Consider the following 72,089-nt stretch of genomic DNA (forward strand, 5'->3'; position numbering starts at 1 on the left):
ATGCTGGTGCAATGCAGAAAATTTCTAGCTAGTTAATGTTTGCAGAAAGATCCGTCGAATGCCATAGTATGTCTTGTATTATGCACAAGCATGAATACATGTATACCTGTAACCATACATGCAAAAGCTTTTACATCCTAGAGGGCGGGGCTTTGCAAGTTCAGGAGGGTAAAGAAGATGGCTAGTTATATAAGAGTTAAAATGAGGACCCACCCTGACCACATAATTATATAAACTAGGCAAGTCCTATCTCACACACGCATGTGCACACACACACACTCAATGAATACCCAAAAAGGAATTAAGGATATTCATAGTTTATTGTTTATACCAGCCCACATCACATGAGACATGCTCTCATTTTCTGTTCATTTTTACTATCGTAATTTTTAGTTCCAGGTGAATGTAGATAACTCTTTGTAGCGTTTTTGACTTTACATTATCAGCATACATGTACCTGCAGTTACATCAAGATGCGCGTAGCTCTAATCCTTACGTTATGAGTACAATCATCATGGCGATTTTTACCAGTACTGGTCTCTATAAAAAAAACAAATACCTATATACCTGAGGATTATATGTATGCATATACATATAATATATATATGCATATACCGGTATACATATTTGTTTATATATTTAGTATGATAGTGTCGAGTGCAATTTAGGCCTTGGTGCAATGCTGATCACCTTTGTGATTTGAGCACTCTTGTGCCATTCGTTACTTCTCTTATGTGTCGGCTAACACGAAAGAAAACTGTTGGGAAATGATCTACCTTGACCGTGTCATAAAAACCTCAAACATGTAGTAGTATCATGGTTATCTCGATGAGTAGGTGAACACAAACTTGTTGTGATATAATAGTGTTGTGAGTATCAATTGATAGCAGTAAACAAAACTTCAGAAGTTTTATCCTTCATCTGGACAGTGTCGATCTTCATCTGTCGAAATTTATGGATATGACAAATATTAACTAATAGCACATTTACAGCACTTTTACACCAACGGTAACAACAAAGTTGCTACTGTTGGTGTAAAAGTTAAGTCTAGGATTGAAGAAATGTTATTAATATTTGGTGCAAATAAAATTACAAATATAATGTTTGTAAGATATAATAGCTTGCAAATTTTATTATTGCTGTTGGGTATTTTCTGTATACACAAAGATATAATTCGAAAACAATACTGAAAGCTAATTATATTGCAACGATATTCAACTTATAAAAACAATGATCGTTTTTTCGGCGTCAATTAAATAGGCTTAAAGTGACTGGAATGAAATTGTTAAATGCATTGTAAAAATTTTTTTGCCCCAACCCCTAATTAGGGTGTCACTACAATAAATGACATGTTGCGGGAAGTACACAAGATGGAATGGCATGGAATGTCAATGATCGATGTTTTATCATAGAAGTATTTGTAACAGAGATTTATTTGTATTTATACTTTTTACAACAATACACCAAACAATATTTGTTATTTTGTTGCTGTAGCAGTTGAACAGGCTCTACAACTCCAACACAAGTTAATTCTAGTCCTACCAGTTTTCACTTGAGCGTATTTATACCTAAAATTCACTCAGTTCCCGACGTTATTCAATCATCAGTTGAAAGATCAATGCTCATTCATCAGTCTCTGAAAGCTAGCTCTGAGTAGCCTCAAATGAATTACAAACATTTTTGATTATCTGTCAGCCAGGACACTGTAGTCTTGGTTGTCTTGTGCATACGAATAAGCTAGGAACTAGTTGGATTTTGAAAAAAAAAACAGCTGCCTCCCTAACTAGAAAGATAAATGCGCTCTAAGCAGGCACTAAAGTTGAGCGCGGTGCTAAGTAAGTGTCAAGTTGCTAAGTAAGTGCAGCAGTTGAGCACAAACTTGAGTAGGTAACTAAATTTATCTACCTCTATTATTGCATTTGCATTAGCTCATAAAGTTGACGTTATCACAATTTTAAGAAGTTTAATTAAGCCCAGCAAACTACAGAGCGGGTGGGAGGTGAGAGATTCGCTAACAAGCTTGTATAAGCTGAAAACAAAAATATTTCTCTGGTCAAGCTTGATACACCAATGAAAATTACAACTACAAAAACATTTGACACTATTAGGAAAAAGTGTAAATCAATACAATTAACAAATATATTTTGGTAATGTTATTTGAGTATAGTATTGTATTATTAGCTAACACTTTGTAAAGCTTCATGATCAACATTACAGAAACAGGTTCAGAACCACATAATTTAAGTGAAACAGCTCATGCACCCTATTTGATCAACACACCAGAAAATTTTAATTTCATAAATTATTTAACTTGCAAGAAACAGAGCTTAATTTTTGATAGTATTCAGCTTATTTAGTGATTATAGTAAACTAATTATTATTGATACAACTGCTAATCTAACTAAAATTAATGATAAACTGCTAACTTATAGCATCGTAGCGCTAATTAAAAGTAGCACAAGTAATAGCATCAACATGACTGTTCTGGGTAAATGCATATAGCAAGTAAGTAGCAAACTAATCGTGATAAGTGATGCTTTGAGACAACTAGACGCGGTACTGGCAGACAGCTTTTCAGGAGATCGCACCGATACCAATAAAGAGAAAAACTGGATCTGCTAACGATAGTCAAAATTCTGGTACATTTAAGAACACGTACCCTATTATTGTACGGTGTCGTAAAGGGACGACACAATATAATATTGTCCCTATACGACACTGATTACGGTATGTATGGTACGTACTTTTGATTTTCTCGTTTTTTGTTAGAATGGCGATGTCCATACATCGTTTGGTTAGTGTTGCATTATCGAAGCTCTAGGGCCCAGGCTACATGCGGTAGCTGCTGGAAGCGATTCCGATGTTTTCATTTGAAAGAAAAATAAGGCACAGAAGCTTGATTCTATTTCAATGTACATGTACTACTTTGATACCGTATCTAACGGTGGCAGGGTAGTGGAAACTCATGGCCTTTATCATAGTATGGTTTGTCTAATCATTGTGTCGAAGTGGATTTGATTGCAAGGCGTTTTGCGTGCAGTGACTGGCATACCGTGCGGATTAATGCTGTTTATATGTTGCTTATCCTTATGTTGACTGAAGATTATATGTCATGCTGGTTCAGCAATTAACAGGGCAGTTATAAACTTGACTAATCGTGTATACACTAGTCCGTTCTCGTTTCCACAGATGATTAGTTGCCAGACACGCACTGATAGCCAGATAGATGAGAGCTATCAAGTATTGCAACAGTAGTGGAAACTAATTGTTGGCTTAACCGTTATTGTTGGCTTAATTCAAGACTAGAAGTTTTGCCTTTTTTTATGTGTGGCTGCAACTATTGCTACCACAGTTTGACTGCAATAGTTAAGAGCTCCTGCGAGTGATGGATGTATGTACTGATTTGTCTTAGCAATTTGTTAGCATTTGTATCGATGTGATTCGCTATTGCCACAAATGTAAAAATCTATTAACCAAGAAGTTTATGCTTAGTCATCACTGCCTAGCCACGGCCAACCATTCATAAGGCCTTGACTTATGCTGACATTGAATCAGTTGCAAAACTTCACAAACATTGCATACTGACACATGCCTAGCATGTGATGAGCAGACTATCAACCCAACCGACTTGGGTGAGAGATGTAAAAAGTGTATTCGCAGGGATTAGAGTGTCATTAGCCAGAAATAATAGTTAACCTAGTTTCTGTAAGCCAAGGGGCGTTCTTTCACACAACCCTCTTATTGCCAGCGTCAGCCAAGCTGTTTGGCGCATCTCAGTTGTCAGTCCTGCAGCTCATGGGCTGTTATGAAAGCCTATATCATTTCTTAGTCGTTGATAAGTCATCGATTAATTATAGTTTTCCAACTTGCTGAGAAGGATATTCAAACTAGCATTTTTAAGTCGTGCGATGTGCCGCTAAGGTAGCTGTGTTTCTCCGACGAGGATGGTCAGAAGCATTAGTGCTTTCTGAGTCCCATCATAGATCTACGTTTCACATTTGTGATCATGTTTGTGATGATTGGAATATAAATCAATAATGTCAGTTGAAATGAACTTTTATTGGGCAAATATTTTTTAGTTCTTCCACATGTAATATCAATAATAAGGTTCTTGTTAGAGAATTAGGCCACTAGGATTTCATAGATTCAAAGCAACCGATTTTAGACTGCTATGAACAGTTAATGTTAGAGCGAGTGTAACAAGTTTTGTCGATTTTAATCTTACAACATCCTGGCATCACCTCAAACATCAAAAACAATGCAAACGATAGAAAAATACTGATACTTTCTGGTAAAACCTACTAAAATTTGGTGTAACTTCATTTTTAAATACACATGAATTCATGTTCAATCTATATGTATAAACTGTTTGATACTTGTTGCCTCCAAGACATTTATTTAAATTTTAACAGAATAAGATCCCTTAAGAATGTCACAATGTTACACACCTTTATGTATCCGCATAATCAGTCCACATCAAATATGCAGATTTATGGAAACTGCATGTTTCATCTATCTGTGTTTGGTTACAGCATCATGTTAGAATCGAAAGACTCCGATCGGTTAGATCCGCCAGTGAATATTTCTAAAGATCACAGTCAGAAAGATGCAATCAGCTCATTAACTCTCCAAATAGATCGTCTTAATCAATACAGGTCCCATATATTTGATCGCGAAGACATAGGCATTCCTCAGAAAGGCACCAATATGCATCCTTCGCCAAAACTCGCTTCCGTACTGTTGTTACTTCGTCATAACAACTCTCCAGACTGCAGTCTATGTCCTTGGGATGTTTTGTTGACACTACGCACATCACAGATGCGCTCACATAGAGGTGTTGTTTGCTTGCCTGGTGGGAAATTAGAGAGCGGAGAAACTGCTGCGGCAGGTGCTCTGAGAGAAGCTCAGGTACTCATCATACTTTGCTCATGTTCACCCCAAGTCTAATGGTCAGCTGTTGAAACACAAAAAACACGCAGTTGCAAGAATTGAGTAAAAGTAGTGCAAAATTCATGACATCGATTGGTTTTTTTTTTCTACTTCTGTATAAACCTTTTTCTTCAATTTACTTCTCTACTTTATATTCATTAGTTTTGTTGCTTTGCACCTGCCATGCTAGACATTTGTCATCCAAGTCCTAAGTCCAACCAGATTAGATAGAGTTGTGTTCTCTATCTACTTTGGTAGTCATATCATGCAGGAAGAAGTTGGTTTGAACCCCGACGACGTGCAGGTTGTTGGTGAATACGGTGCGACTCAAACTACTAACAATCAGTTGGTGTACACAGTCATCGCTGTTCTCAAGAATGAGAAGATAACCTTTCGAGCAAATCCCTCAGAAGTTGAGGATACCTTTTGGATGCCTCTCATTGTGTAAGATTATTTATTGTTACTGATTTTTAAAACATTGCGTATTAGCTTTTTAAGAAGCCAATAAGAAGGCTTATAGCGATTAAGTAGACATGCACATGCTGGCGTGTTTGATGTTTATTGTGTATTTTTATGCATGAAGATCAATTAAGGAAAGACAACCCTCAAACAATGGCCATTCTGTTTAGTGTTGAAAGCACAAAACATGATCGCTAATCACTTTGAAACTAATGTTTTTTCATTAACTAGATATTTAACAATTTCATGAGTGAATCGAATTCTTCTATTCAGCTTCGTATTCCATGTTGTCTGCCTTCATGCCCAGCATAAAACATATTTCATCGGCACATTTTTGTTATTCGGATGCCAGTCATGGTAGACTAACCGATTAAGTTACTAACCGAGTTACTAGTGAGTTACTAACTCACTAACCGGTGAGTTACTGGAAATTATTTGTGACTTTATATGGCTATAACGGAATTGTTAAAAATTCTTGGTGTTGGTGCAGCCCGAACAAACTTTTGAAAGTTATTGATGTTAGCACAGCCCTAGCAAATTTTTGAGAGCTTTTGGTGTTAGTGCAACTCTAACAAATTGTTGAACGTTAATGGTGTTGGTGCAGCCCTAACAAACTTTTGAAAGTTTTTGGTGTTAGCACAGCCCTAACAAATTTTTGAGAGCTTTTGGTGTTAGTGCAACTCTAACAAATTGTTGAACGTTAATGGTGTTGGTGCAGCCCTAACAAACTTTTGAAAGTTTTTGGTGTTAGCACAGCCCTAACAAATTTTTGAGAGCTTTTGGTGTTAGTGCAACTCTAACAAATTGTTGAACGTTAATGGTGTTGGTGCAGCCCTAACAAACTTTTGAAAGTTTTTGGTGTTAGCACAGCCCTAACAAATTTTTGAGAGCTTTTGGTGTTAGTGCAACTCTAACAAACTCTTGAAAGTTAATGGCGTTAACGCAACCCTAAATGACTGTTGAAAGTTATTGGTATAGGTGCAGCCCTAGTCAATATGGTCAATATTGGTTCTCAGCAGGAAAAATTAGTTGCAAGAATCTCTACAACAGTCTTTTTAATATTTATTACTGCATATTCACATTTTAACTTCTTGATAGTGTATAGATCTCGCTTTTGGGCGACAAATCTTTAGAACATCCATTTCTTTTATGCCAGATTGTTCAGTCATTCACAAAGCTTATTCTCTATCTACAAGATGGGGGTAGAGGCTCTAAAACTCCATGAATTCGTTCGGAAAGTTTTAATACAATAGCTTGTCTAAATAAGTCGCGCTAGTCACATCAATATGCATTCAGACTCAGGTTCTGTAAAATTCGATCAGGTTTTCATAGATTTTTGAAGAGGCGTTAACGTTTTAGCCATAATTCTTTAAAATTCACATGAGGCACTTTTGAGGGTAATTGTTTACTCGTCTATTAAAGCTCATAAAACTAGCTTATTCTGGGCTTCTGCTCACGTCTCGTGAATAGTGATGTCATAGCTACCTTTACTTTAAATGACAGCTGTCTGATTGCTGTAACAGTAATTGTTACCTCCCAAGGCTCACTATACAAATATAGCTCGCGCAAATACCTTTCATCAAAGAATTTCAATAGGAGTTATTGGTGCTGGAGACTTCAGCAACAGGAAGTCACGAGCGGAGATACGAGCTCAGCAATATGGTTCTAGGTAGACGTGATCCTTCAGGTTTGTGATAGTATCTTTTTTACAAAATTTTACTTGTTCTGTGGTAGATGCCATCGAGCAGAGAATCATAGAGAGTCTGACGAATATGGCTTTCTCTTCCATTACTTTGACTACAGACCACCTGACTCCCAACATATATACACAGTTTGGGGCCTGACAGCCCGTCTCCTTATGGCCACTGCCAATGCAATAGTCGGATCACTGCCAGAGTATGTTATACCTGGAAGAAAATTCATGACAAGAGATCCCTTGTACTTGGGTTTTATATCTGCAAAGCTCTGATATGCTGTGGTCATGGAGTTGTCAGCACATGCTGGCTTATAGGCAGATGTCGGTTGCCATTAGAATGTACAATGATGTATTACTAGTTGAAATTTATATTTTTCTATTTTCATATATTTTTAAAATGTAGAGTTTATGATGAGCTGTCTATTATTTATTATAAATTAAATTATTGAAATAAATTTAAGATCTACATGTATTTTATGAAAATTTTACAAGTTTTTGTCACAAATTAAGAACCATCACAGGCGGATGCATTTTGATTAACCATATTTTTAAACTGAAGTTGTTGAATAAATAAAGTTATTTTTCATCAGGACTGAATTATAATATTGCAAACAAAGTCATGTTGCATCTGCAATGCTTTAATATGCATCACAATAGAAGCTTGTTTGCAATGCAGAACTTGTCTTAAACTAGACCAGTGAATATTTAATTGCTCCTGTTATGGCATGTTAGTTAATAGATAACTATACATGAACTTTTTTTCAGCAGTCAATGTTATTCAAAAAAAATAAGATCATGAGGCAAAAATTAATGATCAATATGATTATTGGAAAAAAACTATTTTTGCATAACACTGTTTTATAGTGTGGATTGGCAAGGTGTTAGTAGCTGTTGATCCTTTGCTATACATGTGCATGGATAAATATCACTTTCTACTTGTCTACGAGGCTAGTCTGCTACCCTTTCTGGAGGTAACCAATTTTAGTCCGAATTTAGCACATATCTTTATTACCTAACCTTATTCACTCTGCAAGTTTGACCTAATCATTTACTTGTTGTTTTCATTACAATGATACTTCATTGTTACATTCTCCCAGTTTTCAAAATTCCTTCAAATACATGTAATGACAAGGGATACGAGTAAGTACTGATTACCTCAAGTCTCGATCTAAACGGGATTAAAGTCGATTTTCGGTGCAAATTTTGGTATCCTGGTGCTTCTACTTAAGCATAAGTGTGTCTAGCTGTCATTGCATTGTTAATGGTTTTGTTTTTCTCTTGGTTTCATTCTGTAGATGGCTAATCTTGGCTTCATTCTAGTGAGCTCCAACAATGGAAAATATTATTCCTCATTTTCTTGTTATTGTTTTGGCGATTAAATATAAAAAAATTGTAAAATGGAAATTGGGAACGAAAAAGCAAGACCACTGCTGGTTCCAATAACACCAATGCTTGAGTAGCTTATTAGGTTGGCCCCTCTAATTAAATGTTACTGTATATGAATATGTACAGCCATATGTATATATATTTACATATTTGTATATATATTACTACACATATATAAAAAGAATACATATAAATATACGCACATATATACTATATTAATAAAAGGTCCGGCGTTGCATGGGTGATAAAATAATTACCTCCTGAATTTGAGTAACGCTAGGACCAAATGCTAAATCACGTGTAGGTGATTTAGCCGTGTTTGAAGCCAGGTCAATAACCATCATGTTATGTGTAATGAACAACCATGCTAGTTAATATCCCCAGACGCTTTATACATGACTATTGTACCTGATGTTATCAATATAATAGCAATAATTAGTTGCTTGGGTAGTGTAGTCTAATGGTTAAGCTTACCATGAATAGATCTGAAAGTTCTGAGATCAAATCCAGGGCATTTTTATTGCTAGTTTTAACCGCTTTAACTGGACACAGGAATGACAGGACCAACAAAAGACAAACACTATCTGCGTGTATATTCATATTTTTTTACCTATATATAATCCACTATGTAAAACAATGTTACTTTTTAAATATCAGAGTGGTGTTGTAAGTTTGTTACAAATTAAGAAATTTCAGTATTAATCAGCATGCGACTGACAAAAATATGTTACCGTTCTGACAACTCGACCATTGTAAAAGCCTTTTTAAAAGCCAGGAGAAATGTGATTACCGGTGTGGCAACTTCAAATTGAACGCTGCTAAATGTATTATCCACTCATGTTATCCACTGACATGTTTTTATTCACAATATCTTTGGTCACTTTTAGGAAGTTTAGATGGAAATGTTACAGCATACCGCTAATGAGGAATATGTTCCAAATCAGCCAATAGAATCACAGTTTTTCTTATCAGAACTGCCGTCTGATAGGAGTCATGACTTCCTCTTCCCTTCGAATCTCCTCACGTCTCATTCGCTGATGTTAGACGCTCATCGGGTAACTCCGTCTGACTGGGGCCAGCTGCATAGCCCATCAGAGTACAACAGCTCTGATGGCAGTGTGAAAGCTTTTGCAAGCCATGACAACCAGGTGGGTGACAATTGTAACGCTTCAAATAGTGACATCTTCAAAGCTTCAAATGTGTAGTGGCGCAACTCTTGATCTTTGTGACTATACCAAGCGTTCTTGCAACCAACTTGCAGTTGCATTTTTAAATCTCGCATTGATCAACAGATAAAACGTTCTGCTTCAACAGGGCAAGGCTGATCCATGGTTGAATTCATACATGTTATCACCATCTTTCTCATCATTATAATAGCAGTCTGTCAAAAGAACAATGATTGGTTTATTTTGGGTCTAACCCAACATCTATAACCTTCTCTATCTCTTACCATCTGTTATGGTTTATATCCAACCTTTTCCATATTCTTTGTGAATATTCTGTTAAATTCTTATAAAAATCGTATTCATATTCTTTTCATATTCATTATTCTTAAACTTATTAAATTTCAAAAAATTATCAAACTCTTTATTTTATTTTTTTATTATTTTCATTATTTTTAAAAATTTATGAAAACTCATAAATTTTCATAAATTATGAAAATTTATTAATTCATTACTTTTAAATTCATGTAAATTCCTATTCTTTTAAATAACTATCTAAATATTTTCTAGTGGCACTTTCAATTCAGGCAAATAAGAATAAGAAATTGTTTGAATTAAGTAATAATGATAAATATCAGCTGAATGTACAAGAGATTAGCTCATACAAATGTAGATAGAAAGCTTTTGTCATTTTTGATAAAATGTGTAGTAGCTTTCATATTTATGGATGTCACAACATCTATGGTTTGTATATCACAACATCTATGGTTTGTATGTCACAACATCTATGGTTTGGATGTCACAACATCTATGGTTTAGATGTCATAACATCTATGGTTTGGATGTCACAACATCTATGGTTTGGATGTCACAATATCTATGGTTTGTATGTCACAACATCTATGGTTTGTATGTCACAACATCTATGGTTTGTATGTCACAACATCTATGGTTTAGATGTCATAACATCTATGGTTTGGATGTCACAACATCTATGGTTTGGATGTCACAATATCTATGGTTTGTATGTCACAACATCTATGGTTTGTATGTCACAACATCTATGGTTTAGATGTCACAACATCTATGGTTTGTATGTCACAACATCTATGGTTTAGATGTCACAACATCTATGGTTTTTATGTCACAACATCTATGGTTTGTATGTCACAACAACTATGGTTTGTATGTCACAACATCTATGGTTTAGATGTCACAACATCTATGGTTTGTATGTCACAACATCTATGGTTTGTATGTCACAACATCTATGGTTTTTATGTCACAACATCTATGGTTTGGATGTCACAGCAACTATGGTTTGTATGTCACAACAACTATGGTTTGTATGTCACAACATCTATGGTTTGGATGTCACAACAAACCCAAGTTCGCACATCTGTTAAAATATCTTATAAAACCTAACTCTAAGATTCATGGTGCTGCAAATTTTATTTTTTTCATTTTATTTTTAATTGACTTCTTAAAATCTTTTAATGGTGGTAAAATAACCAGCAAAAACACTTAAGTGACTTACGCTGAACATCAAAGCCCAGCTGATCAGTGACATAATAAAGCACACACTATTTTAGAGATTATTAGTTGACAGAAAGTATGATCAAGTTTGTAAGATGACAGTATTTGAATTAGAGTTGTCAAATGGTAGGTTGTGCCCTCCGTCATTCCTCGGGTAGCCGTTCGCCACCAACCGGCCTACAAAACAGATTTCATTTCCTACGGACCCCCAAGTCTATCAATGTCCAACCGTGCTAAGGGTGACTCTACCAACATGGCTGGATCTGTACCACACTCTTTGAGAGGCAGCAGTTCTGGACACAATACAGCACAATTGCTCAGGGTAAGTACATCTTGCTCAAGACTAGAAACACTAGCTAAAAACTAACCAGATGATGGTAACGCCAAAGATAACCATTGTTGTGGATCCGCTGTCAACATTTCTGGTTCTATCCAAAGTACATCCATTCTCATAACTTAGACACATACAAGTTCCAGGTTGCTCATAACTACAAACAAGAAAAAAATAAGAAAGGGCAAGTTAGCACTTTATTGCAGGGATTTTTTAACCAGGAGGAGGCAAATCCTTGTATTTGTAGATTTGCCCCATTTTCAATTAGCATGTTAAAAACCCAGCGCACATGCATTATAGAGTGATTTCTCTTTAATTTAAACAGTGAGAGCGTTAATTAAATGTAAACAAGTTTTTTACTAATTCCCTAAAAACTAGGATAAAGTAAGGAAGTTGATTTTGAAGCTTTCTTGCTGACTTCTCAAGCGTCAAACCCTCTTTTCCTAGTTCACTATGCTGGTAAACTTGCCAGCCATCTAACCCGCATGTTGGCATATACCCTCTTAGGAAAGTACCTCGACTTGGCGAATGCAGTGCACAGACTGTGGTAGAAAGTTCAACTCCATCATAAATCTTCAGAACCATATAGCCTCGGTGCATCAGGGAATACGACCTCACAAATGCGATGTATGTGATAAAACATTTGGACAAAAGGCTACTTTAAGAACTCATCGAAGGTCTGTGTACAAAAGATACAGTAGGGCGGCCTTATAATATTTGCAATATATAAAGTCTCAAAATGTACCTAGTTTAGTATGAATTCGTATGCAACTCTGTGATATACACTAAGGCTATACGTGTGACTAAGGCTATACATGTGCAATAATGCAATGAAAATGAAGTAACCCAATTTTGGTGCAAAACAGCAATAAAATAAATGCATCATAGAAAGACGCAAAAGTGCACTAGTAAAGAGACATCTATGAGAAGAGACATATATTGTTACCTTATTTTATAGACAGTGAAGGTCTAGTGATGCTTAGGTTCCAAGCCAAAATTGGTGACAGAGACAGCAATGCAGATTACTTGAACTTAGAGTTGGGATGTATATTATTTTTTCAATAAATATTTTTTGTTTTACCTTCACTTTCCAATTGGATTGTTAGTTACAAACTGTCATGAAAATTATGCATAAACAGCTAGACAGCCTGTAGATAAGTACAAGGTAGATGGGAGTCGAAAGTTGTCTAACTTAATGGTGACTTAACAGTGACTTAAAAATAACTTAACAGTAACTTAACAGTAACTTAGCAGTAACTTAACAGTGACTTAACAGTATTTAGCACTAGCTTTAATGGTGACTTAACAGTAACTTAATAGACAGTTTTCAGTAGCTCACATGTTCATTACTTTCATGTAATTTCATGTAACTTTCATTACTTTCATTGCTTGGTTTTATACAAAAAGACAAGAAAATTTATATACGTATAATTATTAATATTTAAAGTTCTCCTTCACAGATTTTAGTACTCACTGTTTATGCTATATACCATCAAATACATACAAATACACTTCGATATACTTGTAAAAATAATTCTCTCACCGATCTTTATCAGTTTCATATCAGACGAAAGTTCACATGAATGACAAAATTGGTGAAAGATCTCTTGACTTGATGGTAGGTGAATCACATTTGAGAGGATACAACACCTTTAACTTGATTATTGATATACAACTTTAAATATAAAAGCAGAGATTAAAAATTTAAATTGATCAGCATTTCTGATAAACAAATTTCCCCTCTATCAGGATTGTGAAAGGCTCACCCAAAACATATTTGTAGTTTGTAGTCTTGAATCGAGAAGTTTTGAAAGAACGTAGAAAAGCTGTAAATGGTAATATTATTTTGTATCAATCTCAACTAGTGTATAATATTTGCTGTCTTCACAGGGTGCACACCGGTGAAAAGCCCTACAAATGTAATACATGTCCAAGATACTTCGCTGACCTGTCAACCTGTAAAAAACATCAGCGAGTCCACGATGGGCAAAAACCTTATGAGTGTGAGATCTGTAAAAAACGATTTAGTCAATCTGGAAACATGATACGCCACAGAGAAGGCCATGAGAAAAAAGATGGCCGAATAAACATTACCACATACACGGCGCTGTCTCTGCATTCCAAATAGAGATTTAGAAGTCTCTGCGGTTACACTTCTACTAACCATGCTAGCTTTGAAAAACATATTGTGTGTTTTATGAACTCACCGAGTAAAAAAGTTAATTAATTTATCCACTGTTTTCATATTTTATTAGTATTAGGTATATATAGTCTGTCAACTTATTCTGTTACGTATACGGATGAAAATATTGTGCAGGATCACTTGCAAACTGATGCATTTATATAAACCTATGGTTGAGTTTGAGCTTGTTAATGAAATAATAAAAAACTTTGAAATAGCTTCAACATAAATTTTGAAAGATTGAAAATTTGTTCATTTTTATTTGTGAGAATGGTTCTTGCAATTATCTCCCAAGATGCCACTTAAATCACAAAAATCTTAAAAATAAGCTGGGAAGTTACAATTCCGAGTGTGATCATTCTGATGAAGGCAAAAGTAGGTTATCTGACAAAAAGGAAATACAGTATATCTTTCCAAATGAACAAAAATAATTTGATTGGTTAAATCCAGACACTTGTCATAATTTGACCGTATAGGTTTGTTACTAACAACTTATGGTTGCAAATAAGCCTCTTAGCAAGGGTTTAATACATTGACATAAATAAACATTATTTTATTTGCCAGTTTTTGAACTTAAAATAAATCAATTGCTGTAATGGATGCATTTGGTAACTCGTTGGTCTGTTATAAATTGTGTTATGGTCATTAGCCAAAACAGATTAACTAACCTCAAATGCTCAGCAGCTAGTCAGGAGAGTTTTTATGTTGATTTCGAAGTTTTACAATCAAGGAGAAACGCATGAATTAGAACATTGCAAAGCATTCTCAGAATCTCTGCCGCCAATGAAGATTGTAGTAGCAATAAGCAGACAACTTCTAATCTAATTAAATGCAACTTTGAAATTTTTCCACATTATAAATGAACTTACACAAGGTTTTTGTAACTTTCATCAGAAAGTATCGGGTATTTTTCTATCATTTGAGATTGTTTCGGATGTTTGAGGTTGCCTGACTGCCAAAATGTTTCAGGATTAAAATCGACTAAACTTAATCGTGATTAAAATGCTCAAAAGAAGAATACGTGCCCAAATGATGACACTAGCTGCGTGGCTGCCTATCTCTATCCTTTTGCGTTCAAGTTGCAGCATTACGCATCTCTATTCTATCCATGTCCTTGCCCAAGTGCAACTATAGGCATCATAATTGCATTTTTACTTAAATCTGAGTGTTCCAAGAAAGGATCCTATTCAAACTATGATATCTCTGGGCTGAGTAGTTCTACAAAGACAAAAAGTGCATCAAATTGAAGACTAATGTCCTAGTTCTGTGCTGATATTATTTTCAGTACTAGTACTGAGTACTAGTACTGAGTACTAGTACTGAGTATTGGTACTGAGTACTAGTACTGAGTACTAGTACTGAGTACTAGTACTGAGTACTGGTACTGAGTACTAGTACTGAGTACTAGTACTGAGTACTAGTACTGAGTACTAGTACTCAGTAGTTGTACTCAGTACTAGTACTCAGTGCTAGTACTCAGTGCTAGTACTAGTACTCAGTACTAGTACTCAGTACTAGTACTCAGTACTAGTACTCAGTACTAGTACTCAGTACTAGTACTCAGTACTAGTACTCAGTACTAGTACTCAGCCAGTTCCGTTCATCGTGAATGACCATCAGGTGTAATAAGTGTGTGCACAGTTGTACTTCTGTGGGGCAAGGTCGAGTGGTGCAGTGGGTAATGTGATTTGCTGAGAGGCCAAATATATAGGTTCAATCCCTGTGCATTGTAATTCATTTTCCTAGTGCTTCGGAGAGATGGACACGATTCTTATTATTGTACAGATTTACATCGATTCAATGGTGTAAGTTCACTTTTAACGCCTCACATTATATTTATCTCTCACATGTTCGTATAAACAAGAACACGTTAAATTTGAATAAAGGAAATTTACTAAAACTGTAAAATTTGAGGATAAAATGTTCTTAGACCGTTGGATTTGCTAAGCAACTAGAATTTATGGTAGCAGTTCATCTTTCAGTCTAATAAGTGAACAGTCAACATGCGGATGAATATAGTTTAAATGTTTTGGTGTGGTTGTCTCGTAAGTTGCGAGCCTTTTGAGTAAATCACCGATCTCTGAAATCAAGCAGAATTTCAAGCAGCTCCTGAAAGCTACAATGAGAGTTTGATATACATGTGAGTGTATAGTTTTCTCACCGCTTGTAATATTTGTTTGTTGTTTACAAAATGAATTGGAACTAGCAGAGCTGGCTATTTTTCACAAATATCAGTCAACCGTGCTGGAAATTAAAGTTGTTCCCAACGAGACATCTGGTAAAGTGAGGATTTGTTAAATATTTTGAAAAGGTATGTTTAATAAGGATACTCGCCTATAAATGAAGGACCAAAGTGTTTGTATTTGTGAAAAGATTGGTACAAAAGAAACAAAAGAAGTAACAAATTCACATTCTTAAAAAAGTCTCCCAAATAAAACAACGGTATATGCACTATGTATAAAATGGAATGTGGTCTGATTATAGATTTCAGGAAGGGTACCGAATGTGATCAAGGTATGTTCTAGGTAAACGCTTGTCAGATGTTCTCAGTCAAATAACATGGTGTGTCACCTCTATACACTCATCAGAACTGTCAAACGCTCGCTGTGTATTCCTCACACACGTCTGCTGTTTCTTCTTGCATTTCGATACAACTATCAGCATCAATATTTGTGTTTGTTATTCTTTCCTTTACCGCAGTCCTTCCACTGGACTCCGTTGGATCGGCAATACTGATCCCTGAATTTGGATCTGTATTTAAACTCATTGAAGAATTTAGTCTTCGTTGCATCTCTTTACACACCCACTCTGTTTGCTTCTGCTTCCTTAAGCGATACCTACGAACAGGGAACATAGATACAACATAAACAATAGCCAGTAAGTTTAACTATCATATATAATATACACACTTGCTAAGGGTGTCTATTATCAATCACGAGGCTCCACTTATATAAATTCATCCAGCAACAGTGACTCATATTCACCAATAAACTAGTAATAAGCTATGACATTATATACTACTAACCACACTTTTATGTGAGAGATAGGATTTGTGCTAGTCAAAGCAACAGCTATTTGTTGGAGGCAGGAACCTCTATGATAAGACCTATGTGTATTACGGCTGACTTCATATGACCAACATTTATGTGAATTCACGAATATTTTTTTCAAAATTCAAAATTCTTGCGGTCTCTACATTCACTGGCGTTGTTAGGAAACGTACAAGTACGTGTGCAAACCTGTTTATGCTAACATCAAAGATGGAGCGGTGTTGAGATGCTCATTATGCTGGGCTATAAATCTTGCATGAAACAAGGCTTGATGAACAGCAATTAGACGTCAAGCCAAGAAAAGTAGAAAAGACAACTCCGAAAGGTTTTAGAAGATTAAGCCAAGCATTGTGTTTAATACTTTGCTAACAATACAATAATATGATTTCCACTCTATCAGAAGTGTTTACTATAATATAGCACACAGTTTTCTATGTTAACTTTATTGCATCATATTCTATCCCTATGAACCTCAGTGCTTGTCTTTTGTTGAACATTTATTGGTCATCTCTCTGTCCAGTTATAGCAATTAAAATCTAGCACAAAAATCTGCTTCGCAGAGGATTTGATCTCGGTATCTCCAGGTCTGACTACCAGCGATCTTAACCACTACACTATAATCATTCAACTGACCATAGTGACGAATGATTGTGATTACATTTATTACAACGGTTAAAAGACTCACACTTAAAGCACTAAAGGTTATTAACCAGCACAGTTGATCGTTAAGCGTAATGTAACGATTATTAAGCAGGTTTAAAATTGGCTAGTGTTTTAGTAAAGATTTAGACTGATAGCTTATGAGGTATGTTACCCAAATTCATTGGGTAATTATTTTATTACCCGTGTAATGGTGGCCATTCACTTAGTTAAAATATAAAACTGAAAAGGTATATTAATATAGTTATGACAAATCTAAAAGTTGACAAGCAATGCATTTCTTTTATAACTAGACTAGTTGAATGCCCGGCGTTGCTTGGGTAATAAAAAAGTCTTTGCGCAGAATTTTGTTTACTAAATACAAGATTTACCATTCTAACCTTTAAACTTCATATCATGAGAAAAGTGTTTTTGTGCAGTTCAAATGAACTAAGAGAACAAATAACCAATGAGTATGTGGACGTGTGTGTATAAAAAGTTTACGGTGCAGCAGAAGCTCGTTGTATTCAAAGTTTAATTGGCGATATTAGTACCTCTCGATACTGGTACAAACGTAAAAATTAGTTATCAGATTTTCCTTGTCTGATACATTGTCTGACCGAATGGAGAAAGAATGTGGAGGCAACGTCTACTCCAGATAATACAGTTGTCCATGTGAAAAGCATTTACCTTTTACAGATTTACCGAAACGGGAAATAAGAGTGTACCAGCACATTTGAAATTGAAACGTCACATTTGAAAATTACAAATTGAAAAAATAGGAAATGGTAAAAAATTAACATTAAAAAAATAACAAACGCAAAAGGCAATATTAATTAATAATAAAACGTGCATCTCCATTTAGCGATAAGGATACTGTAGATGAAATAGCTAAGAGTATAAGAAGGGCTCGGGATGGACTCAGCCTTGTGGTTAGGTGAGCGTGTTTGACATTTTGTGGTTGCTATCATCATTAGTGCAAATTCAGTATGAAGTGAATTTTTCCTTCATAAAACATAAAGCTATAACTGGACAGACAAAAGACAAACTTTAAGATCTATAGATGATGTCTAAGGAAAATGGCAAGTTACCCCAGAAGAAGAATTCATTCTTGAGATATGAGGATCATATTAAAGGTTTAAGAGGAACCTGGTGCCCAGTTTATGACATCAACATGTTAAAATTAAAATGCAAGTGAGTGTAAACAAAGCATAAAATGCTTACTTTGGAGTATTTCGTCTCATAAGTTTGTAGGAGTTATCTTCCCAGTTGGGGAGAGGAAGTAGAAAGAGGAGGTTTTCGGCTATGAAATCAGAGATTTGTATAGAAGGGGAATTGGCCATCTCTTCTAATCTGGCGACTTCTTCGTCTAACTTTATAGAAAAGCAAAACTTGAGAAAAGGAAACTTGGCCTACCACAAGCATAGTTAACAGAAATCTACGGATAATAATCAACAGTGTTTTTAGGTCATCGAATTATTCTGGTTGCAATGCACGCTTACGCCTATCAAATAAAATGTAGGTTCTAACTATGTCAATAATCTCTACTATGATGAGAGCCGTGTCTATTCATCAATCTGTCCGAAGCCCCATTGGAGCCAAAAAGATTGCATCGTCTAGGATTCGAACTTGCAGTTTTTAGTATGATGGACTGACTGCCACTCCACCACCGCCTGGCATTTCAGAACAATTGTAGAGATACTTATTACACCTGATGATCTATCACAGGACATTAGACTAGGGCACTAGTATTTATAATTACTAGGTACTAGTATTTACATGTATAATAACTAACTATACAAATAAGAGTTACAAGAAAAGCTCTCTTAACACATACAATTACTAAGTTTTCCTTCATTGAAAATGTAGTGACACGCGCCTGTGCCGAAGCCCTATGCGAGGCTGACTAGCAGATCATGTTTCCATAGAGTACTATAGTAGTGTGAAAATTGTGCAACAGCTTATGTCAAAGTTGTGTTTTTAAAAGGTCAAGGACAAATAACAAAGACAAATATTAAGGACAAATATCAGATTCTCAATTCTATTTACATTTTAAACTATTCACTTATCACTAAATCTCACAAGCTAATAAAGAAAATGTAGTAAGGGAGGAAGCAAAATGAAGTGTTTTTAAAAACTTTCATTATTTCAGCAGTTAGCTAGGTTTTCTGTCTGGGGTGCTTTCAGGTTCCCTATACAAAGGGGTCTTCAGGTTCCCTATGCATAGGGGTTTTCAGGTTCCTTATGCAAGGAGGTCTCCAGGCTCCTTATGCAAAGGGGTCTTCAGGTTCACTATGCAAAGGGGTCTTCGGGTTCACTATGTGAAGGGGTCTTTAGGTTCCTTATACAAAGTAGTCTTCAGGTCCCTATACAACAGGGTCTTCAGGTTCCCTATACAAAGGGGTCTTCAGGTCCTCTATACAACAGGGTCTTCAGGTTCCCTATACAAAGGGGTCTTCAGGTCCCCTATAGAAAGGGGTCTTCAGGTTCCCTATACAGAGGGGCCTCCAGGTTCCCTATGCAAAGGGGTCTTCAGGTTCCCTATACAAAAGGGTATTCAGGTTCCCTATACATAGATGTCTTTAGGTTCCCTATACAAAGGGGTCTTCAGGTTCCTTATGCAAAAGGGTCTTTAAGTTCCCTATGCATAGGTGTCTTCAGGTTCCCTATACAAAGGGGTTTTCAGGTTCCCTATACAAAGGGGTCTTCAGGTTCCCTATGCAAAAGGGTTTTCAGGTTCCTTATACAAAGGGGTGTTCAGCAAAGGCCGTAGTACAAGATATTTCTATATTTTCAATGTTTTTACGCTAAGATCACCGAACACTAGCATTATAACAAATGCCCTAAAATCCTGCTAAAAATATTCAATCGCATACATCCCCAGGTCAGGGAATAACGTGCAGTGTTAACCACATCCAAATGAACGTGGCATGCAGAAAACAACTCCAATTTTATGAATGGAAACTATACAAATGCTTATTAGGCAAGCCATTTTATGATAGATGTGCTTTGATATTGCGTCAGGCTTACTTGATAGGCATCCAGCAAGCACCAAATAGTATAAGAATGATCAGATAACGGACCTGTTATCTCGTGTAACGCTAAATTTATTTGAGTTGTGGCCATTCTCGGTGAACTTGCTACTCACAAACCTAGACATGTTTAAACGTCAACTGTTGTGAGCACTTTTCATGCATTTAGTAGAGCATCCAAAGGAGTATATTGGCTATGACTGACAGAAAAGCACTAGGTTGCACAACTAGATTATATTGCTATTGCAACCAATGCCAAATGAGAATGTCTAGGTAGGCATGATCTTTGTCAGCAAACTATCTGTCTGTAAGTGGAAAACTTAAATCCTACAAAACATACTTCCATTATTTGTTTCCAGCAAGTTATTTCTTTTTGAGAAACCATCATAAACAATGATAGCCTTCTCATCATTCACAGCCATAATCAATAATCTATAATCAACACCATTTTAAAGTGACTATGACCGAGTGTTTGACCACTTACTGCTATTATCTCCACCTGATGAAACTCTGAAATTGAGAATTAAGGGAATTTTGGATTGATGATAATGTTTCAAAAATGGCAAGCTGTTTAGAAAATCATTTCAGATGCCATAATCTTTACTCGGTAGAGTGAATTACCATTGGTCAATTGAACAACCAATAATGTGAGCAGTTGAGCTGCATCAGGGTGTCTAACAACAGATGTTCGACTGCAGCGTGAATCAGTGTAAGTAGCTACGGTTATACATTACTTAGTTGAAATTAATAGAGCTTTGATTTCATAAGAATCCAAGGCGCAAGCCTTAAGTCCTACAATATTAACAAACCTTGCGAAGTTCTGCGTGCAGAACTTTAGTCTGAAGTTCGAGTTCTTTAATTTCCTCAGGAAAATCAGACTCGAGGCGTCTGGTGTTTGAGCTGTTGATAAAACCCATTCCAAGCACCCCCTGCGTGTCGATGTGATGATTATTAGATATACCATCTGACATTTTCCATAAAGAAAGAACCTGCAGCATAAATATATTTTGAATAAGAATGAGTATAACTTGTAATGCGGCACGTGCACCACCCCCACTCCCCTTCCTCAAATAGTACACTATACATAAAGGCAACAAGTAGAGATGCCCCGATTCTAATTTCACCAGCCGATTCAGATACCGATTCGATATACCGATTCTTATTGAAAAATAATCCGATTCAGATACCGATTCAGATTCTTTTGTGTTGCATAGATTATTGGTAATTTTATTATGCAAATATAAATATAATGCAAAGAAAATTTAAATATTGATGTATTTATTTGTTAGTATTTATGCAAAAAGATATACATGTACAAAAAGGTACATGTATATATATTCACATACTGACACACCGTGCATCTAATAACAAAACAGTCCATGCTTCTCAATGTGTGTTATTAATAATGGTAATTACTGTTAGTGGCACAGCTTTCTCTGTGATAATGAAGTCTCTCTTCTACTGTTGAATGAACTGCTGCGCCTGTTACAGTACAAGTCTAGAGCAAATAAATGCGGTCTTTAATTACCGTTAGTGATTCAATTATCTCAGCGAGACGTCTCTATCTTCTATCACTATCGATGTAGCTTAGCTAGTCGTACTGAAAAAGGACTCGCTTGCTGCAGATTATGGAGACCAGGCTAAACACCGATAAGCCATAGAGGTTATTTTATGCGATACAAACGATACAACATATCGTCAGGATCAAGCGAGAGATAAATAACTTTATGCATCGACTGCTCAAATTACTTTCGGAATGCTAGTAAATAGAAACATTACACCGCATTCTTGTTTCTCATTATGGCTCTATTGTTTGTGATTGGCTACAATAAATCATATCGCCGTAATTGGGAAATACCTAGCCTGTCTTGACAAGCTGTTGTTTTGCGTAGTTGTCCCCCCGTCGAGCGGCGAGCAACAACAGCTTGTCACAAGACGTACTGCACCTGATGCATCAGCTGCACTTATAAGGAGTTGTTCTCTTCCGTCTACGCGGCTCGGCTGCGATGTTATTCCGGTCGCTTCATTGGTAATCATAACGGATTTCACGCAAAAATTTATGTAGAAAAATTAAGATAAGAACGTTTAACCAAAGACCAGGTTCTGGGATAAAATTAAGTAAAACTTAAGAATAAAATAAACTCAAAATAAAATCCATAAGAGCAAATAAAACTGACTGATACAAAAATAGAAATAAAACTGACTGAGCGCACAAATAACGACATGTTTAGTCGCTGTTGTTGCCTAAGTTCTCAAATTCTAATAAAGTTTACTGCAGAGAGGGGTCGCCAGTTAAACGTTCTTATCTTAATTTTTCTACATAAATTTATGCGTGAAATCCGTTGATTACCGAATTACCGAATGGAGCGACCGGAATAACATCGCAGCCGAGCCGCGTAGACGGAAGAGAACAACTCCTTATAAGTGCAGCTGATGCATCAGGTGCAGTACGTCTTGTGACAAGCTGTTGTTGCTCGCCGCTCGACGGGGGGACAACTACGCAAAACAACAGCTTGTCAAGACAGGCTAGGAAATACCGCACTTTGTGATTACGTCCTGACTAAAGCCAAAAGATTGCTCAGCTGTGTGAATGTTTATTAGGCTATAGAAATGAAATAGATTGTGTGACAGGCCCGGAATTCATTAGGTAAAAGTAAGGAACTTGCAGCTGATTATTTTTTATTAAAGTAGCAGGCTAAAATACGGTTTTCTGGTAAATAGTTGATATGTAAAAAGTATCTGAAGTTTCCGATACTTTAAGAAAAGATCGGCCGATACCGATTCAGATACTTAACACCCATATCGGCACCGATACCGATTCCGATATTAGAATCGGGGCAACTCTAGCAACAAGACAATGCCAATCGTCAAAATCATTTTCCGAATTTCATCAGTCTTGCGAGGTAGGGTGATGATGCATGACGGCGCATCATCCCGCGCTGATTTACCAGACAATTTCATGTGAATGAACCTCAGCTTAGCTTAAAAGCTGCCTTTGTAACCAATCATAAGCCATCTAAATGAATAGCCTAAGAATCTATGCAAGCAAACATCGATGAACAACTGTCATCCTAGTATTACGATTGATTGTGCAAGCTGCTCATCAGGTTTGACTGTTTAGGCAACCTTTGGTTGTCGTAATTAATTCTCAAACAAGGATTAGTTAAGACAGACACTCTATGTTTCCATGACACGGAGGATGCAGATTTGAAGTTGTGCGCACATTGAGGTGTCGTGCGACAAGTATTTCAATAGTCATTCGCATGTTGCCGATTAAGGTGGACACTTTGCCAAAAAAGATAAGGACATCTACGCTACAGGTTGTAGTGGCGCATCCGGAATTGCTCAAATTGAAATTAGAAAGACCGAAGTGTGGAAGATGTTTAAAATGGAATAGCTTGCATGACATTCCTCCGCAAGTGGCGCTTCAACCTTTTGCAAGCGTGAAACATTCGGTAAAAATTTGGGCGCAGCAAAACTCGCTAGATTTGTGGACTTTTATGGTTTTCATTTTGCGGATGACTCAAACATATGAATTACCTGCGTGATGGAAACATAGTGGCTGTTTGTTACGTCGTTTTATTTCGTCAGCACAAGCTTTTAGTCTGTCGCCATAATCTTGATGACAGGAAATTAAATGAATATAATAAGAAGCCATGAAAAGAAAAAATTGTTTCGGTGTGTGTGCAGCTATTAATGGTAGCTCAGGTTTGAGCTCTACGTCTACTAAGTGAAATATGCCCGACTATCCGAGTTATCAACACGCGGATAGCCTGATAGAAAGTTTAAAGATTATAGGTAGGAAATACAAATTGGTGAGGCATCAAATGGTTCAACTGGAGACAACCAACTTGAATGGAATTATTAAAGGTTGAAGACTAGAACTTTAGCTCCTAGAATATGGCACGATCAAAGAGCCCGTACCAAACAACTGTTACATTACGCAAAAATGCGGGATATGTGACATGAAACCGCTGCTCTCATCTACAACACCAACTTCACTGTGAGCTATTTGGCTTTCTAAACATACATTCTTATATATAGTCATTACTATAATAAGAGCCGCGTCCGTCTGTCCAAAGCCCTGGGTGGCGGCTGGGAAAAAAGAACGCCTTGCACAGGATTCAAACTCTTCGCATTCGGCTTATCAACCAAACCTACTAACACTTGCACCAATCAGCCACCTCTACATACTTCTGAATAATTGTGTGTATACATATTCTCTGTGCTTTGTCGGCACACATGACAATCTCTCCCGATACACTGAACTGCTGGTGTACTAGTAATAATAACGTTAGATCTCACCTTTGGTCCAAAGAGCACACCGAGCATGATCGTTGTGCTGAGCAGTATGAGGCAGCCGACGATACTGTAAGATAACGTCGGGTCATTCTGCAGGAACTCTGATACAATAACCAGGATAATAGACGCGAGCAACACCACATATATGTTTATCATAATACCTGTAACAGTTACAGCCAACTGTAACTCCTGCTTTCCTATACCATAGAAATGCTTGCTGAATTCTTGCTAAGTCAACCCTCACATTCAACTTGGCACAAATTAGCAGTAAATATAAATACTTTAGTGCAAACTTTTTATAACAATTGCATAAAAAGATTAACCCTGGTTAAAAATGGGAAGAGACTGTATGTAAGTAACACAGCTTGAAACAGGCCAGCAATCTGGAGGTAAATGTACGAAGGTTACTCAGTACAGATGCACAGATAACTTCCTGCTGATTGAGGAAGGGCAGTTTTGCCACAATAAAAACTCTCACTCAAACACAACTCTTATAAGTTATCTTTCTAGCAAGCAAATGTTGCTGCAGGAATTGCGAGTCATATTTTGTGTTTTTTCTTGTTATTACTTCAGCATGAAATAATTACCTGTGCATTGTTGATGTTCACGCTTTACAATTTAAATAAAATTTTGGTTTTGTTTTAATTCATCTTTGTGCAAAAATATACACTAAATTATACAAACTTTAAAACAAAAATAAATGAAAAGTGCTGTTTTAATCTAATTAATAAATTCAAAAACAATATATTGTATCTTGAAATTTATGAATACATTTTATCAAAATATCCAATAGTAGTTTCATTTTTTATTAGTCAAAATCTTAATTTTAAGATAAGCCCTTTAATTTTAAGGGTGCATAGATACTTAGAACTTAAACTAATTTGTTATTATAATATTACACAATGGCGTTATTAACAGATATGCAAATGCAAAGAATGTGTCAACGAATCCCTACAACATTCTGACATAATAATAACATACAAAGTCTCTTAGGATGGTCTTGTACATTCAGAGAATAACTACCTGCCTAACGTGTCATATTGCATATACTTACAGAGTAAATGAATTTATCCGAACGTGTTACGTTATATCCTTTCATGCAGTGTACAGTTATAAGAGTTACTATAGCAGTGCCACTCAAACAAATGAGTGATACCGATAAGGTATTTACTATGTTTCCATTATGAGGAGGATGTGGGTTTGGAATTGCGTGCTCCTTGAGTTACCGTGCGATAAGTATTTCAATAGCTGTCCTGCCATCTTTTTGTGTGCACCATTCGCAAGTGCTGTTTCATCTTTCACAAAATGAGAGTCAATAAGAATTTTCAAGTACTAAAACTCGCATGACTTGACGGTTTTTATCGTCCCCATCTTGAGGTAAACTTGAGGGTTAACCGTGTCATAGAAACATAGCAGACGTCATCAGAGAATACCTAGGAATAACGGTCAAGGAAAGGCGTGACCACCACTGAATAGCTCGTGATCAATTGCTTACTTTTGCTGTCGTTCAGGGTGGGTATGGAGACATTCCTTGTTGTCCACGCTAAATATACTCCCCAAATCAACAGCATCCCTTTGTATGCGTAGACAACACCAAGCCATTTGGACAGGTATTTTGAGCTGCAAGTGCTATAGTGTAGGTAGACATCTTTGTCAAGGTCACTCCTTTCAGGCTACAATACGAAGTTAGACAACTCCCAAATACAACTTTTAAATTAAGAGGGGCGACTTCAAGCAAGCATAATATTCTCCTTAATACAGATAGATATGAATTTTATTACCACAGGTCGAGAGTTCAAAAGGATAGGTCAAGACTGTTCAAAGCAAATTTGATCATTACACAAAAATGAGATAAAATAAAAATTAAACAAAGAATCGTAAAGTAAGATTATGCATATTGAAAGCCCTGCAAAAAGAAAAATTATACTACTATATCATGTTTATTACGCCGGAGATCCTACAAACTCTGCCAAAAATAATTTGGAGAGATTCTAAAGGCAACCGCATGGGTTAAATAAGAAGGCTGACAAGAATAGTAATACAGATACTGTCATCCGAAAACGATTCTTTACTGTTGGAAAACATTTGCAATGAAATTAGAGCATTCAGACAGAGTAAAAACATAATGAATTTCTCTGTTCTCACAGGTCCACCATTGTGATAGCTCAATGTGTGTTTACGCAGGTACATCATTGTGATTGTTCAACGTGTGTCTGCTGGACCTTGTTGTTCATAAAAAAGTTTTTGTTGGAAATGGTAATACAGGACTTTTAAGTGAAATAGTTAGCTTAACCATTGGCAGCTTTTATTAAAAAAAGTTAGAAATCCTTGAGATGTGAAAATGCGTTTACACCAGGGAAATTCTTTGAAGTTGTGTTTCCGATGAGAGCGTTGGAGTTGGAAAGGCTTCTAGTATGTTTACAATTTATAAAACTTTTTTGCACTGACCTTACATCAACTCAACTGAAAATATGATTATACAAATTGTTCACACTTTTTAGCAAATGAAATACTGTATCAATATCCAATCCATTTGCTTGTATGTTTAGCTCTATTAACATTGCATGATATGATTGGTCAATTCCATGTTGTACTCCGTCAATCGCGACAGTCAAAAACAGACAAGTATAGTACACAGCATTTCACCGATTTTATGTCGGTGACTGGAACAAAGCAGTTTTTACAACCGTTTCTTGTTTGACACTAAACAGATTTTGTCAACGTGGATGCATTCCTAATAAATCATTCTGCTGTAACCTTGAGTTCTCACGTGTCACATGATAATTGCATAGATATAATGCTTATAGATATAAGTAAGCTAGGCGGAAGATGATAGAATACTCAAATCAGAAAGATCTAGGCAAGAGGCACAGAGTTTGCTATAAAAGCCAGTCAAGGCTGGTTGAAAACTTACAGCAAGCAGAACAGTGTCGTGGATAGTGAAGGGATCAATGAGATGCCAGCTTACAATGAATGCCACATCAAACAATACGAGGGAACCAGTGAATAGCAGCAAGTTTCTGTCCTTTAACCTCTGCAAAATACATATTGTTATATTACTTATAGGGAGTATGTAGGGGTGTGACACAAGAACTTTAACAAATTTTGTTAGTAATGGCTAACAATGGCTAACTAACTAATGACTAACCAACTAATAGCTTACTAGCTAATGGCTAACTAACTAATGACTAACTAACTAATGGCTAACTAACTAATGGCTAACTAACTAATGGCTAACTAGCTAATGACTAACTAACTAATGGCTAACTAACTAATGGCTAACTAACTAATGACTAACTAACTAATGGCTAACTAACTAATGGCTAGCTAACTAATGGCTAACTAACTAATGGCTAACTAACTAATGGCTAACTAACTAATGACTAACTAACTAATGGCTAACTAACTAATGACTAACTAACTAATGACTAACTAATTAATGGCTAACTAACTAATGACTAACTAACTAATGGCTAGCTAACTAATGGCTAACTAACTAATGGCTAACTAACTAATGGCTAACTAACTAAAGATTAACTAACTAATGGCTAACTAACTAATGACTAACTAACTAATGACTAACTAAATAATGGCTAGCTAACTAATGGCTAACTAATGGCTAAGTAACTAATGGCTAAGTAACTAATGGCTAACTAATGGCTAATTAACTAATGGCTAGCTAACTAATGGCTAACTAACTAATGGGGGGGGGGTTGGGGGTTTTCCCCAGGGAAATCTTTTAGTATAACTAGTCCAAATGGTGCAAGTCTAGCACACTTGGCTGCTGATGGAGCACATGTTCTAACAGCACATTTGACATTATAAACCAGTTTTCTAAATATAAAACTGTTTATTGAGATTGTCTTTAACAACGCTTAGGAGACTACTTGTCTCCTACACCATTTAGCATTGTACCCGGTGATAATTCTACCTCATGCTAGCTGTGGCCAACCCCTTTAGCATCTTTCATTCACATTATATTTTTAATAAGCGTTGTTAAAGACGATCTCAGTAAACAGTTTTATATTTAGAAAACTGGTTTATAATGTCAAATGTGCTGTTAGAACATGTGCTCCATCAGCAGCCAAGCGTGCTAGATTTGCACCATTTTGACTAGTTATACTAAAAGATTTCCCTGGGGAAAACACCCAACCCCCCCATTAGTTAGTTAGCCATTAGTTAGTTAGCCATTAGTTAGTTAGCCATTAGTTAGTTAACCATTAGTTAGTTAGCCATTAGTTAGTTAACCATTAGTTAGTTAGCCATTAGTTAGCCATTAGTTAATTAGCCATTAGTTAGTTAGCCATTAGTTAGTTAGCCATTAGTTAGTTAGCCATTAGTTAGCTAGCCATTAGTTAGTTAGTCATTAGTTAGTTAGCCATTAGTTAGTTAGCCATTAGTTAGTTAGCCATTAGTTAGTTAGTCATTAGTTAGTTAGCCATTAGCTAGTTAATCATTAGTTAGTTAGTCATTAGTTAGTTAGCCATTAGTTAGTCATTAGTTAGTTAGTTGTAGGAGATGAGTAGTCTCCTATGAAATAATTTAATTAAATAATATTGTAGAATTAAAAAGTGAAATTAATAGAGCACCGTGTTAAAAATAATGCACTTATACTATAGTCTATAATACTGAGCAAGTAGTGGATTTAAGATTGAGCTATGCATGTTACATGCATAGGTCAAACTTAAATTTATTTCTATGAACAAAATTTTTTGTACATAAGCATTCTTTTACATATCTACTACTACAAAAAAATACAACCATCTACAATTGTCTCAGTATAAAATGCTTAGAAGCATTCCTTTCGGTAGAGTCCAACGGATAACGTTGCCGTGCGAGCTACCATAACAATAGTTTTTCTCTGTATATTCAATTATAATAAAAGTCCAAAAAGTTTACATCACTTCTATCATCTGAATTGTTTTTATTCTGATCACACAAAAATCACTAAGGATCTCAGGATCAAATAATTTTTATTTTACTGTTTTAAAAGTCGAGCCTATGTTGACTGGTTTTTCCAACTTTTATTCTTTTCCAAGGAGGCGCGATTTCTTTAGCTTTTAGCACAAAGCATTGCCTTTCAGATAATCGTTTTATAATGTAATTCATTGAATAATATCTTGTTGATGATATTTAAAACTTACTAGCATTCATATCCTTTGTTTAACGTTACTAGACAACAGCTTAAAACGCTCACGACAACAGCTTATAAACGTCTACCGACAGCGACATAAATGTCGTTTCCCCACGCAACCAATAAACGACATTTATTATGGTCGTTTTCCCACCCAAAGGGTTAAAATCAAGCAAAATGACGGGAATTCCGGGATTTTGAGCCTCAAAAAATGGTACTGCCATGGCAGTAGCTGCAGTATAGGAGGCTACGGCACTGTGTATGGTATAACAATAACATCCAAAGTAGGGTAATAAAATTACCAAGATCAGGAGTCTAGTAAATGCTCAGTTTCATAGCTATAACAACAATACATACACAAGTTATTAGCATACGCTACTACTCATGCGCAAGTGTGCCAGATGATTATATTATATAAATAGTTTAATGAGAAAAATGTATTTGAATAAAGTAAAGTTGTCTACCCCTGTAACCATTTTGCGTGCATTGTGTACACTTTGTTGCTGTCACTTTTTTTTAATGTTCTCTCAGTCTAATCTGATAATCCAAACACAATTATGAGGTCAGCCCAAAAATTATTTATTTTTATTCAGCTGCGATTGTTCATAGCTATACAGTTGATCTTGCAATTATATTGTTTTGACACCCAAACGCTTCATACGGTACACCAAATCCTTCAAAATATATTTGGATGGCAGTGACTAGACCAAACCTTTCTTGAAATCTTGCCATGCATGCTGCTGTTGAAGATGTAGTAGACTCTGTAAGCCTTAGCGCACATGGGACCAAAAACAAATGAGTAGCCTCCGCAGAGCAGTAGATTCCTCAGCTAAAAATGCACAACTCCTAGTACACAGCTGATCTTGACAATTTGACTTCTATATGACAGACTTTGGAGCCGAGTGGTTAGTTTTGTATAAGTAATGAGGATTTTCTAGATCTAAGGCTTAAGCTAATTAAAAGAAGAATGATGTTATAAAATGGAAGTATGAGGAGAATGGGCTGATAACAAGTGTTAACAAATATTTCACGGAGTATCCAACCATTTTATTTAAAAAAATTGTTATACATTTACATATATAAAATAAATTGTTTATCGTAATCGCCAATGGCAAGCTTTGTATAAGCCAATCTATTACTTACCTTATATATATACTATATATATTAAATATAATATATAAGCCAATCCATTACTTACCTTATATATATACTATATATATTAAATATAATATATATAATGTATATTATATATAATATATATTATGTATATATTTATTTTGTTATATAAAGAAGTAAAGATGACTGACAAGCAGTAAATGAGATAAAAAGTTTAAAAAATGACCAATAAACACACCTTGCCACAAATTGTTGCATGTGATATGAATAAAAATTTGTTAAAAATCTATTCCATCACCGCAATTGTCAGCCAAGTGCATTTCGCTTGACACGCGCATGCCTGATTATTGTGGTGATATATTATATATACTAGCTAAATGCTCGGCATTGTAGGGGTAATACATTTTTTTGCACAGAAAAGCAACATTTATTTACCATTTAACCTTTGAATAAAAGTGTTTGTTTCTTTCTGTGTGTGCTATAGGTTTGATTAAGTTAATGCTATACATGTATAATTATACATATATTTATAGCAAATTTGAAAAACCTGGGCATCTATTTTGCTTCTAGTAAATTTTTTCTTTTAGTAATTTAGTTCAAGCATGCTAGCTGAAGCATGAGTCTTTTAACAAATCACTATTGAAGATTGACAAGGTGTAATAAATATGTGAACAATTCAACCACCATACCCAGGCAGGCCACGTAGTTTGGTAGTTAGCTCGTCTGTCTGCATAACTAGAGGCTCCGAGTTCAATTCCAGCGCGAAGCGAATTTTTCATTTCTATAATTTTATCACTATAACTGGACACACGAATGACAGACAAACATTGAGGTTTTAGACGCCTACCATAGACACAACCATAGAATGTCACTCACAGTGCATATCCACTGGTAGGCTTGTTTAGTGAGCCTAGGGTGACTGAACCCAGTGACCGATATGTAGGCATAAAGACATACCGCTCCAGCTATGTTGAAGTAGTTCAACTTTGGACTGGACATCTTTATTAGCCTGTCAACAAGAACTTTATGAATAAATAGAAATAACACCTGGTCACCTTTTGTATTTGAAAACTTCTCTTGCCTTAGTAAGTGTGTCTAAACAAACCTAACATGAAACATGCTGCTGAAACAAGTTGAAATGCAGACAAAAACAGCCCAACATTCCATCTTTCAACACATCCATTGCATCAGTAGATGAACCTGCGGTGTATCTTTTGAGGTTCTAACAAAGTGATTGCTAGCAAGTCATGCATCATTGATGAGAAGCTGTTTTTGCATTCACTAAATTGACTAAGATATTAGAAATGATACGATCTGTAAAGAGAATGACTCCTAAGGAAAGATAACTCGGCGAAAAACCGCTCAACACCCACAGCCATTCAGCATGAAATCTAAACGAACTTCTCTAGACGGCTTTTGTAAAACAAACCAATGAGATTGCAGCTTTTGTCAAAAACCACTTACAACACAGCTTTAGTAAAACCAACTGATCAATATTTACCCAACACGCCGATATTTGCAGTTGATGACAAGAAAGACTAGAGCAATAACAGAAGCTGTGACAGAGAGAGCGCAGAAGAGACAGAGAACCGTAGCACTGATCTCTTTGTACTCATCCACACGCACCTTCTCATCCAGTGGTCTGTGTCCATCTGTAATATGATCATATTTTACATTCTAGAAACTGTTACACACATAGCAAAGTTATGTCATTGAACCAACAAACAGCAACCATATTGGCAAAAAACTGACAAGGTGTATGTTTGAATATGAAACAGCTTTTAAGTCTTTTGCTAAGAAACAGGTGTAATATGTTTGTTGGAGAAATAAAGTTGAAGAAGCAGAGCATCCGTTCTGTCAAAGCTGAGCTAGATTGTAGTCTGCTAGTAAGAAACACATTTATTACTATATGTTGAAAATTTTTGTCGATTGTATTCACCAAACGAGCAGAAATTAATTCTTTGAAGCGTAATTCACACACATTTTACTGACGTTAGATTTCAATAAATGATAATCTTTAATACATATGAAAGACTGGGGCCCCAAGCTAAGAGGATTTATATGATCTTCTGGCATTGCCTAGGTTTCTTCTGTAAGGACCCAAGACTAAAATGAAGGAACTCGGTTGACACAGTCAACCATTAAGAAATATGTGTATTCAAGTCATGAGGGTGTATGATGTAGTGGTACCCTTCTTATAGTTTCTGAATATGTCAGCGTGTATATTAGTGAAGATTTCGAGCAGAAATAGGCTACACAAAGTTACCAAACACTTTTCATTGTTACCATGTGAGAATGTAATGCATTTGCAAACAACATGGACATTTGAATGAACGAACTGCTGAAATTAGACACAGTGTATAGTCAGGAAAATATTAACCATTGGAATGCAATGCAGGTAAATCTTTATTATAATGAGAGCTTTATTCGTAAGAGTTTAATTAACATTAATTATTTATAATAATTAATTTAATTTATCCATTTGTCCAAATCCACAGTTGCAGGCTGGGAAAAATATTGTGTTGAATAAGATTTGAGCTCACGCCATTCAGGCTTTGCACGCTACCCCCTGCACAAATTGTTAACATTGCAGGAGTTTAGAATACTTGTGCACATACTTATTCTCTGAGCTTTGTTGGCACACATGATGATCTCTAATGGCAGACTGAACTGCCAGGGTGCTAGTATAGAATAAAGCATAAACTAGTTGATATGATCTGAAAGGAGACAACATTATCACAGCTGACAGCAAAGAGGTGCTACATGTAGCTATTAATGTTAGCCATTAGATGGAACTATTGATTCAAATGTGGTAGAGATGTGATAGACATTGGAATACAGCAAATATCTGAATAATAGAAAAGCAGGCATGTTGATCACTGCAATGATGCAGAGAGGATTGATTCATTACAAAAGATTAACCAGGAATTCTGTAGTGTTTCCTGTTACATTCACCGTCGTATAAGAATTATTGGAAAAAAATTATCCTCTTAAAGGTAAAACAAAGATATGACAACTCTCACCTGGCCAGAGAGAGTCTGACGTGACTTTCAGCCATCTATCCTTATCATTACTAGTAGTTAGTAGTTGAAATGTCTGATTTGCATCAAAGGCTGTCTTTGAATTATACCGATACAAACTCGATGTAAAGTTGCCTTGATATTTAAATCCCTTGTTTAAGGCAGCTTTGACAGTTTTCCGATCAAGCTTGCCAGCAGGAAGCTGAATAAGGAAGCTCTGAAGTTGGTAAAGAAGAGAGTGTATGATCGAAGAGTGCTCTTCACTAGATGATGACCTCACACCCTGTCATAAAAGACTTACAATTCAGATACCCAGAAAGGGTAGGAAGCAGCAAGCACAGAAAGTGCTGCAGAATCATCAGAAATCAATAAACCAAAAACTGTTTCTATTGCCATGTCTGACATGCAGTGGGGGGCTTCCATATTCTCTCATACCACTTTTTATAGAGTAGCAAAGAAATATGGAAGCCATTTTGACTACGATACAGTAGTTTCATAACAAATGACAATTCATTGTTCGACTTCCTGATTAAACCTAGTGGCATGGCACTGATATATAGGCATGGCACCTATATATATATATATATATATATATATATATATATATATATATATATATATATATATATATATATTTATATATATAAATATTTATATATTTATATATAATATATAAATACATGTATGCAGTAATACATGTATATATTCCTGCATGTATATATATATAAATACAAAGATATATATACATAAATATAAAGATATATATATATATCTTATATGTATAAATCTCAAAGTTTGTGTGCATGTGTGTAGATCGGTTTTTCCAGCGATAAATATTAAAATATTGGAATTGAGAATCTGTATCGCCAAAGATTAGATCGCGGAACCTCTCGTTCACCAGTCAAATACCTTACCAATTAATACCGAGAGTGATGGATTCATTGGGCAATATACATGTATGTTGCTATATACATATATATATATATATATATTTATATATATATAAATATTTATATATTTATATATAATATATAAATACATGTATGCAGTAATACATGTATATATTCCTGCATGTATATATATATATAAATACAAAGATATATATACATAAATATAAAGATATATATATATCTTATATGTATAAATCTCAAAGTTTGTGTGCATGTGTGTAGATCGGTTTTTCCAGCGATAAATATTAAAATAAAGGAATTGAGAATCTGTATCGCCAAAGATTAGATCGCGGAACCTCTCGTTCACCAGTCAAATACCTTACCAATTAATACCGAGAGTGATGGATTCATTGGGCAATATACATGTATGTTGCTATATATATATATATACATATATATATATATATATATATATATATGTATATTTATATATAATATATAAATACATGTATGCAGTAATACATGTATATATTCCTGCATGTATATATATATAAATACAAAGATATATATACATAAATATAAAGATATATATATATATATCTTATATGTATAAATCTCAAAGTTTGTGTGCATGTGTGTAGATCGGTTTTTCCAGCGATAAATATTAAAATATTGGAATTGAGAATCTGTATCGCCAAAGATTAGATCGCGGAACCTCTCGTTCACCAGTCAAATACCTTACCAATTAATACCGAAAGTGATGGATTCATTGGGCAATATACATGTATGTTGCTATGCGGATGAAAATACGCTACCGCTTTCCATTACAGCGCAAAATAATTTTATGCTTGCTCTCACGGCTCTTATTAGTAAAATTACTCAAATTAGCCTTTGGCAATGTGCTGGGCTAGTGGCAAGTGACAGGCAACTACATTACTTTTCACTGTTTATACGCTGGCTTTAATACCCATGCAGCAATTACCATAATACCCATGCACCGGGAATTCCAGTAATGTACTTGTATATATATACATTTACAGTGGTGATACAAATTATGGAACCGCCTTTGAGTTTGAGTAACTAATGCACTATAATGGCTCTCATATTAGTTATATTCAGTCCAGATATGAAAAGTTATATATCATTAGAAAGGGAATTTTATCAGCTGTCGCATTGTTTAGTTTTTTTCTGCATCCAAACATAATTCCATCGCTAGTGCAGTTAAAAGTGCAACTAGTCAGGGTGTCTCATAACAAGTCACTTTTTTCAAAAACAGTAGTCTGGTGAATGTCTAGAATTTCCAAATTCTTTGATCTGCTCAGTTTAACAATCATCTAAGACAACAATTGCATTGAGTGAGATGTTGTTCATTACGCAACGTAACCCAAGTAGTATTGAAAAGTCCTTCTGCTCTCAGTAAAAGTCATTCTAATAACTTCATCATCATGCCTCAACATCTCACGAAAGAAAAGCGTGCTGTAACAATTCACCTTCATTAGCAAGGGAAATCGCAGAGGAAAATTGCAAGGGAGGTAGGTTGCTCTAAGAAAGGTGTATTTCAAACAATCTGCAGATGGAAGGAAACTGGTCAAGTTGAAGAAAGGGCTGGTAGGGGAAAGAAAAAGCTAGCAACAGATCGAGTGACCAGACGCCTAGTGAGGCTTTCTTTGGTTGATAGACATCTAACCAGTCCTCTGCTAGCCAGTGAGTTAAAAGAATCAACAGGTACAGAGTTAGCACCATCAACTGTTTGCAAATCATTGAGAGATCATGGCTTACGAGGCTGTAAAGCTCGTAGAAAACCTTTGTTATCATCTCAGCAAAAAAGGCTCGTCTACAATGGGCAAAAGATCATGTGAATTGGTCACCAGAAGACTGGAGAGCAGTATTATTCAGCGATGAGGGCACATTTACTGTGCAAAATCACTCTGGCAACAATTATGTAAGAAGGAAACCTGGTGAAGAGTTTAAACCAGAATGTATTTTACCTACGATAAAGCATCCCATCTCAGTAATTGTGTGGGGTTGTTTCTCCGCTGCTGGTTCTGGTAGATTAGATTTTGTTGATGGTATGATGAATGCAAAAAAATATTGTGGAGTACTACAAAGTGTGATGATACCATCTGCTAGAAGTTTGTTTGATAAAAAGTGGCTGTTTCAGCAAGATAATGCTCCATGCCACACAGCCAGAAGAGTAAAAAAGTGGTTTGCTGACAATAACGTTAACACTCTGACTTGGCCTTCTCAGTCACCAGACCATAACCCAATGGAAAATTTGTAGGGCAGAATAGGCAATCTTGTAACTAAAGACAAACCAACTAATAAAAGAAGATTGATGGAGCTTATTGTGCAATTCTGGCATCGAATAGTGACACCTGAAGAGCTTCAGACGCTGACAGATAGTATGCCCAGGCGCTTCCGAGCAGTGAATGACAACAAAGGCTGGCCAACCAAATATTGATCATCTTCAGGACCAAAACAGCTCTTTTCAAAGCTACTATACCTTGTCTTTAAGTTAATTCACAATAAAAGCCATTTCAAAGAAAAGAAATATGTTATTTTATGACTTTTGGTCAGACACTATTTAATAGAAATGACAACTGTACAGTAACTCTCTGACGGCTTTCAGTAAACCTCTAATAATATTTTTATAGAAAACACGATGTGGTTTTAATTAAAGTTTATCAAAAAGCCAACATTGTGACGATTCAAATGATATATAACTTTTTATAGCTTCGTAAAATTTTGATTGTAGAAAAAACAAACACAACTCAGAATTCATTCCTATGTAACGAAAAATAGAGGCGGTTCCATAATTTGTATCACCACTGTACATATATATGTATATATCAATATATATACAGTATATATATATGTATATACATGTATATACATTTACATATACATGTATATATCTATATATATATATATATATATATATATATATATATATATATATATATATATATATATATATATATATATATATATATACATATATATATATATATATGTATATACTCAAAAGTGTACAAAAGTGGACTCAAAAGTGTACAGCAGACAGTGAAAGAGGAGGAGCGAAGCATCAAAGCATATGCAGCCTCCATGGCCATCTCAGATAATTTGCTAGCTGAATTTCAATCGGCTGCTCTCACAACGGACCTATGCCCTGATGATGAGGAAATTGACTGGCATACGAAACCTCTTCATGGTGCTTACCACCAACAAATATCTAAGGTTGGCGATCTTCACCAGACATATATGTGGCTGAACAAAGGAAACCTAACGGCCAATACAGAGTCGCTAATCATGGCAGCCCAGGAGCAAGTGCTCCCAACAAGGCAACTCCAAACGAAAATCTATCACACTAGAGACGATCCTAGATGCAGACTGTGCAAAGATGCACCTGAGACCATCCAACACATCATCAGTGGATGCAGACAGCTAGCAGGGAACGCATACACTGAGCGGCATAATCATGTCGCAGGTATTGTGTATAGAAGTCTATGTGATGAGTATGGCCTTAATAAACCACAACACTGGTGGGAAGCTCCTGGTAAGGTCAATGAAAATGACCGCGCTAAGATCCTTTGGGACTTCTACATCCAAACTGACAAGCATGTCCTAGCAAACCAACCAGATATAGTGGTGGTAGACAAGGAGAACAAGAGGGCTACTATAATAGATATAGCAGTACCCAATGACTACAATATAGCCAGCAAAGAAAAAGAAAAGGTAGAAAAATATCTCCCTCTTGGAGAAGAAATTGAAAAATGCTGGAATGTAAGAACAACCGTAATCCCAGTAGTGATTGGGGCACTGGGCGCAATAACACCGGCGCATAAAATGTGGCTTGCCCAAATACCAACAACAATCAACTCAGGTGAGTTGCAGAAAAGTGCGCTATTGGGAACAGCTAAGATCTTGAGACGAGTGCTCAAACTCCCAGGTCTCTGGTAGGAGACCCGAGTTACAGCAGAATTTACCACCCATACGGGGTATCCGGGGTGAGGAAACAATTTTATATATATATATATATATATATATACATATACATATATATATATATATACATATATATACATGTATATACAGTCAAACATGGATAACTCGAACTTCAAGGGACCGAGCAAAAGTGTTCGAATTATCAGAGCTTTCAAGTTATCAGAGCACTGTCACAAGTCCATATATTTACTTATTTATTAGTAGATACATGTACATATACAAACTATAATACAAATCAAAAGCACAAATGGCTTGTTTCAAATTAAATGCTTCTAATGTAAAGTTTAAAACGTTTTAATGAAAAAGTATAGAGATTTTTCTATCACTTGAGATTGGTTTGTTGTTTGAGATGATGTTATTGCCAGGACGTTTTTCAGATTGACATTGGCAAAACTTGATCGTTGTTGAAATGCTCAAAAGAAAAGACATTTTTTTCTTTTGGGGTTTTACCCACGATCAATTTTGCCGTTTTTTCTTGAAGTTTATGCAGATTACCTTACTTTACCTGGAATTCGTTAAGAGCAACACTCCGAGGCAGTTCAATTAGAAGTTTTACGAGGTTTTACGGTACATTCTATATCACTCACGCTTTTTTAATAGATACTTATTAAATGTACACACGTATTCTGTGTTTAGGTCAAACGATGAATAGTTTTTTGTAGCTCAGACAACGTATACGTTTAATTACAAGAATTTTTAAGACGATTTAAACATTCAACATTCCGACGTTGATTCAACACGGAATCAACGTCGGAAAACTATTCATCACGGGCTAGCTGGGTTACGCCATGCACTCAAGGATTTTCGCCACGCACATACAAAACAAAAACAACATGCGATTTTTGTTTTGTATGTGCGTGGCGAAAATTCTTGCACGCGTGCCCCGGCTAGCCCGTGCTATTCATCGTATCGCAGTATAAATCAAATTTCACCAAACTTTTAGAAAAGTCGTTGACAAAATATTTTGCCGATGGTGGTAATAACGACGCTTATGAATTACGAAAAGATGAAGTTTACCTCTATGGCTTTGAATAAAGTGATTTTCTAAAGCGATAACAACTGTTTCGGTAGCCGTTGGGCAAAAAACAGTTCGAATTAACAGTGTTGAGTTCGAGTTATCTATAGCAATTTATCATTACGTGGGAACGGACCAAAGGAAATGTTCGAATTAACCATGTGTTCGAGCTATCCGTGGACAAGTTATCCATGTTTGACTGTATATGTATATATATATATTGATATATACATATATATGTAAATGTATATATATACATGTACATTAGTAGAATTTCCGTATCATGATACAGTAGTTTTATAACAAATATATATATATAGTATGTATATATATATTTATTGGTGACAATCAAGAAGTTGAATCATGAAGGTGTTCAATCAAGAAGTTGAACAATGAATTTTCATTTGTTATAAACTACTGGATCAAAATGGCTTCTATATGTCTTTGCTACTCTATATATATACATGGTATATACAATGAATATAAATGATATATATATATAAATATATATATATATATATAAATATATATATATATGTATATATATACAGAGAATCTAAACAAAACATGTGTGTCACCACTTATAGAAGGTAAGAAAGAGACCTGACTAGATGCATAGCCAATATAAAACAGTTCTTTGACTGCTGCTGGAACCCTTCTAATATCTTGATTTGTGACGATGACTCGATTCGTTTGAAAGAAATCTGTAAGAGCCATTTTGAGCAAAATGTCTTCCAGCATCTTTTGGGTGCCAAACATAAAAATAATCCTCAAATCTGCATCCTGAAATAATAAAAAATGCTGATACTGAGACTACACGTATATAAAGAGTGCAAATAATGATTATACATAAAGGTTTATATATATCGAGAGTATATAGAGCCGTACACGTATAAATCAGGAGTATCTAAAGGCTTATATATCAAGGCTACATAAAGAGGGATATGTGGAGAATATGATAAATGATTTGTTTACCATATGAGTTATAAAATGTGATTTTAACGGAAAGTATTATTATACCCAGAAGTACATACTCTGAGCATTTCTATTTTTTTGCTGATGTCATCCATAGAGCCAACCACTGTCACAGACTGAGCAACATGCACGGAGGTGTTTAACATTGTTGTCTCCTCATAGAAATTCTCAGCAGCCTGAAACAGAGTCATTCCATAAACTGTTGTCAGATGAAGATGGCCTTAACGTTGACCTTCCATGAGGTTTCTATTTATAATAAGTTGACCTTCCATGAGGTTTCTATTTATAATAAGTTTACCAACTTTTCTGTCATACACAGGTATCAATTTTTATGTAAAGTAGAATCTTTACTTACAAAAGTCTTTACATACAAAATTTTTTCAAGTTATGAAACGACTTGTGGTAGAAATTTGTTTTCGACTTACGAAAGATATTTCTAGATAAGAAAAGCTGAGAGGCCTCCGTATTGTGGCCTGTTTATTAATTTTCTATTTTGGTTCGTTTGCTTTTCATATGTACAATCTAAAACTTAACTTCATTTGCTAGAAAGTCAATAAATGACAAGCATTTTGTTTTTGCTTGTTGAATAATTTGGAGTTATCATGCAACACATACAAAGTAGGACAACTTTTGTTTCTAGCAATTCAAGTTGGTGGTATTTGTTTTTGCATGACATAGTTTTTCAGTTGGTGCTGAACCACATAAATATTTCGACATATGTTCTTAAAGTTCTTAATTATTTATCTGTTCTTTTTAATGGTTATATTTTTTATATACTGTGTAGTAATAGGATAATAACATGTATTTGTTACATGTTTTAACCATTATTTATAGTTTATACAAATATTATGTCCGTGTTTTGTGGCCTTGGAATGTATTAGGAAATTTATATAGTAAAATCGTTTTCTACTTTAAAAAATTTTCTAGTTACAAAATGGCTTCTGGAATGAGCTAATTTGATAATTATAGGTTCTACTGTATTAATACATGTATACATATTAACTCGGTATTAATATTAATCCTAGTATCTAAGAAGGAAGGTGACCTTGTCTTGCTGTTCCTATACCCACATTTTGACACCGTAGCATTTTATTAAACCTCAAACATTTTGATTACTGATAAAACTTCTCACCTCTTCTATCTGATATTTGACAATCAAACCTTCATTTAGCTCTCAAAGTGAACTTCTGAATGCCAGTAAAATCCACACTGGATTATTTTTTTATAGCCCACAAAATGCACTGGTTGCATTAGGTGGTGTTTTGAAACTTCTTACACATCCATATGAAAGTGCAGGTAAAACACGTCTATGCTATTGTCATACGTGTGATCAATCACTATCAGATAGAGGACGATGTCTGCTCAATTTGCTTTAAGCAGAGGCTATGTGTGCTTTTAAAGGCACGCAGAAGCTGTGCCCATTTTAAGAGTAGGCCTACTGTCGCACAAATAATGGCTATGTGATCGTGGCTGGACCTCTCTTTGCTTAGTGGAAGGAAGAACATCAACATATTAATGGGTGCAACTTGAGGTTGCATGCTATTCCTGTCACCATCGGTGGCCTTTTCTATACATTGAACTCCACCTTCGAGTTCAGAGGTCAGATGCTCTGGACGACTAGGCCACCGACACAGTACTAATTCGTATTATCTCCACTTTTGTCCTTCATGATGATCAGCAAAGGGAGCTGAACAGATAGTAAACTATACTCTATATTAATTTGGTTGGAGGAAGAATAAAATTTAGAAAAGAAAACTCACCAGCGTAAAATCCTCATAGTCTTCGGCCATGGTCGCTACTCTTTTCCAACCGATGTTCTCTACAAAAGAGACCCTCATGACGCTATGGGTGTTCTCAACTTCTGAGAGAAGCTGCAGGGTTGGATATTTAACTTGGTTCTTCAGTACAGCTGAACTTGACCCTAGACCCAACTGCGTGAAAAAAGATACAATTATGGGTAGACAACTCACAACTTTCTACTTTGTATTCTAGTGAAAATGTGACCGTAATGAATAAATGTTATTACTTTTACATGTAAGATATTTATGTTCTAGCATGAGTTATTAAAGTAAGTGTGATGTTAGAGTTTTAAAAACTTGAAGCGGTAATATATTAGCCAGATTTTAATCTATGATAAATTTTAAGTTCTTGGTCCATCTAATGCGCAAGACTATTTTTCAAAGCTGCCGGCTATGCAAGCTCAACGCTGCCTATGCAATATTCCATGAGGACATATACAACGTATTTAAAACAAACAACTGGCTTTAGTTTTTGTGCAGTTGAAACTGCAGATATTACATGCTTCAATTATATAATACTAGTACCCTGGTAGTCTCCCGTGTCGTCGTGAGAGATCATCTTATGTAACAACTATACGCATAGGTATTCCATGGTGCGGCAACATGATCGAATGATGCAGTTACACTAGTAGCATGGTTGGCTGGAAAGCCAATATCTGGGTTTGAGCTTTTTGCTAACACATCTTAGCATTACTTAGGACAAACGGACAAGCATGGCTCTTATTATAGTAAAGATTTGAGTAGGCTTTATTCGAGCAAAATTAAAAATTTAACTGCAACAAACATTTTTGACTTTCAAACTATTTCAAGAAAGTTGTAGAATAGCTTGTAGCATGTATCAATAAAAATTGGTACAACATAAACTGAAACTCCTTAGCAATGTGTAACCGAAAATTTTTTTGTTTTATGTCGAGGTCCAGCAATTGCATTGGTAGTAGGATTTATCTTCTCAACAAATAGAGTTCTTATTTTAAACCAGGTTCTACATAGAACTTGCAAATCACACAAAGTTCTTTAGCCAATGTGTTTCATAGTTCGTTTTACTAGACTGACGATTGCCATTAGCATTTTTTACTGATTAGCGCTGCGGCATGCACAAAGAAACACCCAACTATTGCAAATTATTCCATGAAGAAATTACACTAAATTAACTTAAGTTGTATATACACGTGTGTACTTTGCTACCGTCCTGTCTCTGCTATATTTATGAAATGTAACAGAGCACTTTTTATTTATAGCACGATATATTCGATCTGTTATATTGTCATATGTGAATAGGTTGATGCTTTTAAAACGCATACCGTGAACCCTCTAATTGAACATCACCTCTATTTAAACGCCACCTTTATTTGTACGCCACTATGAGAAAAGGGTTGAAAAATAGAGCGCCAGCTTTTATTTGAATACCACCTCCATATGACCACTACTTTGACAATCTTTGATCTTTATGAATACATAATTTTAAGTGATCAGTAGAAAATTGTCCACAACAACGTATTAATAATGAATCATTACATCAATAACAATCAATTCTCTTGTTGTCCAACTCCAAAGCTTTTCGCTTTTTTCGTTAAAACTTTGAAAGCAGCACCACAGAAACAATTAACAATTCTCTCAGTCTAATAGTAGTTCCGTGTTTAACGTGGTTTTGATACTTCGAAGAAAATGAAAAACACCGTTTACATCTACTAGACGTAGATGTAAACTGTTCGGCTAGACTTAGGTCAAAGGTTACGTTTAGCAAGCAAAACTTTTACGCATTGCATTTGCGCTAAATGCAACACGTAAAAGTTTTGCTCTGCCAAAAATTGTTTGAACACTAGTATCCACTAGTTCAGCAGTGCAGAAGCAAAGTTGAGGTCAGAAGACACCATGGAAGGTATTGGACAACCAGAAGATGTTCATTCCATCGAAAGCAACAATCAGAACGCAGCTATCCGAGCAAACGATGCAAATATTTTTGTTTTAAAACTTAAATTTTTGTTTTTAAATGTAGTATCAGTATGGTTTGTTTATAAAACTTGTTTATGATTATACATTTGTAGCATTTAATAGATTATCATTATATAACTTATAAATTTGCAGATTTATAGAATTTTGCATTATAGCATTATTATGGTAATCTGATTTTACAATTGATCAACGATCGTAACTTCCATTCTACTGCGCATAAAGAGCTAGTTTTGGCGGAAAACTGTAGCAAACATATTAATGAGTGCACTGAGCTTTATCCAACATTGGTAAATATAGAAATAAAAAAATATGTCTTCAAATTTCGAAATAAACAAAAATTGAAAGCTCCAACAAATTGCGAAGCAGGAAACAGTCTATATAATATGATCGCAGGTTAATTGCAAGCAATAGATATCAACTAGTAGGGATATTTTTTAGTTTCTCAATGATATTTATTGAGAGGCTTTGACAAGTTGGAGGTAAGTTAGCAAATTTATTGTACCTAAAAGGTTTAATATCGCTGCAGCGGAAAAAGACAGTAAAATATAGGTGACGTCGGCTTTGTCCGTAAAAGAGTTAAATTTATTTTCTCAAAATTCTGACGAGCTATTTGAAAAATAAAACGCCAGCCTCTATTTGAACGTTGCCTCCAGTTGACTGCCAATATAAAAAAGGGTTAAAAAATGTAGCGCCGTGGCGTTTAATTAAAGGTTTCACAGTAATTTTCCTATGTGTTAATTAAATATGCTTGCAACTTGATATCGGGTATCGATATCAAGGTATCGACACCTGGTATCGATATTGCTGCTAAAATAGAGGTAGTGTGTTTGGAATACATGTAGTATTGATTGGCTAGAACTTAGCTCCTCCCACGCTACAGTGACATAGACGTTTCCAAACGCACCAATTATGATATGAATCCACCAAATCTTTATCATATTGACAACTTTATTGGTAGAGCATACAAAAACTGATAAACAATATTCGAGAATTAAGTTAAATACACTAGAAACTTGAGGTACTTTGCACAGACCCGCTATTGATCATAATAGTACTATCTCAGCCTGATACTATCTCACTATACCAACAGCTAACATATATAATAAACTTATAGACTATATCAAATCTCAGAATTAACAAATTCTTATAGGCCTACTGCAAAACTATTTTTATTCATACCTCGACAAGTTGATAAAGGATATTCTAGAATTGGGTTGTATTTAATCTGAAGCTACAGACACTTTCTACAGATCTACTATTGATATCGTTGTAAAAGAACCCAAATAACATTTTCTGACTATTACTAACTCACCAATTTTATCGTCCTTGATTAATTAAAACATTGTTGTGTTCGGGTCTAAGGCGCCGCGAGAGTTGTTTTGGCGTGTTGTGCGTTTGGCCAACTGTGCTGGTAGTTTGGCTGTGGAATCGGACTGTCTTTGGAGGCCAGATCTGTGTCTCGACACGTTTTTATTTCCGGTAATTATTCTCCATCCAAGCTTGGCATTATGATTTTTGAATTCCAATGAGCAACACATAGCTGATGATTAAATGACAATTTTTCTGATCAGAACATTTTGACATTTATTGTTAATTGGTTTCATTGGACAACTTGAAGTAGCTCTGGTGAGTGTTTTTTAAAGACGGCAAAAGGTTTGTGTCAATAATTTTCCATCTTTTATAAAATTGTTATTTGTTGTGTTGCAGTGAAGGAACTTGTTGTAAATATGTTGTTCAATTGTAGATTGCACGGTTTCGGTGTTGATTCAATAAAACAACAACAAGTCATCTCCAAATCAGTGATTCAATTCCACCTTTAGACACTCGCAAGATACGAACCTAGTGTAAGCCGTTATAATCGTAGTAACAGTATCTTAGTCTACCATGAATAAAATATATACCGACGGATTCGATGAAGCAAATATTGAATTTTGACGGTCAATTCATTTTTAAACAAACCTGAACAATACAACTGATAAATTTGACAAACAGGTTTCCTGTTTCAGCTATGATGTAAATAACATCTGATGTGTTTCTGTTTACAGTAATGAATATTATTACATCCAATAACTGGCTATGGGTGCCGTCTAATACTTCTGTTTACTAACATCACAAAATCTTATTTAATCTTTAATGAGTAACTTATAAACAGTTATGTACATTATTTATATTTTTTGTGGTAAAGAAAACAATCAACCACGCAATACTAAATACCTGGATTGGTATGTTGGCCGATTCTTTCAGCGAAGATCGATGCATCGCATAAGCATCTGGATTCTTAGACTCAAGGCTAAACACTTATTGTACATAAATTATACATAACATTATTATTCATCCCGATGATTCTCATTTAACGACGGTGATTTACTTCAGAAAGCCCGCCGATAAACGATTTTGGTTAACGATTTCGATAAATGAAGTATGTTAGGTCACTTCACCATCATTCGGCATTACGATATCTTTTTTATTTTTTATGCTTAAAACCTTTTTTTTCTGTTTTGATTGTTTATTAAAACTGTAATCCCATTCAGCCCGGGATTATTTATAAGTTTTGCCGGAATTATTTATCTTTCTCAATTCCAAACTGTACCTACACGACTTTGGTGCACTGTAGTCTGGGTTTGGCCGACGTTAGCTCCATAAAACTATATATCAACATGATCTAGACACTTCGAGCTATAACAACAGCTTATGTGTTTTTTTATTGTGTCATTAGTTTAGTACCTGACATTAGATGAAACTTACACATGTTTTACCAACAAGCTGCCCAGCACGTATTTTTTGTTATTTATATATTAACAAAAAATAGAAATATACTGATTCTCACCAATTTCTGGCTATGTACTTATTGATAAATGTGTTTTCTATGTGCATGCAAATTTTAGCTGCTGTAAACCTTTTATTTCTAGAGATAAGTGGCCTTTATTGCACTGATGTTTATAAATGAAAATCAGTAGAAAACAAATTCAAAAAAAAAAACAGTCAAACAATTCGATCAGCATCTTATTTCTTGTAATCAATGGAATGATACAGGCCAAAGCAGCATTTAGGATGCAAATACACCTGACATGACAAACAAACAAAGTTAGTTCTCTTCCTCTCCTGTGGAGTGCTGCACACCTCACAGTTCCGTGCTTCTGACCGATGAGCTACCAGATGAGGTTTGTGAGAGAGCCGTTCCATCAGATGTACAGAAGGTCTTCCTGATCTTCTTGCTGGTTCTTCAGCAGCCCCAATGTCAGCAGCAGCCTCGCACAGTTGATCAACAAGTCGATTCTTGAACTGAAGCAAAGTTAGTTTTGCATCTGGATGTGATAGGCAGTAAAGGATGTAGCTGTTTGCCTGGGCTACTTCTAAAATCCATGTGAAAGCCCTCTTCCACCACTTGATGGTTTTGCGTGTATACTGCCCATAGTATGACAGAATTTGGTCCATCTTGTCACAGCCGCCCATAAAACTGTTGTAGTTGGCAACGACAGAAGGCATGATGACAGTTTCTCGACGCCGTTGAACCTCCGTCTGCCCAGCGTGATGAGCAGTTGTTACTAGGGTGCAGTACTTTTTCGCCTTTTTATCTCTCCAAGCGACACATAAGATGGACTTGTCTTCACTGAGGTAGTTTCTGTGCTCTCTGTGCTGCAGCTTTAGCGTTTTTTTTTTAATTTCTAAAGGAAAACCAATTCGGCTGACATTGAGGGTGCCGGTGTAATGCATGGAGTGGCTTTTTAAAAAAGTGATCAGTTTCAAAGATGTATAATATCTATCAGCGTAGATATGGTGTCCAGGGCCCAGTGTCTTGATAAGATAGTGGAACACTTTAACAGCTTCTCCGCAGTCTTTATCCAATTCCGGATCATATGACGTGTCAGCACCAAAATAAATCAGCAGATTGTACACATACGAGGTGTTGCTGTCACACAAACCAAACGTCTTGATGTGATATTTTGAAGGTTTGCTCGAATTGTACTGTTTGCTAGACCACTTGCCGTTATAGCCGATCACCATCTCATCGACAGCTACTTCTTTGTATGGATAGAATGCTGCTTGAAATGATTCTATCAGTTTGTTGACGAATGGTTCTATTTTTGCTTTGCCTTGTGAGCCGACCTCAGATGCATGCAGCATAGTAGAATAAATTGCCTCAAACCGGTCTCTGGAAAACATGCTACCATACCAAGGTGTCTGGTGCACTGCATCAGACGTCCAATAGTCTCACATCCTAGGCTTTTTGGTGATTCCCATAGCTATTAGCACAGCCATCAGTTTCAGGATGTCTTCCTTGTTCACTGGCGTCCATTCATTGAAGCGACTCCTCCTTTTGGCAGGTCGGTTCATTGCAAGTTTCTCTGTTGCATAGTCATTGATGTTTTGCACTAGCTCATCAATGATGTCATCTGTAACGAGGGTTCTGAAGCAATCAATGACACTAGCATTGGTGAGGTCTTGCTGCACTCCAGATGGCCGAGCAGGTATGAATCGGTAAGCTAGCTCGGGAGCAGAATTGTCATCAGCAACAGTCCAGCTAGGCAACGAAGCAGCATTACGCGGCTGAGATGCTTGTCGCTGACCTGCAATCAGGTTCCAGTACAATAAAATGAAACCAACATAAAAAGGAAATACATTTGGTCAGCAATAAACAGCAGAAAGACCGACCATTCAGAATACTACTGTCAAAAAATTATATAAATACCTAGCAACCTTGGTCGCCCTCTACGGCCTTGCCTAGGTATTTGGGTTGCTGTTGCAGAAGTACTAGCAGTAGTAGGAGTAGAAGTGAGTGGCACTATGTCCTCTGTATCAGTATCATCAGTACTATCAGTACTGGAGGCTTCTCTGTAATTCTAAAATTATATTCACCCCAAGAGTTGCTAAAACTGAATAACTCTATGCTTATTGCACATGATTGCTGATACATACTTCTGTAGCTGTTACTTGTGGCTCATTTGATAGATGTAGGAATGTTAGTAGTAACATTACTCATTGCGTGTACTAACAACTAGCCACCATTCCAATCTACTAAAACATTACTACTAGCAACAATATATTACTACACCAATTACTTATAATGCATTGCTAGTGGTGAGTGATGAAGAATCAATCAATTATTTTTATACTTTATTTCTCATCAACTACAATATAACTACTAGCAACAATACTAACCACCACTAATCAATGACTGTGTGCTTACCTCATCATCTGAACTGTCCAGTATATTATCTAGAGCAAATGAAGCATTCAGCAATGCTTTGGCAGCTGCAGCTCTGAGTGGCCTGTTTGCATCAGCCATGCTAGAGAATGACTTTGGAGTGAATTCAAGGACGACTCCTGAATTTTTGTGAGCAGAATATTTCAGTTTGTGGCTTGTTATGACCCCCCCAACTAAATGTAAACTACAAACAAACTTGGGCAATCTTCCAGCACAGCCTCAAACCAAAACATTATAGCCTCAAATTAAATATTAATTAATTAAAATATCTATGGTAACACAAAGCCACTGACAGTGGCTTGCCGGCATTATTGATAAAACATAAAGCCACTGTGAGTGGCTTGCCGGGCTGAATGGGTTAATATTTTAATCATAAATTTCATAATTTTAAAACTTGGGGTAGACTAAAATATCGAAATGAATGAGCCTTACAAGTTCATCGTCATTAAAAATACATACGATAGTGCACCACATGCAGTTTGGTTTTCCTTTCTATTATTTCTCCTTATGTTATATATTTATATATATTATATAATTGTTGATTCTTGAGAAGTAGTTTTTTATCTTTTCTTCAACATTTTGAGGAGATATAAGAGTATTGAACACGAAAACAAACACTACGTAGAGATATAACCCTGGAAACTAAATGATTAACGCGAAAAATACCAAGTGGGGAAAGGGAGAAGGTGGCTGCCTTAGCCAACTTATTGTACGTATGTGATGACATACAGTTATGTTTACAACTGTATGTCAGCTGCCACTACACTGTCATAATTACAAGAGGTTTGTGTTACATGAATATTGGAGCAGTTTTAAAATCGGTCATTGTTTTAAGTTGTCGTTAAACAAGGAGTACATGTTTTAGTGTTGTATAGGAAGCAGCTGTCACCGACAGAGTAGGTTCAACTCCCAGAAAAGGCTACCAGTAGTAGCACAAAGGTAGCCCAACTCTAAACAGCTCTCTTTTACAAATCATCCAATCAGAATTAAACACTTCATGTGGTTGGATGAACAAAAGTCTGGATAGATAAGGTCAATAGAACGAGTGACCTACCACTGTGAGGTTGATTGTAGGGGCGAACTCTCCGACCACCTTTAAAACTTCAGTACAACCGAACACCACCAGCGCTAAGATTTCACCAGTAAGGCTGTTGAGCAAGTCAAACAAGTGATAAAGGGCCTCCCCAACATCACACTGTTAAAGATAACATCATGATATTAATATAGACATACTAGCTGTGCTACCCGGCGTTGCCCGAGCAATAAAAAAGTCTGGACAGAAAATTGATTTGTATTTAGCATATAACAACATTTCCCATTCTAACTTTTGAACTACATATCATGAGAGAAGTGTTCTGTGTAGTTGAAATAAATTAAGAAAAAAATAAAAACAACGGTAAAGGGTTTAAAACTTTGTCAAACAACTGTAACTTTCAAACTATTAGCCTGGCGCACTGCCAATAGAAAATTCCAGTAAGCTGCTAGGCTTCTAATGAAGGTACTCCATGACATTGCGTCAGCATTGTTGTCCAGCTGCAGTTACTCTAATAATAGCTATAACCAGAATGCCGACAGACATACGAACATAATTTGAGAAATATATATATAGCTTTGTACATATTGTTCTATCACAAACCTGCTCGTTTCTGCATTTGTGCTACAGGTTTCAAAATGTTGCGCAAAACCATGCTCGGAATATTTTTATTTATCTTTCCACACATGATAACTACCGTATTCTATTTCCTGAGACCAACATACTGCATCCACCATCGTATGTTTCAATTTAAGAACTTTCTGGTACTACAATCTACAATTCACTATCCTGACTTCTCCGCAATACTATTAGATTATCAACTTTTAAAACAATTTTGTTCATCTCACTCAATAATTTTTTATTTGTGTCTTTTCATTTTGTTCTTTTTTCACATGCAACAAGAAACATCATTTTGTTGCTAATTATCAATAAAGAGTTATATATGCATACTTATATACATACTTATATATACAAATAACAAGTGGTGAGACAGCGTCAAATACCCAGACACTTTGTGACAATGGTTGGAGGACGAACCACTTATTTTAATCAGTAATAAATTCCCTGTAGAGTAACTTGTAATTGTTTTGCGTGCTTACCTGCTTACCTGCTTACCCATGAGCAGTTGCAAAGGTCAACGACAGGTGCTAATTATTGTTATCATAAGTATTTAGCTAATACGCAAGGACACATAACTTCCCATTTTTAGAAGCACTAAAAGTTAAAAAACAATCCATTTTTCAAACTTTGTGGTTTATACACTAATAGTAAAATACATATTCTGCAATATTTGATCACATCATCGCATAAAAATCAGGCAAAGTGAGAGAAATAGAAATTTTGTTTGAACGTAAGTCGATAAAATTAACTTATCGTATTTAGTTTTTAAAATTTTAATATCATGTCTTTTAATAACAGAACTGACCAAATACTTTCTGCAGTTTGAAGTAGCGCATCAATTTAATCTGTTTATAGAATTAGCAGAGTGCACCATTAATCCAATACTAAATAGGAACTTCAATCATGATTGAAAAAAAAACTTTTTTTATTTTTTGCCACATACTGTAAGAAATTTAATTAAGTCTCAATAGTACAAGATGTTTGACTAGCCGCCATAGCTCTTAATAATTTTATAAAAATTCATGCCTATAAAGTTTAAATTTAAATGTAATTCAAAAAGTTATTAAAATCGATTCGTAACCAATTAGGATCTCAAGTTTGGAATCTCAAGTTTGTTCAACGTACTTGTATGTAACTTGTCAAATGCGTTCATCTAAGAGTTGGTCCACTTGGTCATATTAATAACTGTGAAAAAGACTTCCGAGTGCAAACTTATGAATGTGGATATAAAAATAAGGGAAACCATATTCCTTTATCATATCTACATATTTCTAAGTTAAAATACCCAAGTCTAAAGCAAGAATGCGTATTTCGATTTATTTGCAGTTTGATAGTTACTAGACAGAAAGAGCAGTCTGTACCTTGTTGTTAGTCCTCCAGACCAGCTGAGACTTATGTATTGCAGGCATGTTTCTGAGGCCACCCTTGAGCAAGTGGAGAATCTCATTACTGGTTGTTGTATCGTTAGAGGCTCCCAAGTAGCCAATTGATAGTGATAGGCTGCTGCCAACTTGACTTCTTGTTTCTAGAAATGACAGCGATAAGATTAACAGAAGAAAGCATTAATTAAAAGAAGATTTCTTCGAGCTCTTACAATGCATTATGACAGCATGCATTGCAGCAGCATGCATTGAAATATTTGATTGTCCGTTATTTAAAATTTGATATTAACAAATAATTGGTAACACATCCTTGAAACCTTATCTGAAATCCTCGAAAACCTATTTATAAGAACTTTTAGTTTGATGGCTACACACAGAGAAGAGACTTGTTACACGCACTGTTTAGGTTAACGTTTTGGAAAATGTGAATGTTTTCAGAATTATATTGATAAACATCAAAAATAACACGATTATATATATATTATATATAGTATAATGTGGAGAGCACTTAGCTGGTGGTTATTATTCCTCATGAAACTAGCGTTTCTAATAATAATTAATATATATATTTTTCAAAGTATATCGGATGTTGTATGTCTGTCTGCATTCCGACTATAGCTATTAAACTCTTGATATTAAAATTCCACATTTTGAGATTTGATATCACGACTAATGCATCAACAAGTTTCTTATCCTGACGCTCTACCACTGAGCTAGAACGGCATAACGATCAGATATGTTTTCATATACTGCATACACCATGCGTGGGCTAATTATTTTAGCCTTGCGACAATGAATTACGATGCCCCTGCTCAGAAATATTTTGGGACCTAAGTATATGCAACGCGGTGCTTCTTCATATGTTTTTGTTAAAGCTAATAATCTCGAACAGTATACAGTACTAAAGGGTTGTAGTAATGTACTGTAGATATATACAGTATTTTAATAGTGTAGCTATGTATGCACATGTATATGCAGTACTGAAGAAGTGTAATCATGTACATATGTATACAAATAATATAGTATAGTATGTACTGGAATTGATCCAAAAATTATTGTTAAAAAATAGTTTCAGAATTACTCAAATTAGTGTTTATAAAATACATCATATAATATTATATATCAAGTAATTTACCTATCCATTCAAGTAGGAAAATAATCAGAACCGCTGGTCATTGGACTGACAAACACCTATTGCCTCTGTAGAAATTCTCAGTGTTCATAACATAGACTTGATTATATAGCGCGAAATTGTAGTTTGTGATTTCCATGCCTCCATAGAAATGAAAAAATGTTTGATTGGCAGTATGCCAAAAGGTCTGGCTTATAGGTTCGTGTAATGAACATAATCTTAACATTATGTTAACTTCAACACAACATCTTAGCAGCCACATATAGGGATGTTCACTACCTATCTACTGACACCTTAAAACAAACAGCTATTATAGTGTTCCTTGAGGCAAATAATTTCAACAAATTATGGTGAAATACAAGATAAGGAGTTGTATGCTCCTGCTTTAATCATGGAAAAACGACCAAAAACGTAATTCTCAATCTACTGCTAAATAGTTAGCAACACACGCATGTTTGCAGTATGTTTATTACTGCTACATTAATTTGCTAAAACCAGTGTTCGGTGAATCAGTCCTAGACGAATTTCTCGACAGCGAATTTTCCTAATTCTAACTTGTTGGGAACAAAGAGTGTGACGGATGATATGGGCCTTTTCTTCTTCAGCCTATTATAACTCGCCCACAGCTTCCCTAGAGCATGATTCCTCTCAACATAAGCAACTCTTTGTCTGAGAAAAACATCTATAGAGTTTGTTATGATTGAGTAAGGCGGTAAATAGGTAATAAGCGATTCAGTCGTCAATCCTCCCAAGCTCTTCAAAAACAAGATGACCCGTAGATGGCCAGCGATTCCGAAATTTAAACAACTGCCAACGATTGCGTGGCATGCTGTATAGCAATGATATACTCAAGGGAGATTGTATTACGTTTATGACTAGTGGCAATAAATAGCACTCTGTTATTTAATCTCCTCGGTTCAGGTTCCTCTCAGGTTCCCAGGAGGCCAAAAATTGACTCCTGCTACAGGGCAGCGGGCAGCTACTCCATTATGAAACACCAGGGGAGGTGTACAGTTTGCTGATTAGTACCATGATAGACTCCTTCCAAAATTTTAAACAGTTACAACATTGTCATACACTCATACAACACAATTACTGTTAGCTGGAATAGTTATTTCAATTTATCAGCAGTATTTTACAAGGTTAGAGTTTTCTGCTCTCAAAAAATTTATTGTTGTAAGGTGGACAATCTTTTGGAACACATATTTGCCTCTTATATTGTATTGAGGCAGTATTAATGACAATAGAAGTGCTAAAGATTTAGCTATAATTAAATCAGTAAAATCTAAGCTGCAAAGAATTCTGCGGTTTTAAATAAACAAACATTTTGCAGCAAATATGGTTGCATATCATATTGCCAAATTATTTATGAACAAAATGCACTAAAAAACATTTAGACAAGGACAATTGAAAAATGTTTTATTAGAACAATACGGTTTAGTTTTTATTGGAATAATTTTGACTGAGATATGCCTTGGTTGTTATTGAAATAATATGGTTTAGTTTTTATGGGAATAATGTTGGTTGGTTTTTATTGGGAAAATATAATTTAGTTTTTATTATTGAGATAGTTTTATAACAAAATAACATATAACAAAAATTGTGCATGAGCAAATCGAGGCACATTTACTCCACCAGTGATAACTGCCAGCTATCGGCGATACGTTGAGGCGACTCTCCAAGGTAAATGAACGAACACAGATGACGATTGTACACATATTTCAGTGATTAGATATTTTTCAGTAGGTAATTTTTCAAAATCACAATCACGAGAGGTTCTTGATCATCGATAATTAGTTTTGAAAAGAAAACAAATATATTTGTTGTCTTTTTGATCTTGCCTACTCTATTTTAACCACCTTGGAACAATGCCAACGACAAGCAAGTGCTTCATTACAGTTCTCAAGAGATTTGACTGCATTTCAATTAAGTCTAAGCACGTTATTACCCTAAGGCACTTCTCGACTCTGCTTGATAAGCACTCTCATACTCGACAAGTACGCTGGATTTTGTACTAATTTGATACTATCCTAGTTCCTATGTACACATGTTCCTAGCACACATTTAAGGTCCATTTATATTGAAGGCACGGCTTCTTCAAACCATTCCTTTTGGGTACTTGGCATAGCGTGAGGAAAACCTGTATCAATACTGAAGGCATGTTATGACTACTGTAATACTGAGACATATTGTTAATATCTCCAATTCTCTGTTAGTTGCAGTCACAACATCCCTTCAGTTGGTGAAAAAATCATTTGATCAGTTTACTACTTAGATTTAATTAACAAAACCGCAAGTGGTATAAACATACTCCAGTAAAACGTCAAATAGCGTATTTTTGAAACATTAATAAATGACTCACAAACAAATGAAAAGATATTTGTGATCGACCAACAGGAAGTAAATATATTTGGAGTAGAAAACTGTTTGTATAAAGAAGTGATGAACATCTATTCAAGTTTTTATACACCTCCATAACTCTGACAAGACTCGCATGTGCTCTAGGGAGATATTGTCTAATAACTCTGACAAGACTCGTATGCGCTTTAAGGGGATATTTTCTAATAACTGTGACAAGACTCGCATGTACTTTAAGGTGATATTGTCTAATAACTTTGACAAGACTCGCATGTGCTTTAAGGGGATATTGTCTAATAACTGTGACAAGACTCGCATGTACTTTAAGGTGATATTGTCTAATAACTTTGACAAGACTCGCATGTGCTTTAAGGGGATATTGTCTAGCGTTAACTCACAGCTATTGTAATAAATCAAATACATGAACTCTTTGTTCCAAAAGGTAACAAGTTCAGCTCTTCAATTGGTTTCATTTGTTTACTGCTCTAGACTCTTACATTTTTAATGATAATCCCTGACACAACCAAGAAAAACCAGAATCACATGCTTAACCTTGACCTTTTCAATGAAGGTGAAAAATCCGAAAAACTGGATGCAAAGACCTTTATTGTATGAAATTGGATGCCTGCATATTTTCTTGACTAGAATAAATCTGTTTTTGTGTGACAGTTGACAAAATGTATGAGAAACAAGCAACGTTTACAAGTTATACCGAGTTTAGTTGACCTGACTTTAATAACATTGTATATTAGTGGCAAAAGAGAAGGTTATTCGACAGAACATATGTTAGTGCACAATATTAGAAATCGCTTCGCACAAGCTTGCGGCAGAGTACTATATCACCACTAATAAGTTGAATATTTTATGGTTTGCAGGTTTGAAAACTTAGAATTCACTAGCATAAGGTCCTATGCACTGTAATAGACTCTACTTTTCAGAGCAGGCGTAGACATTGAATGACTACAACATTCGCTTTCTACAGGAAAAATAACTCTCAAGAAAACTGTTTGCTGCATCTTTCGACAGCATAGACATTTCATGAAATAAGTAGCGGAGGCAGCATCTTCTCCTTATAGTAAGCAGTGAAAATCGTAGTTGAACAGCTGAAGAATTGTTTGACTCTTAGCTAATTTGTTAAAGGATCTTGTGAATCTATAATGCAATTAGGAAACCTGTTAGCTCATAGCATAACTCACCCTGAGCCCAAGTAATGAAGCATGAAGCTAACAAGATGAAAGTAAATGGCTGCGATCGCATTTCCAACCTGCTGCTTTGACCGAATAGATCTATTCATTTCATCCCTCGCAAGACAGATTCCCTGAAAATATTTCCTTTGATAAAGTAGCAGAACAGCAGATGGGATTCATGGACAAGTTGTACAGTAACAGATGTTGAAAAATCTTAAGAAGCGCACAGCTGTGATAACTACAAAAGTTCATGCACTGACATATTACGAGTTTTCACATATGAATAACGCGTAATGAAGAAAAATTACATGTATGATGTATCTTAGCTTTAAAATGATTAAAAAAATATTACAGCGGCTTAACCTTTAACCTTTAACCTTTCAAGATGAACTTACACAAAATTTAAAAGATTTTATCAAAAAGTATGGGTATTTTTCTATCATGTGTGATTGCTGTTGATGTTAGAGGGGAGCTGACTGCTAGGATTGTTAAAGATTAAAAGAGGTTTTTTCTTGTATTCCAACGGTCAATAAATAGAACATGAAACAGTATATTTTATCATAACTTTCAATGAAGACTCATCGGAACTATTCTAGCAACTGTTCAGTTCAAACATTTAGTGGACGCATCACGTCACGTATCGCTCCGAAGTAATCTACTGCATAGTAACCAGTGCACGATTTTGAATTATAATGCACATTTGCAGCTGGTCATACATAGGTAGGTGCAAATTCTGAAAAGATAATACAATGGTGGGCTATATACCTGTTTTGGCTTCTATATTCATAGTAACTATGCTAAACTCTGTCTACATAGAGATTTGATGCGAAGACGTAGCATACTTTATTTTATCGTCTAAAAGGTTTGAATTTACTGTACATACTTCAGTAATGTACATTATTTGAACTTTAATCATTCACGTATTTAATCCAATAAACTTTTTTCTAAATAGTTTAAAAGTGCTGAGGCCAGTTAAAATGGAGCACACACGTTAGACTGTAGTAACATAACAATCCTTTTAAAGTCAAAAGTGTGATACAATTTTGACAACCATCTGATCATCAACTTGACCATATGCTGAGTTGAACAGTGTGTAAACATATGCTAATATTTTACAGTGCGGTCCGATCAGAAATGTATGGTAAGGTGCATAACTGTGTATTTGGTAAAAATATTATGATAGTAAATTGTATATGTTAATACCATGATAACATTGCATATGTTGACACTATGATAACATTACAAATGTTAATTCTATGACAACATTGTATATGTTAATACCATGATAACATTGCAATTGTTAAGACTGTGATAACATTGTATATGTTAATACTATGATAACATTGTATATGTTAATACTATGATAACATTGTGTATGTTAATACTATGATAACATTGTGTATGTTAGTACTATGATAACACTATATAGTTAGACTATTAAACTTTGCCGTTTTGATTAACAATTTTAATGCAAGCAGAATGGAAAAAATGAACCTTTCTAAAAATGTTTCCCGTGACACGAAATATCAGTTTGTTATTTTATAGCTTTCCATTTTAAAGTTCAATTAGAAAATGTCTGCTATAATCATGGCTAACACAGATAACTTGGAGTTCCTCATTAGCTTAAGCCACCCAGTCACATATTGACTACAAAAAAATCGTAAGCAAAATTAAATTGCCAAAAAACTTTGCTGAGCTGTAAACAAAAGTGGTGGAGGGAAGAATTGGAGCAGGACCTAGATTATAACAGATAGAGTTACCGTAAAACCTTTATTTGACATTCTATCTTTCAACCCTTCTTTTATAAAGGCGTTCAAATATAGGTGACTTTTAAATAAAGGTGGCGCTCAAATACAGGTTTTCACTGTGTATGTATTTCAATCAACATAGTCAAAGTTTCTAACATGTGGTCCCTAGAGCTTAGATTTAGTTCTTGAAATTAATGTCATTTCAACATTTTTTTGTCTTATGGTTGTACGACTCCATTTGCTACTTTCTGAAACATGGCTAAATCAAACGATCGTAAAAAATGAAATGAATAGTAAATTCACTAATGAGAAGAAACAAAAGTGAGCATGACCAATGCTTGTTCAGTTTTGGCAGCGTCAACTCAAAACTCATATCTATTGGTATCAAAAACTTTGTGGCCAAACAAAAGAGACATAAAAGGCTTTTACGTCTTAACTTTTAAGTTAACGTAGTTAACTTAAAAGGCTTAACTTTTCTGATCAGAAATATGTCTAGTATTCTCTAAAGAAAAAGTTTAAAGCCATGCAAATATATTTAAGCAGCGAAAGACTCGACAGCCGCAGTGCTAGATAACTTTTAACTGCACGTTGGCTAATGCTAGAGCCAGAGTGACTATCCCGCTCTGGTTGAAGGATGTTAAACCTAGTAAGCCCTAGAAGTACTTGAAGATTAGCTGCAACTTGCAAGTCATCTAGCGCTCTGACACAATCAAGCAGCTTACAAGCTGTCAACATAATATTAACACGCTCCTTGTCTGTAGATGTCATATGTATGATACTTTTAATCACGGATAAAATTAAGTATATAGATTTTAACGCAAGAGAGCAAGTATGCCTTAATTATCTAGATAAACAACAGGTCTTGTTTCAACTCTCAGGACGACCACTGTTGACGATGGGAAGTCCATATACCTTAAATTGCTGTGGCTGGCATTGCAACGGTGTTCTATTGGATTGTCATTAACTAGAGCTGGGGTTTGGTTAGGAAGCATATTTAGAACTAGTTCCTCTTGGAAATTGTCTCTCCACAAGTTCGTGAACTTAAAGACAAGCCTATGAACTTAAATACAAGTCTGTGAACTTAAAGACAAGTCTGCAAATTTAAAGACAAGTCTGTGAATCTAAAGACAAGTCTGTGAACTTAAATACAAGTCTGTGAATTTAAAGACAAGTCCGTGAACTTGAATACAAGTCTGTGAATGTAAAGACAAGTCTGTGAACTTAAAGACAAGTCTGTGAACTTAAAGACAAGCCTGTAAATGTATCGGCTTGGCAGTTATAAATTACATCATAACCTAGTGTTGGTTGCCTGGACTACACCGACAGAGAAGTGGCTCAGTTGATTCATGGTGCCTGCCAGCTATATGTATATGGCTTGAACGCAGCATTCCTACTATAGACAAACTCTATACACATCGGAGTTGCTCCGATGTTTTGCTAAAATTTACTTGTTTCGAACATTTTTTGGCACTGGTATGAACATTTAATGTAAACATCAAATAAACTGTTTCAATTATCAAGTTGTTTCATTGTATTAGCTATTCATATAGAAAAAACTGGTAAAGATGTTGCTCAACATACATGTATATGATTATGATGATAAAACTAAAATATGCAAGTTTTCACACTCTTATAACAAAGAATACCGGCTCTACACAGTTGTGATTAGTTAAAGATCTCACTGGCAGCCTTGGAAGTTTGGGGCTAAATAGAAAGAGCACAATGTAATGTTTCATTTAAATCAATTTACATCCAATAGTTCCTTTAACAAAAGTTTGTAGTAGGTCAATCAAGCGGGTCAGTCGAGTAGGTCAATCAAGAAGAATCAAATTGGATTAAAATATAAACAATAAACGGCTAAAGTTTGAAAAAAGAAGAACTTTGGACCTAAAAATATTGCCTGTCATTTGCCAGCAGTCACCTACTAAATACATCTAAGAGCTAATGTGATGTTCAACACACGAATCACCTAACTAGAATGGTCTGCAGAGATTTGATATGGTCTGCCTAGAATGCAAGGATGTTTCCCAGAGACAGAAGAACATCAGGTGTAATTCAAGTTAATATTCTTTTAAATGTAAATATGTAAACAAGGTTTTCTATTTTAAAGATCTGCTATTTCAGTGTTCAATAAGCTTTAAAATTGTTTTAACTTTTAACAAATGTTTTACTACAAAAAAATGATTGAAGTCGTAAATCCATTAAATTTAACTGTGTATGAACAGTGAGAGGGTTACAAACTCTAATAATTAAGTCAACCTAAACCAGACACCTTATTACCCGCTGAAAGAACTTTAGACTTCAAGGGAGTAAAAATAAATAAGAGTTATAAACAAATGATTTTTTTATAGTATTCTGTTAGGCTATAACTTGTATCATTTCATTGTGTTTTACCTTCGAAAACCAATTAAATGTATGATCTGTCACAAAAATTCTAAAATTTGCTTTCAAATAATGTTTAAAAAAATAAAAGCTACAAGATAACATAATATATATTACTGCTCATTTTAGCTACTTAACATTTGCTTTGAAATTTATCTCTGGAATTACAGCCCGCAACACCCAGTGATTCATTCAGGATTTTTTCCACCCGTTTCGTTTTACACGAGCCCACTAATTTACTTACCTTAGACTTTGAACGCAGTGGTATAACAAGAACAAGCCCACTTGGTGCAAGAGTTTTCTCAGACAGAGTTTTCCACATACGTTCAACAGCAATAACACAAACTATGCATGAGCCGCTTATATGATGGAGCAAAGCGCTGTCAGCCAGACATGCTACTCATCGCTATCCATAACACTTTGTAATAGGCCTAGACGGCACTCTTTATAAAGTTGAAACCTTATTGATATCGATAGCTTCTATATTTATCCAGTAGGAGTGAGAGATTTAGCTTGAAATAATTGACTAGGTAGATTAATTGTTATTTACGGCTATTGAATGCACCTAACACCTGCATAGCATAAGCCACGAACTCCCAGGATGACACCTTGCCATTGTTGTTCAATGTCACGAGAAGGTCGTAACCCCAGTGGTTTTGTGATACTGTAGATTTTGATAACAACTGAGAAAATTTCGTACATTTTGTGAGAAATTTCATCAGCGTTTGCACCTGGATCTATCAACAAGTTATAAGTAATTTTTTACCTGGCAAAATTAAATTTAAGTTACAAATGATATGAAAAAAGCATCGTAATGCTGTTTATAAAATTTAAAATATAATACATATTCAAGAGCTAAAAAAAGCTTTAAAAAAGGGAGTTGTCTTAGAGAAATTAAGAGTACATGTACATATAACTATAAATGTATGCAACAAAGTATATTCTGTAATTAGCAACTTATTGGCAGTTTGTATTATCAGTGTTGATTGCTTTGCTGTCAGAATAACAATCTTATAAACAGCATATGAGCGAATAATTGAAACTGAGGCTACTTCATAGCATGAAAATAGTGAAGACAAAAAAATGCTGGTCTCCAATCTAGCCTGTGTTCTATAAATATGAAAGGATAGAGGGTTTATTCACTTGGCGATGGTAAAACAGTACACAAGTGAATAGGTGGAACTGAGGCTAGTTCATAGAATGGAATGAGTGAAGACTGTGTAGGAGAAGTTGGTCTTTAATCTAGTCTGTGTTCTATAACGCTACAAAACTACAAATGGATTCATTTTAGTGAGCCCACAGGCAACAGGGTAACTTTTACCAAATTTATCAAACAGGATTTAAAACTAGGTTCTCATTCTAGCACTGTACATATACAGCACTGTACATATACAGCCCTGTATTTTGTACAAATGATATCGAAGATGGCAAGTTATTCTGGCAGACCGAAACAGGTGTGAAAAGTTACAGCATGATATGAGAGACAGGTGATAGATGAGACTTGCTAAGTAAAATTGTACCAAGTAGTTGGTTGTGCAATAGAACCAAAATGATAAAGTCATTTAAGTATACATACCCTGTAGACACACATATAAATATATGTACATGTATATATATATATATATATATATATATATATATATATATATATATATATATATATATATATATATATACACATACTCTGTTGCATACATTTATAGTTATATGTACATGTATATATAGATATATACATACGCTGTAGACACACATGTAGATATATGTACATGTATGTATAAATATATGCATACGCTGTTGCATACATATAAATATATGTACATGTATATATAGATATATACATACACTGTAGACATACATGTAGAAACATGTACATGTATATATAGATATATACATACACTGTAGACATACATGTAGATATATGTACATGTATATATAGATATATACATACGCTGTAGACATACATGTAGATATATGTACATGTATATATAAATATATACATACGCTGTTGCATACATATAAATATCTGTACATGTATATATACATATATACATACACTGTAGACATACATGTAGATATATCTACATGTATATATAGATATATACATACACTGTAGACATACATGTAGATATATGTACATGTATATATAGATATATATTCATACGCTGTTGAATTCATGTAGATATATGTACATGTATATATAGATATATACATACACTGTAGACATACATGTAGATATATGTACATTTATATATATAGATATATACATATGCTGTTGCATGATGCTTCGAAAGATTCTAGATAAAAAGTGCAGGTCATTATAAAGTTAACTGTGGACTCAGCTCTAAACGGTCAGAAAAAATAATAAATAAACAAAATTCCTTAAGTTTGAGGTGATCGCTGATTAGCTAATTAGAGTTGTACCCCCTTGTGCTTGTTGCCATTAATTAAGAATACGAGGATTTTTTATTTAGGTTTTCCAAGCTTAATTAATGAGTGGTTGTTTACGTCACAATCACTTTAAATCATATGAAATGAATATGTATGTCTGTGATATCAACTGCAAATCACTTTTGGAAGATCAAATCTTCAAATATTACGAGTTTAAATCGTTTAGTGAGTCACTGTAGAGCGCATTCCTACATGTAAATACGTATACATGTAAATTTTAAACCACCCAAAAATGTTATACCGTTTGAATGACTCTATTTAGAAACTATGCTGTCATAGTCAAACTACCAACGCATTAAAACACATTAACAAGTGAATTCAGCTAAAAATTTAGTATTTTGAAAATTTTTTAATCGATCAAATAAAAATGAGCAACAGACAACAACAGCCGTAATAGCTAGCCTAAATATCCTGAGAATTTATTTGTGTATTGAGAATGGTTCCTGTATTAGCAGATCCAGCCTTTTCAAGACAATATGCGCTGTATGCAATTATTAAAATCCGATTTTGTTAATTTTATTAGGAGGGTTGTATTACAACTTCAGTGAAAAGTGGTTTAATTGTACTGCGATTGTAGATGCGCAAATAGGCATGACATAATATAATAGCGGTTTAAAATCATTTCTGCACCACCAGAAAGCAGCTGAAACCCACCACACCCACCAAACCCACCACACCCACCAAACCCACCACACCCACCAAACCCACCACACCCACCACACCCACCACACCTACCACACCCACGACATCCACCACACCCACCACACCCACCACATCCACCACACCCACCACACCCACCACACCATGATTACTAACAAATAATAATAACAAAACTTTATCAAAAACAGAGGCCTCTCCAAGATGATCACAAAAAATCTTTGCTGCAATAGATCAAACTAGTGTCCTAGCAGACCACAACCTTGCAACTTTTAGGATGGTTATACAATGTTAACAATCAGCAGGAAAGTAAGATAATATATTTTGTTGTGGCTTTATCCCAAAAACTTTTGAACAAAGGCCATTCTGTAACATAAAACTATTTCAATATTGACATGTAGGCCTATTTTATAAAATATTGTTCTGTTTTATGACTGCTTCTGTAAAAATCTGAACGATCTCACAATTTCCTCAGACTAATGGAGTTGTCTTCTCAACAGCAAAAACACATTTTATAACATATAGTGTTAAAACCTGTGACCCTGATAAGTGGGCATGAAAAGCAAACATATTTACTCCTTTTCATTCCACAATGAGTATTTAGCTTCGTGTCCAATCATATACAGTAAATATATAAGACAAACAAAGGGGTTTGTTTTACTGACAACTCACACCATCATTGCAGAGCATTCTACAATGCAACGCCACACCATTTCGATTATTTGGGTTTTTGCAATGTCTCCACAAAAATTGTAAAAGCTCAGATCTTGTCTGTACATCAGAATAGGAGTACCTCTATTGTATCACTAGGATAACATAAACAGGGTCATGATACCTGGTTGTATAAAATGGTATAAAGCACGCCTGACAATAACCAGTGTTGGTAATAATAATATAATAAATAGTGATAAATATAAAAAAAATAATAGTTATTAATACTAATTTAATGCAGGTAATAGTAATATAACAACAAATACAAGTTGTACAAACATGTAATATCCTAGATACAGAGCTTTATTTACAGTAGCAAGCTAAGATAAGTTGGCCACTTTTAAACTTGTTGAGCTAATCTGACACCTGCAGCTCATTATTAGACAAGGGTGGGAAGGATCTCTATTAATTCATAACTGTAATGAGACTGCTGAGAAGCCGAAGTTAATATCCGTAATTACATGCATACTATGACTTTCTAATTATTTTCTTGCTACAACACTTGTATACTTGTACAATATAGGTTGGAATATTCTAGAATCTAGGCGAATCCTATGAATGAGATTAAAGACATCAAGGCTAGGAATTGTCTCCCTCGCAGAGTACAAATATTAGGAAACAGGTAGCTGTTTGTAGCTGCGGGATATATATATATATCTCGCATATATATATATATATATATATTTGATATATATATATCAAAGTTTGTTGTCGTCTGTCCGTTCAGATGTCTGCCTGTCCAATTATAGCTATTAAAATCTTGAAAGGAAAAGCTCGCTGCGTGCTGGAGTTGAACTCACAAAGATTGCAACCACAAGATTCAAACCACGCATTTAACTACTGAATTATACAGTTCTTAGAATTCTACGTGTAAAGCTCTTATCATATACCGTATAATGTATATACACGCTAAATGACGTATTAATTGATACCTTGCGCCTCTACATTACAATACCCCTGCTATAAAATATTTTTCGCATAACTCTGTGAAACCAATGCTTTTGCATTATTTTTTCTTTGAAGCTAATTTTTTTTGCTAAACCATATCAACAATAATTTCTTTCGAAATTAAAATTTGGCAATTTGTGTACTGATTATATACGTTATTAAGAAATATACAATGCTCGCCATGTCCAGTTCAGCCTTATCCGTTATAATAAAAATATTTTGCAATGAAAAAATTAATGTTAAAAGTTTAAAGTTTACTAAAATACATACTAAAACTTCCTTCAAGTATGTGTTTAGTAAACAAAATTCATTTAAGCTAAATTCAGTGTTTCTATTAAACGCCCGTCTCGAAGGTAAGAACACTTAGCATCTCCACCTAGTACATCGCAGTTCTACGTTTTTCCAGATTATAACCACAAAATGCACTGAAGTTATTGTAGGTAACTACAGTTACTAAGGTTAACATATTGCATTATTACTACTTTTTAAGGATGATGCTTTGGATGATTTTTACCAAGAGGTAACTGCACTAAATAATTACTATTGGTTTCTATATCACTTTATAAGCCTATGCAGTATTTTGGTCTAATGATGTCAACACTGAAACGAACTAAAATCATATAATTGGATACCAAATAGTTTTTGCGTAAGTTTGAAAACTTATACAATTGTTTTATTTTTTCCCTTAATTCATTTGACTTGCGCAAAAAACACTTTTCTCATGATATGAAGTTGAAAAGTTAGAATGATAAATGGTGCATATGTTAAATAAAAATAAATGTTCGGTTCAAAGACTTTACTGCAACTAAGGCAAGAGGGGCATTCGCCTAGTATATATATATAACTTATTAGATTGCTGGAATAGGCTAAGGCTACTTATTCTAAAATCCAGGTTGTTGTTTCCCTCTAGGATCACCACAGGCCTGTTTCATGCTTCTGCACTCATCAGGTACTCTGGATAGCATTATAACTGGGTACAACCTGGGTTTTAAGATAAGTAACTTCAACCTATTCCAACACTAGTTAGTTATAGCATTCTACACTTTTCAGAGCGTAGAGTGCTGTTAGTAGTAGGCCTGACTACTTACCTATTATATATACTCATACATATATAGTGCACCTTCAGGATAATATTTTAATCTGTTCCAGGGTTGGCATCGTATGGTGAAAAAATTGTATGGAGGGGTGTAGAAACCATAGCAATTATATAGCCTAATGCAAACATCCTCTGGTAAAAATCATCAAAACTTTATAAAAGTACTGATCATATTAAAAATTAGTAACAAAATAGTATTTTAACCTTAGTAACTATTATTACCTACAGCAACATTGGTGTATTTAGTGTATTTATTGGTTATGATCTGCATTAAATCGTAGCGTTGCAATGCGCTATGGGCAGTACGTAAAGTAGGGAGTTCTTCTCTTCAAGACAGACGAACGCATAACATAAACTTCAAGTTCACTTTAAATAAGCTTAGTTTCCTAAACACACACTTCAAGCTAAATTTTAGTTTGTGTTTTTAACTATTTTATTGAATTTCACTTTTTTACCATTAAAATTTAATCGGTTATTAGTTTCTGGTTTCGTTTTTGATATGATTTTAGCAATCTAATTAAGACCTCTTCAACCCAATTCCCCACGAAAGCCTGAATGCCATTTTCATAATAAAGTGGATTTTTGTTATCAGGTTAAAAAGGTTGTCTGACCTTCTGTTTGAAGGAATTGCAACTCCAACTTTGCTTCTGGTTTTTAAAGAACAATATTGCCGTTACACACGAAAATTGCTGAACTGAAAGAAATTGGTCATCGTGTCTCTTTCAGGCATTGTGAAAATGTTTTCGGCAAGCAGCATTTTGGCGTCTTTGTTATTTTGTCGTACGTAATAAGCACACCAACTGCCAAATTTAAGCTCGAATGAAATTTTGTTGAAATCCTATGGTGAAATAAAATTTGTAAGGTGAGATGAAAAAAATCATCATATTCCATTTCATAAGGTGAAAAAATCATATATCAGAGTAATCAAAGTCTTGAGGGTGCACTGTACAAACGCTTGTTATTAATCAGAACAGATTATGCTCCAAAGTGGTCAACGATGGATAGCAGCCTGAGCGAGCGTATGATTTCAAATTGTCTACTGTAATAAAACTAATGCTTAGCAAGTAAATCACAAGCGATAGTAAGTGAAAGTATATCACATTTCTCTTTGCGAAAATCGACCAAAACTTAACTGGCATTTATTCTCAAATGTTCCGGCATATTCCAGCAACAGTAACACTGCGTAATTCCTATTACAGAACTATTACCTAGCACAGTGTTTTGATGGCACAGTTTAATACAGCCGATCCTGGCATTGCTGTAAAAAAGTGTGGCTTGATACTATAGAGACTACTAGACTTGATAGACTTGATACTACTAGATGTATCAGCACTTTCATGTGCCCGTATCGAGAGTCTTACTGCTACTCTCTTCATGTAACAGATCATAGGTAGCTTTTATCAACTAAACATCTATCTACTTCTAGTATAAGTAAAACAGAAACAAGATGAAAACAGCTTTGATGGCTTTACAAAAGGATTCTGTAGCACTCAGCGATACAGGTAGTCATAAAGTTGCGTAGGAGTGGCATTACAGATTCATCCAGCTAGGAAAGTCAACAATTGAAAACAGAACCAAAATTTGGCTGATGGTAAATCTACCAAATGCACCAGCTGATAGGATCTGATAGGACCAGCTTAAACTGATCTGCATTATATTACTGTCTACCTAAGACAAGAGGCCTGGAATTGTCAGCAGTCCTGTGTGAGAACGCATACTAGATACTCGAAACACTTATAGCAATTATTGATCTGTGAAACACGATGCCGGACCATATAACCCGCCAAAGAACCCGCCATTAAACATTCAGGATGAACTGAACTTATTGATCTTGAGAAAGAAGAATATGCAGTTAAAAATGTACTGAAATAGCCATCGATGAAAGATCAGTATAGTTCATCCAAGCCTTGCTGACCTGTAGCGGAAAGAATCACTAATTATGAGAAAAGCTCTCAACTAAAATAGCAAGTTATATTTGCAGCATGAAAGGATATTCAATACGGTTATCACATTTTCCTCATTTGTACAACAAGACAACAAAGTTGCAGTAAACAACCGACCATGCAAACAAAATAGTCTCATACAAAATATGCTGTTATAATCTAGTAAGTACTGGGCAAACCGCCATCTAGCAAGTTCGGCCATTTAGCAAGTCTGGCCATCTGACAGCTAGGCTGTTCAGCACCTGACTTCTGATGATTGGTCTAATTATGATTGTTTCAAATGGTTCATAGCCAATTTGTTTAAAACCAACTCTTCAAATGGTACGATCAGTCCAAATATAGAGACTGGTCTAATTGCTGTGCCGAGTTTCTCTAATTTAACTGCGCTATTTTTCTTGTTATTGCTATGTTATCAGAAAAACTTTGCAGCATGGAATCAACGGTGAGATATGAGTAGGCTCCACACATGATTGACTTTTAACGCTAATTTCTAAATTACAAAAAGAAAAAAAAGAATTATATTTTTGCATTTCAAATTTCTGTTTGTTCCTAAAATTACCTGGATTTACATTTTATTCAATAAAAGTCTCACTATTTTAAACTGTTCGCACTAAATACAATTCTCTGATTCAATTTTTCATATTTCTATCTTTGTCTTTACATTAGCTATAGGCTAATCGTCATTAGACCAAGTGGTATATCGGAGAATCTGTTTTAGCTTAAATGTTTTTAGACAAATTGGTCTATTAAATCAATTGAATTTGAACCACTCGGTATTAGAAGGATCGTCGTTAGGCCAATCATATAAAATTCAGGTTGCCATGTAACCCGCTATTCTAGTGTGTGCAGCGTGTTAAGCTGCCTTGTACCAAGTGCTAAGCTGCCGTGTAGCGCGTGTTAGATTAGTACCTAATATATACCAAGCTGTCATGTGCGGTGTTTTGAAGCGCAAGGTAGCATGTAGTAGGTGAATGTTTGCCACATTTATATATCATTCCTTGGTTTGAAAAATAGTCAACAAAAAAGCAAAAATAAAATTGACTATATAAGGAAGATGAAACTCCTTTAGTTCAACACAAAAATCATTTTCCCGCTGCATCGTTGAAGGTATGAACTAGGTGACAAAAGTAGCTTAAAATACTTGCCGCTAGCAGTACTGAATAAAAACCATGTAGGCCCTAAAGCTTTTGATATTGCAATTGCTAGTAGCTCTCGTGTCTACTGACTTCTCTACTAGGGTCTTACATCACTATGCATATTACAACTACTGGCTACACCACAGTATCACAACCTATAAACTGCAGAAGAAATGGTGTACTCGTAGCTTTTCGTACGAGCGCAAATGAGCAGACAACTCCCAATAAATTTTAAGGTTTCGCATTAAGACACCTAATAAAAACAAATACATTACAGGATATAAAGGTAAGACCTTCTATAACGGTAAGTAAATGAGCAGATAACTTTATTATTGAGAGCCTGCCTTTATTTAGAAATATTTCTCAAGGTAGTTCAGCTTAAACATGTATTGAATCGTGACCTTGACCTTATTTAAAAGTTAGAATATACATGTATTTGATAGTACAACTCGCTGGCACAAAGATCTGAGTGTATATCATAAAATTTATACTTTCTCTTTGAACTATGGAGATATAAAAAATAGCACGAGCTTGGCATTGTTCAAAGCCTCAGTCGAATATAATTTTCAATATTGAATATTTTACCAATGGGTCATGCAATGAAAATAAATAGTTTTTAGGCAGTATTATGACCTTTAACTCAGGCTGGCTAAAAAACTTACAAATAAATTCGATTTTATGGTTGACTTGCTGTCACACGCTTTACGATTAAAACTATCTAAACCTTATTACTTTGTAAATCAAGGACTTTAAAGGAGGTATAAGAACAGCAAGTACCCTGATGGTCTCATGTATTGTGAGGGATTCTCAGGTGAGCTGATCAAGCACAAAAGATGGCTATGTGCACAATGACACCGCAATGTTGGATGTGTCCGACCGGGGCAGATGTTACCATGCTAGAATAGGAAGCTAAATGCTGCGAGTTCAAATCTCATAAAAAGCAGTATTTTTTAACAACTTCAAACTGTGGCTTTAGAAAAACGAATGGACACAGCTCTTATTATAGTAAAGATACACAAATTGTTACTGGGGCGGGAAGGGGTGGGGGTGACTGCCACACTTTAATAAACATGTATATTCCGCATGAAGCTGTTTGGCACGCCTATGTATAAGGATTAATTCAAAACAATGACAAATAAGGGTCTCAGCGTTGAAGGTTTGTAGTAACCGACTATTCACTTGACCAAGCAAAGGATTTAATATTCTCAGCAAAGCATTAGTATTTGAGGCTTTGTTTACTAATATTAATTAAAATCTTATGTTTGGCTTTTATTAAACTCATTCAAATAGTAAAAACAAAATGTGCACAATCTCATCTTTCGTCAGCTCTAAAAATATAAAAACAGTGGAGTGTTTTAAATTTTTACTATATATAGTCATAAATGAAGTATTGTGTGGTCAGCACCTAGAATTCTCAGTTGTCAGAATGTCAGGCTCCCATTACACAAAGTGCAGAGCAAACCTATAACTAGTTTAGGCATAGACCCAA

The 72,089-nt window shown here is 35.1% G+C and overlaps 2 protein-coding genes and 1 pseudogene across 2 annotated transcripts; 1 reads left to right on the forward strand and 2 right to left on the reverse strand.

Annotated features, from left to right (window-relative positions):
* The first annotated feature begins 2,851 nt into the window (after positions 1–2,851).
* On the forward strand, positions 2,852–7,603 carry LOC137406226 (uncharacterized). The gene is made up of 4 exons (XM_068092762.1): positions 2,852–2,985; positions 4,533–4,908; positions 5,201–5,373; positions 7,123–7,603. The coding sequence occupies exons 1-4, from the start codon at positions 2,966–2,968 to the stop codon at positions 7,355–7,357; spliced, it is 804 nt and encodes a 267-aa protein (XP_067948863.1). The 5' UTR covers positions 2,852–2,965; the 3' UTR covers positions 7,358–7,603.
* Positions 7,604–16,275: 8,672 nt separating this feature from the next.
* Positions 16,276–58,318, reverse strand: LOC137406234 (gamma-aminobutyric acid type B receptor subunit 2-like; annotated as a pseudogene).
* LOC137406078 (piggyBac transposable element-derived protein 4-like) lies at positions 47,616–48,776 on the reverse strand. The gene has a single exon (XM_068092602.1). It carries the CDS (start codon positions 48,774–48,776, stop codon positions 47,616–47,618), a length of 1,161 nt encoding a protein of 386 aa, XP_067948703.1.
* Positions 58,319–72,089: the final 13,771 nt, after the last annotated feature.

This window comes from Watersipora subatra, chromosome 10 (genome assembly GCF_963576615.1).
Source record: "Watersipora subatra chromosome 10, tzWatSuba1.1, whole genome shotgun sequence".
NCBI classification, from domain to species: domain Eukaryota; kingdom Metazoa; phylum Bryozoa; class Gymnolaemata; order Cheilostomatida; family Watersiporidae; genus Watersipora; species Watersipora subatra.

What these genes read in the sequence shown, in the direction of transcription:
- LOC137406226 (XM_068092762.1), top strand. Translation starts at nt 2,966, where the DNA reads ATGGCCTTTATCATAGTATG. An exon ending in GTGCTCTGAGAGAAGCTCAG is followed by an intron (nt 4,909 to 5,200) that starts GTACTCATCATA and finishes CATATCATGCAG; the next exon opens with GAAGAAGTTGGTTTGAACCC. An exon ending in TTTTGGATGCCTCTCATTGT is followed by an intron (nt 5,374 to 7,122) that starts GTAAGATTATTT and finishes GTTCTGTGGTAG; the next exon opens with ATGCCATCGAGCAGAGAATC.
- LOC137406078 (XM_068092602.1), bottom strand. Translation starts at nt 48,776, where the DNA reads ATGTTTTCCAGAGACCGGTTTGAGGCAATTTATTCTACTATGCTGCAT.